Genomic DNA, 70075 nt, shown 5'->3' on the forward strand with positions numbered 1-70075 from the left:
TTTGAGAAAGGGAAAAGAGGGATCTAGATTCTTCTGAGAGCTGGTTTTGCCATACAATAAAGGAAGAGCAAAGGACCTGCACAGAAGGTCCAGGATTTAGGAACAAAATATGAAGATGGGCATCGTTATAGCCCAATGGATGTGATCCATAAAATAACAGGTTTGTTGCCTCCACCTAACAAAAAGAGCTGAGGCAAGAGGAATCCCACCTCCTGTGGGTCTGTGGGGTGCGTGGGGGAGAGCTGAAGCCCACTCCAGTCTCCAGACTACTCACCAGAGAGGAGAGACCTGATGGACACCGCTGAATCCCTGCCCTCTGTGGGAGGAAATGATCCCTGCCTGTCACTGCTGCGGTGTCCTGCCTGGCCATGGGACAGGGAGAGGGCTTAAGGCAGGGGAACATTTCAACCTCTCATAGACCACCATGCCATGGGAGGAAAAATCCCACTTCTGAAATCCATCTCTCCAGTGCTCAGAGAGGGACAGTCAGTGATGACTTCAGTCTGCATCAGCCTACGCTCCCCAGGAGAGACCCTGATGCCTTTGAGAAGCTTCAGGCCTGGAGCCCCAGGGACATCTGCAGGGAGTGTGGGAGGGCAGAGAAAGTGCTGCCCTGGGCTGGTCCTCTGCTGCTGAGCTGCTCCAGGCTCCTGGGACAAAGGGAGCTCATGGCAAGCAGGCTGTGCTGCAGAGAGACATCTCTGGCCAGGAGCAGCTCCTCTGCAGAGCGCAGCAGGGCTGAGGGCTCTGCCTGCAGGCACCGAGGGGAGAACAGCGAGGCAGAGAGAGCTTAAAGGCAGTTGGAAATGGGAGGCTTGCTGAGAGCTCAGGGAGGGAAAAAACTTCAGAGTCCTTGACACGGTAAGTCTCTGGGTGCAGGGCAATGCAGCTGTAGTTCCTGGAGGCATCTCCTCAAGCTGGAACAGCTCACAGCTCCTGGGATCTGTAAGGAGGGGGTGGGCTTTTTTAGGCAATTTTGAATAGCTGTGTAGCCAGAGTTTTCAGCTGGAGGTGCCCAAGGCTGTCCTTCACATCAGGGTCCTGGCCCACCAGGGGAATCTTCTGCCTGCCAGGGTCAGCACTCAGCCTGCCTGGGGAGCTGCCCAGGGCACTGCAGGTAGAAGCTGTGGGTGGAAGGAGCGACCCCCTGGAAGGGCAGGGCAGGGTCCTTCTGCTCTTGAGAGGGTGCTGCGTGTTTCCAGGCTACTCACAGCTCCAGATCACCCCTGGGACATTTGCCATGGCACTTCTCAAGGAGCACTGGGATCCCCTTGGGCAGTGCCCTGGTGCCAGGAGGGGTCTGCAGGGCAGAGCTGAGCACACAGAGGGTGGGATGGGCTCTGTGAGCAGGGACAGGGAGGAGAGGTGTGGGCAGAGCAACAGCTCCTGGCAGGGACAGCTCCAGGCAGCAGAGACATGGGCAGGGAGTGGGAGGAAACTGCAGCCAAGCCCTGGGCTAGGCTGCCTTCAGGCTGCTCTCTTGTGGTCCCTCACTCTAGATGTCTGCTGGGCGTTGTCTGCTGAGCAATGAGCTGACTCTGCCTTTAGGACATCCCATCTTCAGGACATCGGACTGTCTGCTTTGCCTGTGCTGCTGGGCGTGGGAGCTGCCCCAGAAGAGCAGGCTGTGCTGTAGGATCCCAGGGAGTGCTGAGCTTTCCCTTGGAGGTCCGTTCTCTCCTCTCAGAGGCCTTTGCTTCCCTCAGAGAGGGACTGTGTCCTTCTCTCTCAATCACAACTCCACCTCTGGGCTGGGAAAGAGAAGAGTTTGCAGATCTGCCCTTTCAACCAGGACTCCCCATCTCTCATCACAGTCTAGTTCTGGGGTTTTTTTTAAGGTGTCATTTGTGTGTGAGGTCATCTTCAAGGCATCACAAATAAAAGTGCAGGGCAGCTGGGTGACAGTCTAATGGACACTGCATCTCTCCTGACTCTGCACTAAGCTACAAAGAGCTGAGCCTTTTTGCCTGTCCTGTCACATTCCCATTGCTGTCCTCTTCCCATTTTCCATCCTAAAATGAGTATTTCTACCCCTCAAAAGAGCGCTCCCCAGATGTGATGGTGGAAAATAAAAACCACAGACAAAATTCTTCTAAGGAAATGCTAAGCCTGTCTTTGGCAGCCTGCACTCTTCTGAGTCATGAGTGCAGAGATTTAATTTTTCCATTAAAGGTGGATTGCATCTGACATGGGTTGTCAACATTGGAGGTGTCACAAACCAGCTCCATGTACCCACTGCAGCTGAGCACAGCTGACTCCTCAGCTCCTCACAACACACTCAGCCAGCAGAAACCAGAGAAGGGAAAGGCATTTCAATTGGGGGGTGTTTATATGAGAAATGGAGTGGCTTTGCTCAGAGGAAGATGTCCTAATTGTTCCCTGTCCTTTCATTTTTTCAACCAGACCCCTTGCCAAGAAAGACCCAATGTCCAACAGCAGTTCCATCACCCAGTTCCTCCTCCTGGCATTCGCAGACACACGGGAGCTGCAGCTCTTGCACTTCTGGCTCTTCCTGGGCATCTACCTGGCTGCTCTCCTGGGCAATGGCCTCATCATCACTGCCATAGCCTGTGACCACCACCTCCACAACCCCATGTACTTCTTCCTCCTCAACCTCTCCCTCCTCGACGTGGGCTCCATCTCCACCACTGTGCCTAAAGCCATGGTCAATTCCCTCTGGGACACCAGGGCCATCTCCTATGCAGGATGTGCTGCTCAAGGCTTTCTGATTGTCTTCCTGCTTGGAGCTGAGTATGCCCTTCTCACTGTCATGTCCTATGACCGCTACATTGCCATCTGCCAACCCCTGCACTACGGGACCCTCCTGGGCAGCAGAGCTTGTGTCTACATGGCAGCAGCTGCCTGGGGCAGTGGGTTTCTCAATGCTGTGCTGCACACGGCCAATACATTTTCTATACCACTCTGCCAGGGTAATGCCCTGGACCAGTTCTTCTGTGAAATCCCTCAGATCCTCAAGCTCTCTTGCTCAGGCTCAGACTAACTCAGGGAGGCTGGGCTTCTTATATTAAGTTGTTTTTTAGTTTTCAGTTGTTTTGTTTTCATTGTGCTGTCCTATGTGCAGATCTTCAGGGCCGTGCTGAGGATCCCCTCTGAGCAGGGACGGCACAAAGCCTTTTCCACGTGCCTTCCTCACCTGGCTGTGGTCTCCCTGTTTGTCACCACTGCCTTGTTTGCTCACCTGAAACCCCTGTCCATCTCTTACCCATCCCTGGACCTGGTGGTGGCAGTTCTGTACTCGGTGGTGCCTCCATCAGTGAACCCCCTCATCTACAGCATGAGGAACCAGGAGCTCAAGGAGGCGCTGAGGACACTAATCCAATGGACTTTGCACCACCAACAGTAATTTGTCTCCCCTTCTCTGCAGAGTGCCCAGGGTATATTTTATGCATCTCCTCAGGTTTTTATTTTGTTGGTTTTTTTTGGTTTTTTTTGTTTTTTTTTCTCTGATAGTCATACTTACAGGTAATTGCTTGGGATCATAGCACTTCTCTTGAGGTGCTGTCCTGTTGTGTCTGATCCTTGAAGAACCATGTGTCACCTTTTGCCTTCCTAATAGCCTCTCTGCAAGAAAAGGGGATCTCCTGAGGGAGGTGCCTGCAGCCTGGGCTCTCCTTGATACAGTTGTGGCTAAGAACAAGCCAGAGGAATTGCACTTTCCAAGTCTCTTCTGCCTTGTTTTCTCCTTCTCTTTGCGGAAATAATCTCATGGTATCACTGTTAGACACCAAGCACTTAGCTGAAGGCTCTCGTCTTGGTGTCCAGGGGCATTGGAAATGGTGCACAAGCTCCCAGTCACTTTCCTCAGGCTGTCACAGGTATGACAGGGCTGATGGCAGAGGTCCGACCATGTGGAAAGGAATCTGGTGTGGTCAGGAGAGGATGGGGACACTGCAGGTACTCCTGGGTGGGAAGTGAATGGAGACTCAGAAGGTGAAAGACCCTGAGATGAAGTGCCCCCAGGGCAGAGCACTCACTCCAGGTACCCCCACAGAAAGACTCTGCAGTGCTGTGGGAGTCCGTGAAGATGCAGCAGGCACAGGGCAGGAGAGTGGAGAGATGCAGGAGGTGCCTGAGGAGCCGCAGGGCCAGGACTCTGCTGGTGTCCTGGGGAGCAGGGCTGGCGGGGAGGCAGAGTGGGGCAAAGGCGGTCAGGGCTGGGGATCCCCTGCAGCGTCAATGCAGGAGAGGCCGAGAGGGAGTGGCCTGCGCTGGCACTTGGGGCCAGCTGCAGGCCTGGGGCCGATGGGGAGGCTGAGCCCCCCCTCTGCCTCCCAGCAGCTGCTGTGCCCTTCCGAGGGGCTGGGGCTGTGGGCTGAGTGCCCAGAGCTCTGCAGCAGCCCAGACTGCCAGCCCAGACTGGGCTGCTCTGCTGGACTGTGCTGGGGAGAGGGCAGGGAAGGTGGGGGAGAGCCGGGGAGGGGATGGGCTGGACTGGAAAGTGCCCAGGACAGGAACAGCCTGACGTTATCGGAGCTGTGTGACCCTCCACGGGGAGGACCTGCTCCAGTGGGCCTGTGGAGCAGAGCCTGATCTCCTCGAGAAGGAAGCAAGTCATCACAGGTGCAGGAGAGAGGAGCTGCTCTGTGCCATGTTCCCTGGACACACTGGGGAAGCTGCCCCAGGGCAAGTGTGAGAAACCGCCCCACGCATCGTCCATTTCCCTCGCTGGCCATACACCCAGCCCTGGGGAGGGACCTTGGTTGTGGGGCCAGCTCCGTCCTCCTGCTGGGCTCAGTGCCTGTCCTGGGGCACGGCCAGCCCAGTGCTGTCTCTCTTCTGTCCCACACCCTGCAGATCCCACCACACGGCTGACTGCTGACACCTGCATGGGACAGGACCGAGGTTGTGCAGGGGCAGGTACTGGTGGGGGGCTGCCAAATGGAGGGCTGCTGTGGGTGGAGGCATGGAGGGCTGCCACGGGGACTGTGCTGCTGGAGATGTTTCCCCACCCCAAGAACGCACCCTGCTCTATCTAGTGCCTGCACTGCAGGGCCGGGGGGCCATGTTGGGCAGCAGGGCTTGGCCAGCCCAGCTGAGGAGGTCTTCTCTTCTTGCCCCACGCTCTTCAGACCACTGTCAGCCTATAGGCATTGCCACAGTGCCTCTGCGCTGGCTGCTGGGTGTCTCCATGTGCCCTGCTCTGAGCCCATGCAGGGACCTGCTGTGGGTGTCTCTGCTGGAGCTGGCCACCATGGCCTGCCTGCACAGTCCCAGGAGATCCTGGACAGGCTGCCCTTGGCGATGGGCTGTGATGGTCCTCAGCCCACAGCAGGTTCTGAGCAGCAGCCCAGGAATGCTTCCCTGGGGATGAGTGCCTCACGCTGTGCTGGCTGCACATGTGAGCCTCGGGGGATGTCCTCACACTATGGTTCTTCTGGGTACAAAAGGGGAACCATCGTCTCCCAAAGTGATTTCAGCTGGGTGGGAGCTGCCAGTGTTGCAGAAAGGCTGGCACACAGAAAGACTATTTGAAAAAGGAAAATCATTTCATTGGGCTCCAGTCCAAACCCCTCCTCAGACAGCTCCTGATAGATCAGGTGCTCAGGGCCTTGTCTCAACAAATTTGGAATATCTCCACTGGCTGAGATCCCACCATCTCCCCCGGGCCCTGGCTCCAGTGTTTGGCTCTGAGGGATTTCTCAAAACAGGGCAGCTCTCTCAGCCTCTCCTTGGACATAAGGCGCTCCACCCTTCTGGCCACTGCTGGAAAATCTCCACTCGGTCAGGGTCGGTCTGGCTGCTGCTGTGGACCAGAGGCTGGATCATGAGCTGTCCTGGTTTCAGCTGAGACACAGTTAATTGTCTTCCCAGCAGCCAGTCTGGGGCTGTGTTTGGGATTTGTGCTGGAAACAGTGTTGATAACATAGAGATGTTTTTGTTACACAGAGATGTTTTTGTTCTTGCTGAGCAGGGCTTACACAGTGTCAAGGCCTTTTCTGCTCCCCACACCGCCCCTCCAGTGGGATGGCTGGGGGTGCACAAGGAGTTGGGAGGGGACACAGTCAGGACAGCTGACCCCAACTGACCTAAGAGACATTCCATACCATATGATGTCATGCTCAGCTTATAAAGGGCTTGGGGAAGAGGAAGGACAGGGGGGTGGTGGCATTTGGAGTGATGGCGTTTGTCTTCCCAAGTCACCGTTACGCGTGATGGAGCCCTGCTTTCCCGGAGATGGCTGAACACCTGCCTGCCCATGGGAAGTGAGGAATGAATTCCTTGTCTTGCTTTGCTTGTGCACACGGCTTTTGCTTTACTTATTGAACTGTCTTTATCTCAGCTCACAGGTTTTCTCACTGTGATTCTTCCGACTCTCTCCCCCATCCCGCTGTGGGGGAGTGAGCAAGCGGCTGCGTGGTGCTCAGTTGCTGGTTGGGGTAAAACCATGACACAAGCTGACCTCATGAGTTGGAGAAATGCATTCACAGGGAACATTCCTACACTGCCCTGATGGCTGAAGGCAACTCCCTGAACTGGAATTGTGTAAACTTACCCGTTGTCTCTCAGTGCATGCCAGAGAAATGGCTTGCAGCCTTGTAAAGCTAAGAATAAGTGACAAAACCCAGAACAAATCCACCTCAGTTAACTTCTTGTATAAAATTAGGATCTCTCAGAACAGAAATATGTTGGAGCTGTGCACTGTGGTGGACAAATCGTAGCAAGACTTGGCAAAACATTAAACTGCAACGGACTTCTCATTTCATCAGAAGGCTGATGGATGAATTGGTAGCATGCCATGTGTGCTCCTTTCTCTCTTAACAGCCCTTCTTGGTATATGCCTGGCAGTCTGCTACACTTGAGAGAGAAATAAGATTTCATTCATTTCTCTTAAATTCCAAAAGGGGGACAGATTCTTTTGGACATAATCACTCTTTCAGTAAAGCTGTCCAGGTGCCATTTTCCTCAGCTTTGAAGTTGGGAGATCCAATTTTCAGTAATACATGCAGGCAACTGAAACATATCTAGTGTTGACTAGAAGAATTGGATATTAGTAATATCCGATAGATCCAACGGACATTGTCCTTCATGTCACTCGTTATCACCTCTGTCGGGAGAATGGGGCAGCGAAAGGCAGATGGTGGCCTTCTGTGCACTGGAAAGACCTCGATTGCTAGCAAGCTCTAAAAGCCATTCTTGTTTTGTGCAAATTTTCTCAAGCGCAGGTTGTACAATGCAATAGGGAAATGATGTAGGAAGTTGCTGTTTTGATTTAGATGTAATGCAAAGCTATTAAACATAGGCTTTCCGTCTGTATTTGTTACGGAAATGATATCATAAGAAGGGAAATACTAATTATGAATATTTTTACTTGTGACGGGGAAGTTGACAATGCCTATGAACAAGGCAAGGCAAATTAGGTCAAGACCTCGTTACACTTGGAAGTAAACAGCCGTGCTGCGGAACGGCTAGGAGAGGCTATGTGACAATGTGGGTTCTTGGGATTGTCTTTAAGAAAGCCAAAAATGCAGGAAGCGTTAACATTGATTTCACGTACGCTATACGGTCATTCACAGACAGAGGTAAGCCTGTATTTTCCTCTAGGCTTGTAGGGTTTCATTTTTTTTATTCTCATGGAAGTAGCTTCGCACAGTGAGTTGTGCTTCCCTCTGGTATTAGCTCTCAGCTCTTTCTATAGAGAGCAACAGAGAGAAGATGAGCTTTAAAAACAGACTATTTTGACACTTTGTCAAAGGAAGTCCATCTGGAACCAAAAGTGTGTGTGTACTACAGTCACACACCATATACCCTATGTGAAGTAACAGTTCTGCAGCTCATAGTAAACGCACTCACGAAGGAGCTGTGTTTCGTGAAGTGGACAGTCCGATGTGAAGCCAGGAGATGTCCATGTACTGCCTGTAGATACGCTTGTCCAAAACGCTTGTCAGTTGCTGCACTTTGCAAGTGGGAATTAACTGGATCAGGCTCTAAAAGAAGTTGGTGTTGCCTGTTGACAGGATTTTTGCAGAAAGAGTTCTGAACGGTGGTCTCCTTTAAACGTTGGTTTGCACTGAGGAAGAGTTTATCCATGGTACCTGCCTGAGCTGTGCTCACACAACATGAGTAAATGCAGGAAGACCCCACCTTTTTAGCTCGTGCTTTGGCATATGAGAAAAGCCCAGGAAAATGCATCACAACTCTTGCCCGACTTTCAGGCCAGGTGGGGTGACTTCCTCCGACTTGCACTGACATCTGTACTGATGCTTGTCCTGTACAGGACATCCCGTGATGCTGTGTTTCAACATTGTGGCAAAAAAAAGAGCTACAACACTATATTTCATATTAGTTTACAGGCAGGCTAATAACCTAAGCATACTAAAGAAAGGCATGAAGATTGAGGCAGCTCATGTGAAAAGAAAGCATCTGCACCATTTTTTGCCTGCAGAAACCTGACAGAAAAGAAAGAAGGTATAATAAAAATGTGGCTCGTCTGGCAGTATTTTTTTTGCTTTTGTAATTACTTGAAGGCGTCATTATTTTTTTTTAACTGTTGCATCAGCAAACCATGCCAGATGTTAGTCAAAATGCTAGTGGGCTTCAGTGCAAAAAGACTTCTTCCAATGGAAGCTGTCTGAACAGTTCCAGAGACACGGACTCCAGAACTCCATCTATTTCTTCTCTGTTCCAAAAGATCCCCAAACTGGACACTCCTACAGCAGAGATAGAAAGCTTAGCACCATAACCTTGGAACTGTGAAGCAGCTGCTTCTAACTGACTCACAAGGTGAGTGAGGTCGAGGATCTCTTGTTGGAATCTCTGTGGATCAGAAGCATGTGGAGGGCTCTCATGGCTTCAGGAACAAAAGGAACCCTGGATGGGGTGCTGGCACATCTTGTCTAGACGGAGCTTTTGCAAGGAAAGGTTGCACCAGAGAATCCCTGAGGTCCCTTCCAACCTGGTATTCAATGATTCTGTGATTCTGTCAATCCCCATCTTTATTCCTCCTGCTCCCCCTTCCCCTGCACATCGCTCACGGATTCACACAGCTCTATCGATTCCCGCATCCCTCCCAGGCCAGGGTCCCCCTGGGTCACACTCTTGCAGAGTCCAGGCTGACCTTCCTGGAAGTGGTGCCTGTGCTTTCTCCATGGCCCACCAATTACTGTGAGCAGCGAGGCTGGGTTCTTCTCCTTGGCTCCATGTTTGCTCTGTCACGCCTGTGCCTTGGTAAATTTTGGGTTCTGGCTTCCCCTTTTTCTTTTTTTCTTCCAAAAAAAAGGAAACCCTTTTTTGGTTTCCCAGCTGACAGCTCCTGCCCCAACCCCACAGCCCAGGGACAGGCCACAGGATGATGCTGCCCATCAGCCCTGCTTGCGATCTGCTGCCCTGGAGACTCTCAGGTCCCCCCAGCCCCCTGGGAAATATTCCCCTGCAGGCGACCCTGCTGAAGACATGAAATCATAGAGAATCATTGAGGTTGGAAAAGACCCTTTCAGATCATCACATGCAGGGAAAAATGTGACAAAAAATGCAGGGTGAGGGAACAATTCCTAATGTAAAAGTTGGTAATTCAGTGCCTGCCTGGAGAGACAAAACGACAGCTGAGAGATAATGAACACAAAGTCCCACAAAGCTGGGCCACACATGGTGAGGCACGGGGAGAGGTCCATCCAGTGTCTGGAGCCCATGACCTGCCTTCCTGGTCTGTGATGGGGGGTGCCCCCAACAAGGGTGTGGGGCTGGGGGTCCAGGAAGGCACATGGGCCCAGCGTGGGGCTCTGAAATCTCCTGTGAAGCCAGGAGGGCTGAGTCCATGGGGCAGGGAACCACCACCCCTCCCAGAGTGGGGCAGAGGACCCGGGGCTCTGGGCTGCCTCTCCGTGCTCCTCTCCTGCCCCGACACCCCATTGTGCAATGTGGGGGATGGTGCTCACTGGAGCCCTGGTAAGAACCTGTTTCCCGCTGTGCCTCCAAAGCACCACGTGCCCCAAGGGCTGTCACCGTCTGCTCCTTGCCTCTCCAAGCCTCCTGGGGGGACACTCCAGTTTGCCCTAATCTGCCCTGATCGGGGGGCACGTGGTGGGTGGGAAGGGGATCTCCTTTACAGAGACACCCCAGGCATCCGGGCTCCCTCAGCCGCTCTGCTCATGGCAGTGGTGCAGCCAGAGAGGACCCGGGGCACTGGCAGAGGAGAGGGGACATGGACAGGGACACACCCCCCCCCCAGAGCATAGCTTTGCTGAAGGGGTTTATTGATCATTAGAGGGAAATGGCCCAGGGCTCCCAGGGGGTAGGGGGGGGTCATCCAGGGATGATCATCTCCTCCTGCCTCTGGAGGGGAACAGGACAGGGCTGTCACCACCAGTTCCAGTCCTGAAAGGCAGAGCCCAGAATGTGCCTGTAACAGACTCCCACCGTGACACCTGCCTTGGTGGCCTCCCCCCCGATTCTTACCCAGACACACTCAACCCTATCACCACCATCGTCAAGCTCTACATAGTCAAAGCACTCCCTAACATACAGGGCTACCCCACTGTCTCCCCATACATCAGTGGTTTAGACCCCAAAGCCTCCCTAAATCACTGGTTTAGACCCCAAAAGCTCCCTTAGTGGCTGTTTTTCAGCCCAGAACTTTCTGAGGTGGATGTTTCTCACACTAAAAGCTCCCCAAGTGGGTGTGTCTGAGACAAGGGCTAACACCCTAAATGGGTGTTTCTGAGCTCAAAATTGCCCTACATGGGTGTGTCTGAGACCAAAAGCTCCCTAAATGGTTACTTCTCATCACAAATAAACTTGCTAAATTACTGGGGTTGAGCTCAAAAGCTCCTTAAATTTATGCTTCTGATCAACCAAGCACCCTATGTTAGTGTTTCTGAGACCCAGAGCTCCCCATATAAGTGGTTTTGACCACCAAAACTCCTTAAATGGATGTGTCTGAGCCACAACACTCCCTAAATCAAAGTTTTGGATCTCGAAAGCTACCAAAACACTGTTTCAGAGCCCCAAAGCTCCCTAAATAAGTGTTTTTGAGGCCCAAAAGCTCCCTAAGTGGGTGTTGCTCAGCCCAAGAGCTCCCTAAATCCCTGTTTCTGAGACCCAAAGCTGCCAAAATATCTGTTTTTAGAGCCCAAAGCTCCCTTAATTCCTGGGTTAAGCCCCACAGATCCCTCAATTGCTGTTGTGACTCCCAAAAGCGCCTTGTATTGGTTTTTCTGAGCCCAAGAGCTCCTCACTTGGGTTTTTTCTGAGCTCAAAATCGCCTTACATGTGTCTGAGTGCAAAAGCTCCCAAAATGGGTGTGTCTGAACCCCCAAAAATCCCTAAATTCTTGGATTTCAGCCCCAAAGCTCCCTAAGTGGGTATTCCTCAGCCCAAAGCTACCTCAGCTGTGGTTTTGGATCCCAAAAGCTGCCAAACTGAGTGCTTCTGACCCCAAAGCTCCCTGAACGGGTTTTCTGAAGCCCAAAACCTCACGAAATTGCTGTTTCTGAGCCCAGGAGTTACCTAAATCAGTGCTTCAGACTGCAAAATAGCTTGAAGTGGCAGTTTCTCAGCCCCACAGCTCCCTAAGTGGCTGGCTGTTCCTGACCCAAAAAAAAACCTCTACATGGGTGTTTCTGAGTACTAAAGGTCAATGAATGGCTTCTTTGAACCCCAAAACCTCCCTAAATTGCTGTTTCTGAGCCAAAAAAATCCCTAAATGAGTGCTTCTCAGAAAAAAAAGCTCCCTAAAGAAGTCGGTTTAGTCCTAATCTCCCCGAATTGCTGTTTCTGAGCCCAAAGCTCCCTAAATTGTGAAGCCCAAAAGCTCACTAAATTGCTCTTTCTGAGCCCCAAAGCTCTCTAAATTGGTGGTTTGGATCCTGAAAGCTCCCAAACTGTGTTTTCCAGACACAAAAAGCTTCCTAAATCAGTGGTTTAGAAACCAAAAGCTCCCTAAGTGGCCATTTCTCAGCCCAAAAGCTCCGTAAAGCAATGGTTTAGATCCCAGAAGCTCCCGAAATCAGTGGCTTAGACCCCAAAAGCTCCCTTAGTGGCTGTCTCTCAGCCCAGAAGTTCCCTAAGTGGCTGTTTCTCAGGCTACGAGCTCCCTAAGTGGGTGTGTGTATGCCCAATAGCTCCCTAAATTTCTGTTTCTGACGCAAAAAATCTCTACATGGGTGTTTCTGATCCCACAGCTCCATGAAGGGGTCCTCTGAAGCCCAAAGGCTAACTAAATTCCCATTTCTGAGCCCATTTGCTACCTAAAACACTGTTAATGACTGCAAAATCACTTTAAATGGCAGATTCTCCGCCCCAAAGCTCCTTATGTGGCAGTTTCTCAGCCCCAAAAGCTCCCTAAGTGGCTGTTTCTCAGCCCAAAAACTCCACAAATCAGTGGTTTAGACCCCAAAAGCTCCCTAAGTGGCTGTTTTTCAGCCCAAAACATTCCTAAGTTTCTGTTTCTCAGCCTAACGGCTCCCTGAGTGGCGCTGTCCGGGCCCAAAATCTCCCTAAATAGGTGTGTGTGAACCCAAAATCTCCCTACAAGGCTGTGTCTGATCCCACAGCTCCATGAATGTCTTCTTTGAATCCCTAAACCTCCCTAATTTGCTGTTTGTGAGCCCAAAAAATCCCTACATGGGTGTTTGTGAGCCGCAAGGCTCTGGGGCAGCCCGGGCCTCTCCTCACGGAGCTGCCCTGCGCCTGCTGCCCCCCGTGCTGCCACAGACCCCGGGGCTGGGTCCCGCTGATGGAGGGGGGTGATTTTGGGCAGGAAGAGCTGCCTGTCATGATCCTGTAGCTTTCTGGGGGTTTAGTTCAGGCACCTTCAGAGCAAGAAAGTCCAACGCCAGAAGCTTCTGTCCAGGCCCTTTCCAGAGGAGTCAGGCCGCCCTGGGAAGGGCCCTGTCGGGGCACAGGCCTCGTCCTGCTGCGCTCACCCAACCCAGCCCGCCGGCCATGGCATCTCGCCCCCTGACCGCAGCTACTCCTCAGCCAGCCAGGACACTGCGCCGGTGCAGACACAGCCTTCAGGAAGGGCCATTTCACCTGGAGCTGTTCTCTCAGCTCTGCCCTCCCTCGGTCTGCTCCTGGGGGCTGGGCCCGCTCAGGGAGGGAGGGGAGGCAGAGGACATGACAGGAGGGGAGGGGACAGGAGGGAGCTGCCCTGGATTTGCTCTGCCTTGGCAAGTCTTTCCCAAAATGCGGGTCTGCCTGCGCTCCAGCCACAGCCCTGGGCGGCAGGAGCTGCGTGACGGGAGCCGCTGGCGTCGGACGGGCCGGCACCTGGCAGGAGACAGGGCTCTGCCCCCGGTCACACCGCCCGTGCTGAGCCCAGCACCCAGGGCCTTCCTCAGGCCTCGCCTTCCCCCGGGTGGTGAGGAGGAGAGACTGTTTCCTCTCTGCTGTGCTGTATTTCCAGCAGACATCTGCTGACTTGAAGTCCCCCACGAGAAGAAGGGCTAGCGAGCGTGAGACTTCTCCCAGCAGCTTACAGAATATGTCAGCCAACTCTTCATCGTGCTTGGGTGGTCTATAACAGACTCCCACCGTGATACCTGCCTTGGTGGCCTCCCCCCCGATTCTTACCCAGACACACTCAACCCTATCACCACCATCGTCAAGCTCTACATAGTCAAAGCACTCCCTAACATACAGGGCTACCCCACTGTCTCCCCACAAATCAGTGGTTTAGACCCCAAAACCTCCCTAGATCACTGGTTTAGACCCCAAAAGCTCCCTTAGTGGCTGTTTTTCAGCCCAGAAGTTTCTGAAGTGGATGTTTCTCACACTAAAAGCTCCCCAAGTGGGTGTGTCTGAGACCAAAAGCTCCCTAAATGGGTGTTTCGGAGCCCAAAATCACCCTAAATGGGTGCCTCTGAGACCAAAGGCTCCCTAAATGGTTATTTCTGATTACAAAAAAATGGCTAGAAGCTCCTTAAATTTATGCTTCTGAGCAACAAAGTGCCTGATGATAGTGTTTCGGAGCCCCAGAGCTCCCTAAAAAGAAGATCAGGATGCCAGCACCTCCCAAACTGAGTGTTTCTGACCCCAAAGCTCTCTGAATGGGTTTCCTGAAGCCCAAAAGCTCACAAAATTGCTGTTTCTGAGCCCAGGAGCTGCCTAAATCAGTGCTTCAGAATGCAAAATAGCTTGAAGTGGCAGTTTCTCGGCCCCACAGCTCCCTAAGTGGCTGTTTCTCAGCCCAAAAGCTCCCTGGGCTTCAAAAATCTCCCAAAATAGCTGCATGTGAGCCCAAAATCTCCCTAAATGGTTATTTCTGATCACAAAAAATCCCGTGCTGAATTACTGGCTTTAAGCCCCAAAGCTCCCTAAGTGGGTATTGCTGAGCCCAAAGTTACCTAAACTGCGCTATTGAATCCCCCTGCTTCTACAGTACTTTTGGGGGAACATTTGTGCTCCCGTATCCACGATAAAGTCGAGTGACTCTGCTTTCAGGGCCTTAAGGGAGATTAAAAGGTTGCTATTCTTTAAGGAGAGCCGGTCTTGGTTTAGGGACCCTGCTGGCTCCTCTATGGTCCCTGCCACACCTTTCCCTGCTCCTGATGTTGTCCATCCATTTTTCTCAGTTCCTGTCTCAGGGGACTGTAAGGACACTGTTCCTGCGGCTTAAGCAGCCCCTCCTTTCCCGCTCTTTCCTTGCTTTTCTGCTGGACTATCGCTGCTAATTGAGCATAGGGTACCCCATCGATTTGGTGTTGGGGCACCCCCAATTTTAAGGCTTATTGAAACAGTTCTTTACGAGACACTTGCCCAGAGCCCCGACGTGTTTTCATTTGTTGGGTGCTTCCCTGCAAAAATCCTCCAACTTTGAGTAAGGTAACAGCACATGTTAACAGGTCTGCCCGTGAACTTACTCAAGGAGGACCTCAAAAAGGCAGCATTACAGTTTTTAGCTCTGAGGGAGTTTCTCGCAAAAGTTGATTTACACCCTTATCGCTCGGAGCTGTCAACCATGGCTCAGGGAATCTCCCTGTCTGGGGAAGACGCAGACAGCCCAGCAGCCAATTTTTCTGAACAGATGCTTGCCGTGCCTCCCCACCCCACTCTTCCCCCACCTCGTTTTGTCTCCTTGTGGCCACCAGCTGGTTCCCAAGGCTGGGCCTGGCCAGAGGAGGGAGCAGAGGTGGGGTCTCTCACAGGGTGGAACTCTGCTCTCCTGGAAGCCAGGGCTGTGCTCTTGGCTTTTTGCCCTGCTCCCTCCCCTCCGCATCCTCAACTCTACCACCTCAGGGTCACTGCAGCCAAGGCTGCCGCTGCCTTTCAAATCCCCAACCACTTCTTCCTTGTTCACCAGTGCCAGGCCCAGCAGAGCACCTCTCCTCCTTCTTTCCTCCACCACCCCTGCCAGGAAATGTGCACTAGAAATCTCCTGGATCGCTCCATCCCTGCTGGATTTGTCCTTCCAGCAGGCACCAGAGTGGTTCAGGTCCCCCACGAGGACCAGAGCTGTGAACGTGAGGCTTCTCTCACTGGTTCTTTCCGTGCTGGTTTCCCAGGGAGAGCGCAAGCACCACCTGCATCGTCCTGCCTGTGTGTTGGGATGTGCACGTGTTTGCGCTGTGGGGTGTGTGTGGACTTTATTCCCTCCTGCCCCTGCGAGCAGTTCTGGGATCACACGTGGGGGGGGTGTGCAATCCCTTTAGATGGATCCATCACCAGGCACAGACCAGCCGGTCCAGATGGGAACAGCTCCAGACCTCTTTATTTTGTCTTTAGAGGTGGATCTTGGCAGCTGAGAAGCCTCCAAGCGCCTTCGCTAACAGCCACCGCTCCCGGCACCTTCCCCTCTGCTGCGGTACCAGCATCTAGTTGTAGGGAGGAAGAAAGAAAAGCAAATGATTGTATGGACGGAGAGAAGGCAGAGAAATCCTGCAGGCGTAGCTCAGGCCACCCATGATGGCATCTGCTTGCGATGAAGCTTCAAGGTGTCACTTCAGTGGGAGAGGCCCCTGATGCCCAAGCCCAGGAGAAGGTCCCAGGTGCAGCTGGTCAGCCTGGGGCTGAGTCAGGTGGAGCTGAGACCTTGGATGTCCCATACAGGTGTCCCCCCTCGGGGCAAGGTGTCTTGGGGCAGGACTCTGCAAGGGAAGGACGTGCTCTCTGTGTGGAAAGGGGAGAGCCAGCCATCAGAGGGATCCCTCTGTTTTCAGACAGGACTTTTACATCCCACATGGAAAGCCAATTCTGGGTGCCCAGGCAGTGCCCCTTGGGTGTCAGGGATGTCCAGCCCGAACCCACCCTCCAAAACCCGCTTCTGCCGCCCGAGGGCTGTCAGAGAAATGCCCTCTTTCCCCCCAGGGCTGCCCTCCGTGGAGGGATGGGCCCTGCAGCCGGAGGAAGCACCGTGCCTTTTTGGAGATAGTTACCAGGGGAGCTGCCTCTGCCGCTCTTGACGCCGCCTGTTGTTCTCAGCGACGTGCCTGAAAATGTTCCTCTGCGCTTGGTGCGGCTCCAGCCTGTTGAGGACCTGGACCGCTCGTGGGGAAAGGTGGCTGCAACAACAGGGAAACATCGTCCCTCAGCCTCCGTCCTACGCAAGCCCCAGATGCAGGGACGGGGGACCTGGACATCTCTGCGGGGTCATGGCTGCTCAACTGCCCCAGGCTGTGTCCAGAGCCAGCGCACACTTACTCAGGCTGGAGTTTCTTCAGCTGGGCTGCTGCTGCCATCTCCTCTGCTGGGAGAGGGTTTTCCGCCTTCCTCCACCTCTCGTTGACTTCCTTTCTCCTGGGCTGGGCCGGAGGGTGGGGAATCCAAGGGCCTCCAGTGCCGAGTGCCTGCCAAGGAGGAGATGCTCTCAGCAAACCAGACGGCAGACAGAGGTGCCGTTCCCCAGAGGACCTCTTGAAAGGAGCCTGCAGCAGGACCTGGGAGCCGGCAGACTAAGCACCACGTGCCCGTCACCACGGCTGATGGCTGCTTTTGCCCCTCGGATCCTGCTGCCCATCTCTCCCCCACGGGGATGAGCAGGCAAACCCCTGCCCTGCAGCTGGGTGTCAGTCCTGCTCCAACCCCCTGGAGACCCCCGACACAGAGGGTTGCTGCTGCTCTCAGCAGTGTCAATCACTGCCCGTACCTGGGGTGGCTGGCGATCCTCCCCTGCAGCCCAGGCTTCCCACGCCGCCCATTCTGCCTTCGCTTGCTGTCGTCGCTCTTGCCACCGGGTCTTCACTTGCTCCCACTCTGCAGACAGCTGCCAGACCTCCTGGAGGGGATGGAAACGCAGCAGCAGGCAGGATTAGTCTCAGCTCCTGCAGCAGCTTCCTTCGGCTCTGACCCGTGGTGGTGCCCCTTGCCTCAGCCGGTCGGTTGGCAGCGCTTTGCCCCTACCAGGTCAGGGGCCGTGGAGTCACGCCAACGCATGGCGAGCACGGCTGAGTGACCAAAGACCTCCACTGCCAAGCGCCTAGGAAGGACTTGGACATTTTCCATAGCCCCTGGCCAGAATAAAGTGTTTCATGGCAACCTTAGTCTGGAGAAGAGGAGGCTGAGGGGAGACCTGATCGCTCTCTACAACTACCTCAAAGGAGAGGACGAGAGGAAATGGCCTCAAGGTGTGTCAGGGCAGGTTTAGATTGGACATTAGGAAAAATTTCTTCACCCAAAGAGTGGTCAGGCATTGGAACAGGCTGCCCAGAGAGGTGGTGGAGTCCCCATCCCTGGACGTGTTCAAAAAACGTGTAGACGTGGCACTTTGGGACATGGTTTAGTGGGCATGGTGGTGTTGGGTTGACGGTTGGACTTGATGATCTTAGAGGTCTTTTCCAACCTTAATGATTCTATGAGTCTATGAACCCCTGGGACAATAACAGGCGAGAAGGGTGTGTAGCACCTTCCTTTTTGTGAAGAAGATCTGAAGGGGGTGACAGGCAGGTTACAAGGAACGCACGCCAAGGGATCCTTTCAGATCGGCTCTCTGCACAAAGAGGCTTTAGCCGAGTCTCAGCGGCACGGTAGTTACAGCAAGGCACAGCACGTACCTGCAGCGCTCTCTTGCAGCCTTCGGAGGACGGGATTGCAGCGGTGGGCCTGGCTGGAGGAAATGGCTCCTGCCTGCCTGCCTCCTTCGTCTTGGGGGAGCTGCCTGGACATGGCGGGAGCACGCTGCAAAGAGACACCAGGAGGAGTCGGTATGAGCACGGGGCAATTTGGTCTCCCACTTTCATCGGGTATCAAAGCTCCCCAGGCTGGCAGAAGAAGCGGGGGAGGTGGGGCCGTTTCCCATGGCAAGGGGGAGCCTTTCCTGAGCCCCATCGGACGGATGGGAGAGGACTGCACCTCAGGTCTGTTGTAAGGGCAAGCAAAGTGATGTGGGGAGCACTCAACGTCCGCCACCTTCCCCACTACGGGGCCTGCGATGGGGCAAAGAAGCTCATACAAAGCATGGGGCCTGTGCCAGGGACCTTCCCGAGTCCCTACAGCCAGTGTCCAAACGGGATGTCTCTCCTACATGAGTGCAAGGACCCCTTTCATCTCTTCCCACAAGGGTCTCACCTGGCAGAAGTCTTCTTCTCCATGTCTGGCTGCCTGGTGCCTGGCCCCTGGCTTGGCAGTACGGGCAGGGAGAGCTTCACGCGCCTCTGCAGCAGCTTGTCAGGACACCCCTGGGAAGCTGGGAAAGAAGGAAGCTCTTCAGAGCAGCCCCGTGGGGAGTGCGTTTTAACGGGGCTGCGGTCACCCAGTGTGGGGCAGGGCCCACCTGGACAGTGGGACCTGTTCCCGTACCTCTGCTGATCCTGTGCTTTCCTGCAGCCTTCTTGTGCCAGGTGGAGAACGCCTTGGCCACCGATCTGCTGATCACAATGAACTTAAACCTGGAAAGCAAATGGGGACACAGGCTTGAAGAAGGGTGACCCCTGCCCTCTGCAGCTCCCCAGCACTACTCCTCCTGACTGTCGTGCGAGGCACGGCATCCCTTTTCCTTGGTGGCCGTGCACAGGTTTTCTTGGCAATCTGCCCCCAACACCAGAAAATGTAGCTTAAGGTCCTCTCCGTGTGTAGCTGGTTCTCTCTGATGGGAAGGACGGCAGGCTGGATGTGAGAAAAGCGATCACGATGCCCGGTCGGTCCAGGAGAACACACGCGTAGCCCCAGATCAGCGTTATTTAACCAGAAACCAGTCGCTTCAGGACTTTGGTTGGTCGAGGGCTGCAGAGGAAAGGCACTCACCTCGGGAACGCTTGGGCAGGCGCAGCCTGCATCCCCCGAGCGGTGGTTGCTCCACCGGAGACCTCTGCACCTGGCATCCACAGCCTCTGCAAAGTGACACGGAGCTGTCAGAAGGTTTCCAAGGCAGTTCTCTTTTGGCTCCCAAAGGAAGCAGACCTGTCTCCCGCTCCAAAAGAAAGCCACTTCTCCAAACCAGTCTTCCAAATCCTCCTCCATGAGCGTTAGCCCTTGCTCTGCTCTGGAGAAGCTGCACGGCAAACGCTGAGACTGCGCAATAACAGTGCCGGGCTTTTTGCAGGGCAAGGACCCAGAAACTCAGAAGAAACTTTCTTTGCTAATGGAGAAGTCAGCGGGGGCGAGCGTGGGGAGAGGTGATTGACTGGCCTGCCACGTCCAGGCTGGCCGAGGGTGATTGGCTTGCTCGCCCTTCAATAAGCTCCCAAAGAACGGAAGCAGCCCTCAAAACCTGAGCAACTTACCGTGCAAAGCAGCGCAATCCGGCTGGCCTTCCTCTCCAGCCCTGTGACACAGTTGTAATAAAACTGCATGCACAGGACGTCGTCTTTGCAGGACAGAATGCCAATGTCCTTGAAGGCGAAGGCGAGGCGCCGCCCCTTCTGCAGTTGGAACGAGTACAAGCGTATGGTCTCTCGCACGCACTCCGCCACCACGTGCTGCGGGAAGCAGGTGGCTCGCGACAGCCACTTGTAGTTCAGTGGCTGGATCTTGACATTGCCTGCAAGGAGGAGGAACATCGTCACTGCCACAGCAGGCCAAATTTCCGTGTAAGATTTGTAACGACATGCCAGGGAAACGGTCGTTTATAAAACAGCTCTCGGGGAGTGGTTTGTTTTGGGGGAGCTCAAGCTGTCCCCCGACCTTTGGAGGCCATTCCCGACATCTCCCAGCCCTTGCCAAAGAGCAGAGAGCACACATCCTCCCCCGGACGTGGAGGGGGAAAGTGGAGGGTGGCCACTGCCTTCTCACCAGGGATAACCACTGTAGGGAACACCAGCTCCTCCAGATGCAACGCATCGATGTCCGGCTGGAAGACTGGTCTTCGAACCGCATATGCCTCCTCTTTGCCCTGGAGTTGCTCTTGGAGCACAGCGAAGGTCCCAAGTCCTGTGAGCAGGACACCCTGCCCAGGAAAAAAGACCAAAGGCTGATGAGTGAGTACTGCAGAGATGGGTAAAGTGAAAACTTTGCAACAGGCCCATGTTCTCCATTTGTTTTCTTCCCCTCCTCAAAATACTTGCTCACATCCCTTGGCCAGAGAAAATCCCAGACATTTCCAGCCCAGGGAATACACCTGGGACTGATTCCCAGCCGTTACCCTTGGTATGGACCCAGCATAATCCCCTGTCTCTCTGCTTGGTCTCTCCACTCTGACCACAGGGAAGAGTGAAGCCCCATTGTGCACTGAATACTTCCTCAGACTAGGTCCAGACTTGATTTTTCTCCTGGTTGACCAAGCAGCAGCTGTGGGTACATGAGGCTGTCTCGGTGTGCGGCCACGATGCTCAGGGAGGGATCGCTCCCCAGCGCCCAGGCTGTCCAGGACAAAGAGAGACCAAGAGGCCAACCCACCTTGTCCAGCTTCATCTGTGTCAGGATGTACGCGGACACAGCGTCCCAGATAGCCACAACCTCTGGAAAGCAAGGGAAAGAGGGGTCAGGCTCCAGGCCAGCCAGCTCACAGTCTCTCGGCAAGGGGGCTGTGCCCCCATTTCACACTGCCCGCCTTACTCTGCTCCCGGGGCAGGGCTGGAGCAGAAATGGGGACGTGGGACGGGCTCCAGATCAGGGCTGTGGCCACCTAACCCCCAGAAAGGGATGACACCCCAGAGCCCAGGATGTGATCTGCCAGCCTGGCAGCACAAGAGGCTCCAGAGGGAAGGAACAGAGGTTCTCCCAGAGGAGACTAGTTCAAAGTCAAGGGCTGATTTACAGCAGAGGCATTTCCAGCTGCCTCACGAGAGCCCTGTGAGAGCTGAAGGACACCCCAGCCCCTGGGATGCAGGACCCCTTTTCATCCCAGAGCCAGAACCCCAAGAGGTACCAGCTCCCAGGAAAAGCTGGCCCTGGGTGGCCCCCCTTGCCAGGGGACCAAGCCATGCCCATGGGAGCCTGGGGGCTGTGGGCAGCCGGGAGTTCTGGTTGCTACATTGTCCCCCGAGCCCTGTGGGACCTTCGGGCAGGGTTCTTGTGGCAGCCCCCAGCCCTGTCCAGCCACCCCCCGCAGCTTTTGACAGCGGACAGCCCCAGCGCAACCCTTGGGGAAGGAGCTCCCAAACCCCTTACCCTTGGTGGAGAGCCGCAGGAGCATGGGGAACGAGCTGCTCAGCTCCAAGCTGACGGCCACGGTGCAGCAGCCCTCCATCGCGCTGGCTGCTTGCCCTCAGCTCAGGGAAAGGGATGCTCTTCGCAGCTCCTCTCCCAAAACTCCTCTCTGACGTGCCTCCGCTCTGCCTGTCAGCGAGGGTCCCCCAGCACAGCCCCGCTGCCTCCTGACCCTGCTCCTGGCTGTGGAGCAGCTCCGAAGGGCAGCAGTGGAGAGCCCCTGAGCAGTGCCCAGCAGCTCCCAGGCCTCGCCGGGAAATGCCAGCACCCACGTGGCGCTGGGGAGACCCCCCTGTGATGTGGGGCATCCCCCTGTGACATCAGCCCGCATCATTTGAAGGTGCATTATGACATCAGGCAGGAGACAGCACAGCTGGGGAGAGAGGAGAGAGATTTCGACTCTTGTCCTGGGAAACATTCAACCCTTTCTCCCCAGTCCTGTTCCAAAATCCCCGTCTGCCCCCTGCACCAACATGTCTCTGCTGCTGGGAGCCCATCCGGGCAGGTGGGGGTTGGGGGCTGGCTGCAGTCGGGCAGTGACAAGAGATGGGATCAAAGGCCTGTGGGATGCAACAGCCCCTCCAGTGTGCCCAAACTCTCCTCTCTGCTGCGTGCCACTGGCGTGCCAGGAGGAGGATGGGCTTTATTGCACGGGTTGTGGCAGGGATGGAGTTAATTTTCTCCATAGCAGCCCATACGGTGCCGTGTGTTGGATCTGTGACCAAAAGAGTCCTGATAACACACCGATGGTTTAGCTGTCGCTGAGCAGTGCTTACACAGCGTCAAGGCCTTCTCTGTTTCTCACCCTGCCCCGCCAGCGAGTAGGCTGGGGGTGGGCAAGGAGTTGGGAGGGGACACAGCTGGGACATCTGACCCCATCTGACCAAAGCGATATTCCAGACCACATGACGTCATGCTCAGCAAAAAAGCTGTGGGGAAGAAGGAGGAAAGGGGGGACGTTTGGAAGATGGCTTCTGTCTTCCCAAGCAACTGTTACTCCTGATGAAGCCCTGTTTTCCTGCCCAGGGCTAAACCCCTGCCTGCTGCTAGGAAGTGGTGAAGGAATTCCTGATTTGGCTTTGCATGTGTGCACAGCTTTTGCTTTACCTGTGAAACTGCCTTCATCTCACCCCACGAGTTCTCTCACTTTTACCCTTTGGATTCTTCTTCCCCATCCTGCTGGGAGGGAGGGAGGGAGGGAGCAGCTGTGTGGGGCTGAGCTGCCTACTGGGTTACACCACACCACCAGGACATGTTCTTGGGACAACCTCCCCCACCCATCTGCCAGCTCTCACCCCACAAGTCACTCCCAGACAAAGCTCCTCACCTGGGGCTGAGCTGGATGACTGAGGTCCAGCTGTGACCAGAGAGAGGACAAGGGCTGTCCTGGGTCCTCTGCAGCCTTTGTGATCCCCACAGATCAAGGTAGCACGCAGAGGATGGGGAGCCCTGTCGGGGAGCCCCCTCCCCAGGAAGTGATGGAGGAGAGGCTGGTGGCTGCGGTGATAGTGGTGGTCGATGCCCTTAGGAGCCAGCGTGGTGCTGTCCAACGGAGCTCCTGGCGATGGGGGCTGTCAGTGGAGCCCCCGGCAAGTGTAGGGAGGTTTTGGGCTCAGAGTTTGGGAGCTTTGGGGATCCAACACACTGATTTAGGGAGCCTTTGGGGCTCAGACACAGCATGGTGCTGTCCAACGGAGCTCCCGGCCATGGGGGCTGTCAGTGGAGCCCCCGGCGAGGCGGCTGTGGCCGTGGTGGGTGTGTGTGGAGCCCCCAGGCAGGTGTCCCTGGAGGTGGGGGGCACTGGTGGAGTCCCCCGGCAACGGGGCCAGGCAGGCGGTGGTGCTGACAGGGAGCCACACGCCTGCGGGTGCACACACACACACACACACACACACGAACACACGTGTGGCCCATTTTCCCGCCCCTTTTCTCCTCACTGAGCCCCTCCCCCCTCACAGCTTCCTCCTCCCTCCTCCCCTCACAGACCCCTCCCCCCACTCCTCTGCCTCACACACACCCTCCCCCTCCCGCTGACACCCCCGCTCCCCTCCCCCTCCCGGGAACACCCCCGATATCCCCGACCCCCCCAACACCCCCCCCCCAACACCCCCCCACCCCCTCCCCGTACCGGACGGAGCCGCCCACCGGGTCTGGGCTGCAGCGGCGCCTTCCCCGCTGGTCCGACCGCGCATGCGCGACAGCGGGTGGGGCTCCCGCGCTCTGCAGGGGGCGGAGTCACGGCAGGGGAGGGGGAGAGGGGGCGGGGCTGGGGTGGCACTGGGAGCAGTGGGGGAGCCAGGGAGCCATACTGGGAGCACTGGGGTGGCACTGGAGGGAGCTATGGGGGAGCCAGGGAGCCATACTGGGAGCACTGGGGTGGCACTGGGAGCACTGGGGGAGCCAGGGAGCCATACTGGGAGCACTGGGGTGGCACTGGAGGGAGCTATGGGGAAGCACTTGGAGCACTGGGGCAGCACTGGGAGCATCAAGGGGCACTGGGAGCACTGCGCACCACATCACATCTCCCAGTTGCCCCCCCCAGCTCCCCTTCTGGGGGAGCCATGGGGATCTTCATTCATCCGCCGCTCCTTGACAGAGTGAAGGCTCTGCTCCCATTCCTGCAAGAACCCAGGGTTGTTAGGAGCCACCCCTCGTTGCCCAAGCAGCCCGAGGGGATTCATGGGGTCTTAGTGCAAAGAAAAGCAACGAGGGCTCTGGAGAAGTGGGGGGCATGGTGAGAACTTGCCACCAAAGGGACAAGAACAGAACTGCCCAGGGAGAAACCTACAGGTGATTTTCTCCAAGGGAAGAAACCCATCTGGTTTCCAAGGGGGATCTGAATCGGCATATAAAAAGCACCCAGGAAGCCAGCTGTCTGCAGGAGCAGAGCAGGAGACCACAGCAGGACGAGGTCCCAGCTCAAAAAAGAGGGGACCGATCTCTTTTCTTCCACGTGGGAACACCCTGAGCTCAGCGGATGTGTCTGGAAATGGACGCGACCACCAGCAAAGCGGTTCTTTGGGTACGTGATACCTGTGAGCAGCAGCTGGGCACAGGCGTACCTGGAAGAAGGGCTGAGCCAGGGCTTTGAAGGAGGTTTCCCAATCTTCTCGGTCCTTTTCCTCCTGCAGGATGCTCAAGACTACACTCTTGTCTGTAGAAGACACAAAGGAATACGTGAGCTTTTCTCTGTAGACCCTGAGGTCTGCCCAGAGCTCTGCTGGGTTCCTTGACAGCGAGGAGTACGATGACATAGAAATAAGAGGAACCGAGAGCAGAAAGGATGACACAGATGCCTACTTGGAGCAAACTATCTCCCAATCTGCTCATGGCCTCCAGCTGGTCTGGCCTGAGCGCTTTGGATGAGCTCACCGCCCTCATGGTCCTCCTTGTCTTCTCATTGGTTTCCTGGCATGGAGACTGTCCCGGGAAGGAGGAACCAATGACACCGGTCCCGGTTAAAACCTAATGACCGCAAACCTGTTGGTGACTTCCCAGAGCTTCCCAGCATCACTCTACCTGCAGGGTTGTTCCATCTCAGGTGCTGTAGAAACAGAGGAACAGGCAACATGGCATCTTGTGTGTTCCTGCTGAGTGCTTCTGCCAGGCACACCACGTCTTTCCGAAGGTGGCCCCAGAAGAACTCTTCCATATCCTCCCATTCCTCTTTCATCAGGTCTAGAATTGCCTGGAACACAGGGCAGGTTCCTCCCTTAGGCTCTCAAGAAGATCTCCTCCCAAACTAGGCTGAATGCCCCTTACAGCATGGTAGACCTCTTTGTCAGTGTAGATCCCCAGCAGGAGGGATGAATGGAGAAAATCTCTCACAAGACCAACGCAGGCAGGCAACGGGCACCTCTCCAGCTCATTTCTCCATGAGAGAGGGCTCTCCAGGATGGACCCTTTCTCTCTTTTATCCTCGGTGTTGCATTCAGAAAGAGCAATTACCCACCACATCTTTTCCTATGTCCCACGATGGGGCCACAGGACACATAGACCTTTGCCTTGGCCAGCCATGGTATTTTCCCCATGCCCATGGCTCTGCGGGAGGGTTGAGTGGACGGGTGAAGCCCTCTGGGGTTGTGGAGCCGGTAGGATTGACTTTCATTTCTTTCTGCATGAGGCCTGTCTCAGGTTTGTGGTCAGTTCCCTCAATGGCAGCACCACACTTGCATGTCTTCACTTCCATGGGAAGCCCACGCTGCATTTGGACACAAGAGGGTGGAGTGAGAGAGAAGACTGGAAGCCCAGCTGGGTGCTGATGGCATCTAGCAAAAGCTGGGGGCACCCAGCAGGTTTCCATGGCCTCCACCTGGCTTTCTACATGGGGTCATTTCAACAGCTAACAACAGGCAGGAGGAGATGTGTGCCTATGAGCAAACATCTCCAGGACAACCAGGTTCTTCCTACAGTCAACAGGACATGCCTAGGCATTGATTTGGGGATGAGAGTGACCAAGACCTGGAAGCACCCGCTTCACGGCACTGCTCCCAAGGGGAGACACAAATCCCAGGTCCATTTAACCTAGTGCCTTGCTGGGAGAAGAGCCCAGCTGGCTTGGAGAAGAGCCCAGCTGGCTTCTGAGCTTTGCAGCTGCTCTTGCAGGTAAAGGACCGCTTGACACGGAGGTGACATTGGAGTCCACATTAGGAGGGAAGCAGAGCAGTAGGAGGAACATCTACAGTGACCACCCAGTAGAAACCGCCAGGCCAAGAGGCCAAGATGTGTTTCAAGGTGGTGCAAAGGGGATGAGCACCTCTGGGAGCCAGAAGAAGACCTGAGAAGCTCATCCCAAGCCTGACTTTTTCCTATGGAGGTGACAGGGTTGCAATGAGAAGCACAAGAAGACAGAGCTGCAGAGACCACCAGCCCAAAGGCTGGTTTGCATCTGACTGTGACTTCTGGAGAGGTTTCATCAGCTTCCTCTCAGGGTCTGAGCTTCATGGACTCATCCCCAAACCCACCAGAGGGGTCATTAACATGCCGCCTTGGGCTGGGCCTCTGCTGCTGGTCTCCTGGGACAAAGGGAGCTCATGGCAAGTGGGCTGTGCTGCAGAGAGACATCTCTGGCCAGGAGCAGCTCCTCTGCAGAGCACAGCAGGGCTGAGGGCTCTGCCTGCAGGCACCGAGGGGAGAACAGTGAGGCAGAGAGAGCTTAAAGGCAGTTGGAAATGGGAGGCTTGCTGAGAGCTCAGGGAAGGAGAAATCTTCAGAGCCCTTGACACGGTAAGTCTCTGGGTGCAGGGCAATGCCAATGCGGTTCCTGGAGGCATCTCCTCAAGCTGGCAGAGCCCACAGCTGCTGGGATGTGCCAGGTGGACTCCCTGTGGAGAGGCAAGTTTGAGTGGCTGTGAATGCAGGTGTGCAGGCAGGGGTGCCCAGTTGTGTCCTGCAGAGCAGGGTCCCTGCAGCCCAGGGGCTGTGTGCCGGGGCAGGGACTCTGCCGCCTGCCAGGGTCACATTTTTCAGGGTGCCTGATAAAGTCACTTCACCCTTTCCTCTGCCTACACAAAGCATCATCATCACCTTTGTGGTCTCTTCAGGGCTGATCTGCTCCTCTCCTTAAGACCTGCCAACACAGAGGTGCCCCTGGGCAGGGCCCTGCTGCCAGGAGGGGTCTGCAGGGCAGAGCTGAGCACACCGAGGGTGGGATGGGCTCTGTGAGCAGGGACAGGGAGGAGAGGTGTGGGCAGAGCACCAGCTCCTGGCAGGGACAGCTCCAGGCAGCAGAGACATGGGCAGGGAGTGGGAGGAAACTGTAGCCAAGCCCTGGGCTAGGCTGCCTTCAGGCTGCTCTCTTGTGGTCCCTCACTCTAGATGTCTGCTGGGCGTTGTCTGCTGAGCAATGAGCTGACTCTGCCTTTAGGACATCCCATCTTCAGGACATCTGACTCTCTGCTTTGCCTGTGCTGCTGGGCTTGGGAGCTGCCCCAGAAGAGCACGGCTGTGCTGTAGGATCCCAGGGAGTGCTGAGCTTTCCCTTGGAGGTCAGTTCTCTCCTCTCAGAGGCCTTTGCTTCTCTCTGAGAGGGGCTCTGTCCTTCTCTCTCAATCACAACTCCACTCCTGGGCTGGGAAAAAGGAACCATTTGCAGATCTGCTCTTTGAACCAGGACTCCCCATCTCATCACAGTCTAGTTTTGGGGGAATATTTAAAAGTAATTTCTGTTTGTCATCATCTTCAAGGCAGCAGAAGTAAAAGTGCAGGGCAGCTGGGTGACAGTCTAATGGACACTGCATCTCTCCTGACTCTACACTAAGCTACAAAGAACTGAGCCTTTTTGCCTGTCCTGTCACATTCCCATTGCTGTCCTCTTCCCATTTTTCCATCCTAAAATGAGTATTTCTACCCCTCAAAAGAGCTCTCCCCAGATGTGATGGTGGAAAATAAAAACCACAGACAAAATTCTTCTAAGGAAATGCTAAGCCTGTCTTCGGCAGCCTGCGCTCTTCTGAGTCATGAGTGCAGAGATTTAATTTTTCCATTAAAGGTGGATAACATCTGACATCGGTTGTCAACATTGGAGGTGTCACAAACCAGCTCCATGTACCCACTGCAGCTGAGCACAGCTGACTCCTCAGCTCCTCACAACACACTCAGCCAGCACAAACCAGAGAAGGGAAATGCATTTCAATTGGGGGGTGTTTCTATGAAAAATGGAGTGGCTTTGCTCAGAGGAAGATGTCCTAATTGCTCCCTGTCCTTTCATTTTGTTCAACCAGACCTCTTGCCAAGAGCCAGCAAATGTCCAACAGGAGCTCCATCACTGAGTTCCTCCTCCTGGCATTGGCAGACACAGGGGAGCTGCAGCTCTTGCACTTCTGGCTCTTCCTGGGCATCTACCTGGCTGCTCTCCTGGCCAATGGCCTCATCATCACTGCCATAGCCTGCCACCACCACCTCCACACCCCCATGTACTTCTTCCTCCTCAACCTCTCCCTCCTCGACCTGGGCTGCATCTCCACCACAGTGCCCAAAGCCATGGCCAATTCCCTATTGGACGTCAGGTCCATCTCCTATGCAGGATGTGCTGCTCAAGGCTTTCTGATTGTCTTCCTGCTTGGAGCTGAGTACGCCCTTCTCACTGTCATGGCCTACAACCGCTACGTTGCCATCTGCCAACCCCTGCACTACGGGACCCTCCTGGGCAGCAGAGCTTGTGTCCACATGGCAGCAGCTGCCTGGGGCAGTGGGTTTCTCGATGCTGTGCTGCACACGGCCAATACATTTTCTATACCACTCTGCCAGGGTAATGGCCTGGACCAGTTCTTCTGTGAAATCCCCCAGATCCTCAAGCTCTCCTGCTCAGACACCTACCTCAGGGAAGCTGGGCTTCTTATATTAAGTTGTTTTTTAGTTTTTGGTTGTTTTGTTTTCATTGTGCTGTCCTATGTGCAGATCTTCAGGGCAGTGCTGAGGATCCCCTCTGAGCAGGGACGGCACAAAGCCTTTTCCATGTGCCTCCCTCACCTGGCTGTCGTCTCCCTGGTTGTCACCACTGGCCTATTTGCTCACCTGAAACCTCCCTCCATATCCTCCCCATCCCTGGACCTGGTGGTGGCCGTTCTGTACTCGGTAGTTCCTCCAGCAGTGAACCCCCTCATCTACAGCATGAGGAACAAGAGGCTCAAGGAGGCCCTGAGGACACTAATCCAATGGACCTTGCACCACCAACTGTAATTTGTCTCCCCTTCTCTGCAGAGTGCCCAGGGTATATTTTATGCATCTCCTCGAGTTTTTTTTTTTTTTTCTCTCATAATCATACTTGCAGGTAATTGCTTTGGTTCATAGCACTTCTCTTGAGGCTCTGTCCTGTTGTGTCTGATCCTTGAAGAACCATGTGTCACCTTTTGCCTTCCTAATAGCCTCTCTGCAAGAAAAGGGGATCTCCTGAGGGAGGTGCCTGCAGCCTGGGCTCTCCTTGATACAGTTGTGGCTAAGAACAAGCCAGAGGAATTGGACTTTCCAAGTCTCTTCCGCCTGGTTTTCTCCTTCTCTTTGGGGAAATAATCTCATGGTATCACTGTTAGACAGCAAGCACTTAGTTGAAGGCTCTCGTCTTGGTGTCCAGGGGCATTGGAAATGGTGCACAAGCTCCCAGTCCCCTTCCTCAGGCTGTCACAGGTATGACGGGGCTGATGGCAGATGTCCGTCCATGTGGAAAGGAATCTGGTGTGGTCAGGAGAGGATGGGGACACTGCAGGTACTCTGGGGTGGGAAGTGAATGGAGACTCAGAAGGTGAAAGAGCCTGAGATGAAGTCCCCCCAGGGCAGAGCACTCACTCCAGGTACCCCCACAGAAAGACTCTGCAGTGCTGTGGGAGTCCGTGAAGATGCAGCAGGCACAGGGCAGGAGAGTGGAGAGATGCAGGAGGTGCCTGAGGAGCCGCAGGGCCAGGACTCTGCTGGTGTCCTGGGGAGCAGGGCTGGCGGGGAGGCAGAGTGGGGCAAAGGCGGTCAGGGCTGGGGATCCCCTGCAGCATCAATGCAGGAGAGGCCGAGAGGGAGTGGCCTGCACTGGCACTTGGGGCCAGCTGCAGGCCTGGGGCCGATGGGGAGGCTGAGCCCCCCCTCTGCCTCCCAGCAGCTGCTGTGCCCTTCTGAGGGGCTGGGGCTGTGGGCTGAGTGCCCAGAGCTCTGCAGCAGCCCAGACTGCCAGCCCAGAGTGGGCTGCTCTGCTGGGCTGCGCTGGGGAGAGGGCAGGGAAGGTGGGGGAGAGCCGGGGAGGGGATGGGCTGGACTGGAAAGTGCCCAGGACAGGAACAGCCTGACGTTATCGGAGCTGTGTGACCATCCAGGGGGAGGACCCGCTCCAGTGGGCCTGTGGAGCTTAGCCTGATCTCCTTGAGAAGGAAGCAAGTCATCACAGGTGCAGGAGAGAGGAGCTGCTCTGTGCCATGTTCCCTGGACACGCTGGGGAAGCTGCCCCAGGGCAATTGGGAGAAACCGCCCCACGCATCGTCCATTTCCCTCTCTGGCCATACACCCAGCCCTGGGGAGGGACCTTGGTTGTGGGGCCAGCTCCGTCCTCCTGCTGGGCTCAGTGCCTGTCCTGGGGCACGGCCAGCCCGGTGCTGTCTCTCTTCTGTCCCACACCCTGCAGATCCCACCACACGGCTGACTGCTGACACCTGCATGGGACATGACCGAGGTTGTGCAGGGGCAGGTACTGGTGGGAGGCTGCCAAATGGAGGGCTGCTGTGGGTGGAGGCATGGAGGGCTGCCACGGGGACTGTGCTGCTGGAGATGTTTCCCCACCCCAAGAACGCACCCTGCTCTATCTAGTGCCTGCACTGCAGGGCCGGGGGGCCATGTTGGGCAGCAGGGCTTGGCCAGCCCAGCTGAGGAGGTCTCGTCTTCTTGCCTCATGCTCTTCAGCCTGGGGTCAGGGTCAGGCTGTGGAGCTGCTAGAGCCCATGTTCCCTGGGGAATATTCCTGCTCACAGAGACATTTCCATCCTGCCAGCCACAGTTTCCAGCAAAAATGGCTCTCTGCAAGGTCCCATGATGCACCCCAGAGGAAGCACCCATCTCCTCACCCAGGGGTTCCCCAGCTGCTCTTTCCCCCAGGCCCTGCCTGGGCCACACTGGTCCCGTGGCACAGAGGCCATGACAGAGCTGCTGTGTTGGGGTGAACCTTGGGCTGTGGCCCCACAGAAACAAGCCCTAAGGTGGCCGCTGTGCCCTGAACACCCCATCCAGCCCCAGGGGGTCTCACATCCCATGGATCACCTCCCACATTGGTTAGGAGGCAGCTCTGCTCCCCACTGTCCTGGCACAGGGTACAGAGGCACTTGCTGGGGCACACGGGGCTGGGATTGCCCCTTCCCTGGCTCTGCCAGGTCCCCAGTCTCCATGAGCTGTTCCTGCTCCCTTGGGCCCTCACAGACCTTGGAGCAGCGCTGGTAGATCCCCAGAGCTGCCTCCTTCCTGGGCAGGGACTGTAAGGCCCCACGGCAGCCCTGGGACCCCCTCGTCCTGCTGGGCTCCAGCCCCCAGCCCTGCCCTCCTGCTGCCTCCCAGGGGTGTCAGTGAGGGTTTGTGTCGGGGCAGTACCTGTGTGCAGGTGCAGGGGGGATGAGAGCAGGAGCAATGGGGGGACCTTTCCCTCAGTGCTGTGGGAGGCAGAGGAGGGAGAGTCCAGGGGAGGGAGAAAGGATCCCCAGGAGACATGGGCTGCTGCCCAAAGCCATCATCCAGCCCCTGGTGTGGGAGGCTGCTAATTTGGGCACATTTCCATGGCAGAGGGTGTTTTGTGTCCCTCCCCTAAAGCCGGCACTGCTGGGAGCTGAGCCAGGGTCCCTCTCCTTGGGCTGGGGCTTTCACCTGCCCCAGCTCCCATGGGCAGAGAAATGACTCACGCAGGAGCTGGGTAGGATGAAGGGTTTGACACTTGGGCAGGAACCTGAAACCCAAACTGCCCTCCCAGGTCCCACCGGTGGGTCTTCAGACCCCTCAAGCTCTTCCCTGATGGGCTTCTCTGCTGCAGACCAGAAGGTGTGTTGGGTGTCCATTGCAGGGGAGCAGCCCCAGGTGGGTAGCACTGCAAACACCAGGATCTGGCCCTAGAGCAGAAGAGGGGAGGAGGCAGCTGTCACCAAGAGCATCTCCCACAGCAGCGTTGCCCCATTCCTTGCTGGGAGCTCCTCCACCCCTGGGGTAACCTTGAGGGATATGGGGACAGCCCAGGGTCACAGACCCCTCTACCCGTATCCTTAGAGCTTTCCTGCTGGCAGTCCCTGGCCTTGTGAGATGCAGGGCTGGAGCCTGCCCCAGCTGTAGTTTCCCAAGGGATGGAGGCTGTGTTTGCAGTGTCCATGTGTGTCACCCATGATGATGACCTTGAGGGTCTCTCCCTGATAACTCTCCTCTCCTGAGGGATTTCCACAGCCGTGCTCTGCCCAGCGTGGGGCAGCAGTGCAGAGGGTTGGGGTCTCACCATCAGGCCCCTTGTGTAGGTCCTAGGGAGCTGCTGCAGGAGCAAGCACAGATCTGGGGTACACTGATGATCCCGCATTGCTGCAGAGAACAGACCCAGCCCACAGGCCCAGACTGTTCAGGCCCCAAAACACCCTGAAATGGGCTCTTTCTGCTCAGGTGTGCTGCCCCCTCACACACACCCCTGGGCTCTGTGGCTCATCTCCCTGAGGAGGAGGAGGAGGAGGAGGCAAAGCTCTGCCAGGTGCCAGCGTAAGGGAGAAATATTACCCCTGGGGGAGGGCAGAGCTGGCAGGGAGGTGGCATGGGGCAGACACTGGGCTCTTCTCCCTGGTCCCCACCTGGGGCGGCTTGAGTCCGCAGCTCAGTGTCCAGACTGGCACCAAACATCCTGTGTTCAGAAGATATCCCCACCGCCCTTCTTCTGTACTTCACTTTTATACCTTATTTCTCTGAATTTGGGCCCACTGTTCCTGGGGGGCACTGGGCACCCTGCAGTGAAAGGCCATGTCTCATGTCCCATTTGGGTTGCAGGTGGTTTCGGTGGGGGAACAGCTGAGGCACCATCTCCTGGCCCTTGCTGCCTGTGCATGGCTTTGGACAGGCCTGTGTCTCCCTGATCCCACCGACATGGGCTGGATGGAGACACCAAACCCCCAGGAACAAGAGGTGGGTACCAGCCCCAGCAGTCCCACCTCTGCAGGGCTGTGCCTGACCTCAGCACCTCTGGGTTCCTCTGCTCAAGGCAGTGGTGATGGCAGAGGGAAAGAGACCTGGAGACAGGGACAGGGTAAGAAATGCCATTCCACCAGCTGGGAGTCCCACAGGCTTGTCCAGGCTGGTCCAGCTCAGACACCCCTAGCTGCTGGCACAGGGGGGTGTTTCCCAGCTGGGATGGGATCTGCACCTGAGCTCAGGTCCAGCACCTCTGGGAGGTGGCTCAGCAGAGGCAGCGCACACAGCCCTCCTCACCCCACAGACAGGCCCTGGGTGGGCAGGGCAGGCCCACAGTGCCTGGAGAGGACCAGTGCTCCAGCTCCAGCCTGTACCCGCCTGAGGCTGGGCACTGGGGGAAAAAGCACCCTTGGAGATGCCGGGGATCGAACCCAGGACCTCCCACATGCGAAGCAGGCACTCTGCCGCTGAGCTACATCCCCTTCACGCCTGCCAGCAGGACAGACACTCTGCTGCCGTGACATGTCTATGACAAGCACAGCCCTGTTGTCCCCTGGGTGCCCTCTCTGCAGAAAACAGCATTTGAAGCCTCCTGAGATGGGGGAAGTCAGGATGGCCTCTCCACGGGGGCCTGATCCTGGCACAGGGAGGCACTGCAGAGCATTGCCCCTTCCACGTCTCGGCAGGGCAATGGGGCAGAAGGAGGCTCTTGCTGCAGGCGCTGCTCCCACGCTCTGACCCACTCTGGGCTTGATGGAGAGGAGAAAACCCCCGAGCCTCCACTGCCACCCAGGGCAACAGCCGTCTATCTCCCATCTGTCCCCAGCTCCACAGGAGGAGCAGAGCAACAGGGTGAGGGAAACACCCTCCCTGGGGTGAGGTGTCCCCAGGCTCTGATGGCACCCCAGGGTGTGCAGTGGGGGGACATGGGGACAGAAACCTCTCACGCCCTCATCCAGGTAGCGGTCCTCCCCCTGCACCCCCCCTCCCTGCCAGCATCCCTGGAGGTGGGGTGAAGGGCAGGCTTCCATCGCCCTGGGGCTGATGCCCAGAGAGGAGCACAGAGGTGTTTCATCAGTCATTGCAGCAGGCGGGTCAAGGGGGGCAAGAAACTCTGCTCAGGACAGCGTGTGACTACACATGATGCCCATGCACTGCAGTGGGTGATCCTCAGCACGGCTTGGTCAGCTGTCCTGGGCACATCAGAGGTCTCGCTGCGACAGACCTCCAGAGGAAGGGTGCTGCCATTCAGGCCTCAGCTCCAGGGAGTGCCTCTGCCTGGGAGTGGGGGGGACAGTGGCCTCTGGTCTGGGAACTGAGAACCAGGTGAAGGGGGGTGTGAGGAGAGGAGCAGTCTGTGCACCATGGAGAATGAGAAAGAGGAGAGAGACAGGGTCTTTGTAGAGACTGTGCAGCAGAGAGACCTCAATCCCTGTGGAGCAGGGAAGGGGGGAGAGCTGGAAACCACCCCAGAGGAGCACTGAATGGAGAGTCCTGCCCAGGGGGAGGCTGGGGACTCGTGGTGCTGGAGGAAGGCTCCTTCTGAGCTGCAGGGCTGCAGCTACAGAGCAGGGACAGTGCTCTGGCAAGAGGTGAAGGAGCAAGCAGGGCTGGGGCAGGCTGGAGGAAGGCAGACAGGTCTGCAAAAATCTAAGGGAGAAAATGATTGCTGAAGCCCGGGGTTGAACCAGGGACCTTTAGATCTTCAGTCTAACGCTCTCCCAGCTGAGCTACTTCAGCCCTGCCCCAGCAGCCCTGGTCCCCGTGCCACCCGTGCCAGGCCACAGGCTGGCACCCAGGAGGAGTGCTCCTCAGGGAGGTTCCCAGGGGAAAGCTGTGCCCAGCCCCGAGCAGAGGGGACCTGGCTCCTCCCTGACCCCAAGGCCAGGTGGGCTCCAGCTTTGGACATCTTTTGCCAAGATGTCTGTGGGCCTTGTACAAACGGGACAGTGGTGAAGGTAAATGGGCAGACCAGGCATGTGCAACTGCAAAGGCTGCCCGTGGAAGAAGCGTGGGGCTGGTGGAAGACCTTATCTCCTTCCCCCGGGAAGGCCTCCTCCCACTCTTTTCTCCCTGGCTCCACTTCACTCACTCCTTCATTCCCAACTCCTCTATCTCCTCCCCGCTGAGCAGCACAGGGGAATGGGGAATGGGGGTTGTGGTGAGTCCATAACAGTTCCTCTCTGCTGCTCCTTCCCTCTAAGACTTTTCCCATGGGGTCCCTCCTATGGGCTACAGTCCTTCAAGACAAACCCGCTCCAGCATGGGCTGTCCTCCATCCAGCATTCTTTCAAGAATTGTCCAACATCATCAGTGTTGGGTCCTCGACGGACTGCAGGGCTTACTTTCCCCACTATGGTCTTCTCCATGGGCCGCAGGGAAATACCAGCTCTACTCTGATATTCTTCATGGGCTGGAGGAAACTATCTGCTCTTGTGCCTGGAGCACCTCTTCCCCCTCCCTCTTCACCAACCTCCGTGCTTGCAGGGCTGTTTCTCACATTTTGTCTCCCTTACTCCTCTCCCATTCTGGCAGTTGTGTCCTTTCCTAAATATGCTTTTGTAAAGGTCCCACCAGCTTCACTGATGGGCTCGTTTCTGTGCAGTGGTGGATCTGCCTGGAGGTGGCTGGATCCACCTCTGTCTGGCAGGGAGGCAGCCCCTGGTGTCTTCTCACAGAGGACACCCCCGCATCCCCCCTGCTGCCAAAGCCTGGACACCACCACCAATACACAGTGTAAATCTTTGTCTTGCTGAATGCCGTCCCCTGCTCTTCCCTTATCCACAAATACAATTTACTCGCTGGGGAGGAAGAGAGAGAGCAGAGAAGGCCTTGATGCTGTGCAAACATGGTTCAGCAATAGCTACACCATCGGTGTGTTGGCAACTCTGTTTTGGTGACAAATCCCAAACACAGCACCACGGGGGCTGCCGTGAAGAAAATTAACTCCATCCCAGCCAAAACCAGTACAGTGTGCCTGGAAGAATGTTTCCAGGATTAGCTGCTCTATCTCCTTCCCAGGGAGAGAGGTGAGGCTGACTGGCCTGTAGTTCCCTGGGTCTTCCCTGGGTTGTCACTAATCACCTCCTGGTTTTCCATGTGCCTGAGCATAGTCTCCAGGAGGGTCTGCTCCATAATCTTGCCAGGCACAGAGGTGAGACTGACCAGCCTGTAGTTCCCTGGGTCTTCCTTTTTACCCTTCTTAAAAATGGGGGTTATGTTCCCCCTCTTCCAGTCGGCGGGAACTTCGCCGGACTGCCAGGACTTCTCAAATATGATGGAGAGTGGCCTGTCCGCTTCATCCGCCAGTTCCCTCAAGACCCGCGGATACATCTCATCAGGTCCCATGGACTTGTGCACCTTCAGGGTCCTTAGATATTCTCCAACCTGATCTTCTCTTCCAGCAGTCACAGGCTATTGCTACAGTGCCCTGAGCCCCCACGGCACGAAGCTAAAGGAGCAGAGGTCCCTCCGTCTCTGCACACAGGTCATGTGCTTCAGGCCCTGAAGGCCATCTTGGCAGACCTCCTCTGGACCCTCTCCTGTTCCTCTCCTCTCTTCCAGGAAAAGGAGCCCCACACCAGGACACACTGTTCCAGATTTGATCACAACTGTGCTGAATCAAGGGAGGGAGGTATCTCCCCTCATCTGGGTGGCCACGCTTTGGTGCATGCAGCCCCATAGGCAGCTGGTCTTGTTCATGGTGAGCATGCTCCACCGGCTCCCATGGCATCTCCTATAGTGTCCATGGCCTTCTCCTCAGGGTCACTCCCCAGGCAGTCAGGTCCCAGCTTGCCCTGATGCACAGGCTTATTCTGCCCCGATGCAGGACTGGGCACTTCTCCTTGAAAAACTTAGTAGGGTTTCTGTTGGCCAAATCCCAGAGTTTCTCAAGGTCTCCATAGACTGAAGCTTCATTGTGCCAGCTCTTAATACATGGGTGTAGGTGGCTCACCCTACCCAGTGACGCCTCTAACAAGGTGAGAGCACCAGGAATTACCAGGACAGATAATAAAAGGAGGTACTAGTTTATTGGACTTTCTGACCAAGGTAGGAATTCCCAGTGCAGCCATCCCAGAAACACCCAACGAGGGCACTAGGCAAGCAAAGCCAGGGCCAGTGGGTAGAGGGGAAACAGGTGGGCTGTTTGTGTGGGAGGATCTGAGGAAGACCAAAGAGAAGAACTTGGGAGGGAGAGAAGGCGGCAAGACAAAATAGGAGGTAAAGCAAAGGTTCAGATGAGGGCTGTTTGGGGGCACCTGTGGAGCAGCCCTGAGCCTGAGCAGGGCAATCAGCCCGGCTGGGTACCCTTCTGATGTGCCTGTGCAGTAATGCACAGTGTGTGGGGAGCAAACAGGAGGAGTCAGGAGTCTGTGGGGAGTTCTTGAGCTGCGGTCTCATGGGGAGAACTGAGATGTGGTCAGACAGCTGACACCACTGGAGTGTGGCCATGGGTAGAGGCAGCCTCTTTAGGAAGGACGGGGCAGGTCAGTGATGAGGCGTTGCCCTGAAAGTGAACAAGCATTGGAACTGCATGAAGTTCTGCCTAGTGACAGGTGATGAGCCAGGTGAGAGCTGATGGGTCGGGATTAACAGACAGACCAACATGGGTGATGCTGTAGTTGGTGTCTGCTATGGACCAACCTTATTAAGAAGAAGAAGCAGATGGGGCTTCTTCAGATACCTGAAAGAAGCTTCACATTCTCAGGCCTTGGCCCTCATTTTGGACTTCAGGCACTTGGCCATGGGCCTGGAGGCAGCACAGTAGGGCACAAAACACGCAGGAGGTTACTGGAGGGCACCAATAACCTCCTGAACATTCAGAGAAGGTGTTAAGAAATGCCAAGGCCCACCTCAAGTTCAGTCTGGAAATTTAATCTGGATGTAAAGACATCAAGAAAGAATTTGAGAATGATGCCAGCAGCAAGAGGAAGGCTAGGGAGCATGTGAGCCTGCTGCTAGATGGAGCAGGGACCCTGGTGACAAAGGACTCAGGAAGGGCCAAGGTACTCAATGCCTACTTCATCTCTGTCTACTGGTGAGACCAGCCTTCAGGAATCCCAGGCCCCCAAGACCAGAGGGAAAGTCTGCAGTAAGGAAGGCTTACCCTTGCTGCAGGAATCACCGGTTAGGGAACATGTTAAGAAGAATGGACATGCATAAGGCCATGGGACCTGAGGGGATGCACTCATGAGCATCGAGGGGGCTGGCTGATCTCATTGTAAGGCCACTTGAATTCATCTTTGGAAGGTCATGGTGATTGGGAGAGGTTCCTGAGGACTGCAAAAAAGCGAGTGCCCCTCCTATCTTGAAGAAAGGCACAATGGTGGATATGGGGAGCTCTACCCTGTCTCCCCTAACTGAGAAGGTAGATTGGCTGAGCAAGTAGGGACTAGATAAGTGGAAAATGAGGCAGATGAACAACTGACTGAATGGTCAAAACAGCATAAAGTCCAGCTGGAGGACAGTCATCAGTGGTGCAGCTCAGAAGTTAATACTGGGTCCCATTCTATTTAAGCTTTCCCTAATGTCCTGGAGGATGGGACCAAGGGCAACTTTGTGGGTGATAGAAAGCTGAGATGAATGACTGATACCCCGGATGGTTGCACTGCCATTCCGGGAGACCTGAACAGTCTGGAGAACTGGGCAGAGAGGTCCCTCATGAAGTTCAACAAAGGAAAAGACAAAACAAGTTTTTCACCATGGACAAGAACAATCCCATGGACCAGCTCAGGCTGGGGAGCAACTGGTTAGAAAGCATCTTTGAAGAGCAGGATGGGGCATCCTTGTGGGCAACAAGCTGTCCATGAGCCAACAGTGTGGCTGCGTGGCAAAGTAGGTCTACAGCACCCTGGGCTGTGTTTGGAAGAGGACTGCCAGCAAGTCAAGAGAGGTGATCCTTCCCCTCTAGTCAGCCCTGGTGAGGCCACACCTGGAGTGCTGTGTTCAGTGGTGGGCTCCTTAGTATGAGAGTAAGTGATCTCCCTGTCCTTATCTCAACCCACAAGGGGCTTTTTTGTCTTTTCTCCTCCTGTCCTGTGTAGGAGAGGGAGTGATAGGGCAGCTTGGTGGGCACCTCGAGGCCAGCCAAGGTCAACCCACCACACAAGTCTTGGGACTGGAAATGTGGAGGGAAAAAAAAAAAAAAAAAAAAAAAAAAAAGGATAAAAATCAAAGAGAATATTGGAAGTATTTTGAAGATTTAGAAAGTTTGGAAGATTTTTAGATTATCACTTCAGGCAACAGGATCATTGGCATTATAAATTATGAACACAACTTTTGATTTCTCCTATTTTCCACAGGTTTGTACGCATGGCTTTAATTTCTAGAAAGCATCTTTTTTTCAAAAGACTTTTTTGGGCATGGTGGAGATGGAAGAGATTAATAGTCCTTAAAAAATAACCAAGAACACATAATGAAAACTGAAATATATCTTTTCACAGTGAGTGATAACAACTGAGTTTAGTCCAAAATGAAGCTGTACAACTGTCTGGATGTGAAAAAGAGATACAGAAATTCCTTATCCTTTGAAAAAAACCCAAACAAACAAACAAAAAAAACCCCAAAAAAACCCCAACAAATCACACAAACCAGTATTACAGCTTTCTTTTGGCCAGCAGAGAAGGAACAAAGAAATGAAGTAGGTGGCCTTCACTTTTCATCCCCACTGAGATTGCTTCACATCATAAACTCAAAAATTGTTTCCAGAAGTCTGTACTACAAGGCTGAATGTATTAGGAGGTGTTATTTTGTTGCCTTCCTATAACTCATAGCCAATGTAGAGAAAGAAGGGAGTGAAACCTTGTCCCTCTGCTCCCTTCTGAGCTGCAGAGGCTTAGGGTGAAGCCATACCATGGGTCGAGTGGTGAAGCTCTCACCAGAACTTCCCATGTGCAGTGTGGTTGTCACACCAGAGCTAAGCATCACAGGCCCTCATGCATGAAGGCAAGGAAGGAAGCCAGAGAAGATCTGGGACAAAGGGTGGATGGGGACACAAAGTCCAGAAAAGGCTTGCCCATGGCCCTATGTGAGATGTGACCCACTTGGCACCAATTGTCTGGGGGGGTGCAAAGTATGAGTTGAAGCAGTGGATAATGTTAGCACTACGGATAAAGACAGAATGTCAAAGAGACCTTCACTCTCCAGCTGTTGGTGGATAGGGTTCAGCTCCAGTTTCCCACTCCTCAAGTCTACACAGAGCTTTTCTGATTTGACGTGCGGAGGATGTTCCATGGCCAAAGGTCTAGCACCATGCAGAAAGCCCTGAGATATGCACAGCATCTTCTCAGCACCAACAAATAGGACCTAGTGTAGGCAACATCACACTCGTCTGGAGTACCATCCAGGGTGACGCCAACACTGAAAGTAGTTTCAGCATCCTCCATTTAGGCTACAGAAGTCCAACAACAACAACATCACCCCTCGTGAACCACAGATATGCTCAACACAGACAGGGCATCCAACAAGCCATTCATCTCAGGTTAAAGTCAATATTTCCATTGGCTCAGTTTTCCATGCCAAGGGGCACAGAAAGACCAAGGTTGTGATGTTTCTTCAGCTGTCCTTGGCCATATTTGTCCTCAAGAATCACATAGAATCATAGAATGGTTTGGGTTGGAAGGGACCTTCAAAGGTCATCTAGTCCAACCCCCCTGCAATGAGCAGACACATCTTCAACTAGATCAGGTTGCTCAGAGCCCTGTCCAACCTGACCTTGAAAGTTTCCAGGGATGGGGCATCAATCACCTCTCTGGGAAACCTGTTCCAGTGTTTCACCACCCTCATCATAAAAAATTTCTTCCTTATTTCTGGTCTGAATTTAGCCTCTTTTACTTTAAAACCATTACCCTTTGTCGTATCGCTACAGGCCCTACTAAAAAGCCTATCCCCAACTTTCTTATAAGCCCCCTTCAAGTATGGAAAGACTACAAGAAGGTCACCCTAGAGCCTTCTCTTCTCCAGGCTCAACGACCCTAACTTTCTTAGCCTGTCTTCATAGCAGAAGTGTTCCAGCCCTCTGACCATTTTTTGTGGCCTTCTTCTGGACCCACTCTAACAGCTCCATGTCTTTCCTGTGCTGAGGACTCCAGAGCTGAACACAGTACTCCAGGTGGGGTGTCCCCAGGGCAGAGCAGAGGGGCAGAATTACCTCCCTCAACAATCCGGCCACAATCCTTCTGATGCAGCCCAGGATACGGGTGGCTTTCTCGGCTGCAAGTGCACATTGCTGGCTCATGTCCATTTTTTCATCCTCGAAGTCCTTCTGCACAGGGCTGCTCTCAATCCCTTCATCACCCAGCCTGTATTAATATCAGGGACTGCCCCAACCCAGGTGCAGGACCTCACACTTGGCCTTGCTGAATTTCATGAGGATCACATGGGCCCACTTCTCCAGCTTGTCCAGGTCCCTCTGAATGGCATCCTGTCCCTCAGGCATGTCAGCCACACCACTCAGCTTGGCAAGACTTGCCCTTGGTGAAGCCATGCTGGCTGTCTCGAATCACCTCCCCATCCTCCGTGTGCCTTAGCATAGCTTCCAGGAGGATCTGTCCCAAGATCTTGCCAGGCACAGAGGGGAGGCTGACAGGTCACTAGTTCCCAGGGTCCTCCTTTTGACTCTTTTTAATAATTGGTGCAATGTTTCCCTTTTTCCAGTCACCGGGGACTTCCCCCGACTGCCATGACTTTTCCAATCTCATGGAGACTGGCTTGGCAACTACGTCAGGACTCTGCGATGCATCTTGTTGGGTCCCACAGACATATGTATGTCCAGGTTCCTCAGGTGGTCTCAAACCAGATCTTCCCTTCCAGTGGGAGGGACTTTGCTCCTCCAGTCCCTGCCTTGAGGCCCACCCTCTTGAGAGGTGTGGCAAGAGAGGTTGCCAGCAAAGACTGAGGCAAAAAATGTTGTTGAGTACCTCAGCCTTCTCCTCATCTGTTGTTGCCAGTTTGCCAGTTGTGTTCATCAGCAGGGTGCACTTTCTTTGACCTTCCTTTTCTGGCTGACATACCTATAGAAGCCCTTCTTATTATTCTTTGTGTCCCTTGCCAAGTTCAGCTCTAGCTGCGCCTCGGCCTTCCTGACCCCATCCCTACACAACCAAGCAGCGTCCCTATACTTGTCCCAGGATACCTGTCCCTGCTTCCACTGCCTGTGCCCTTCCTTCTTGCCCTTTAGTTTAACCAGCAAGTCTCGGCTCATCCATGCTGGTCTCTTGCCTTCCTTTCCTGATTTCTTACACCTGGGGATCGAGAGCTCTTGCTCTCTATGGAAAGTGTCTGTAAAGATCTGCCAGCTCTGTTCTGCTCCCTTGTCCCTGAGGGACATTTCCCCAGGGGTCCTATTGACTAACTCCTTGAGCAGCTGGAAGTTTGCTTTCCTAAAATTCAGGGTCTTGACTTTACCCTTCGCCTGTCCCATATCCCTCAGGAGGCAAACTCCACCAAGTGCATGATCACTGCAGCCCAGGCTGCCTCCAGTCTTGATGTCTCCCATTAGCTCACTTGCGTTGATGACCAACAGGTCCAGTAACACGTCCCCTCTGGTAGGGCTGTCTAATACCTGCCCTAAGAAGTTATCCTTGATGCACTCCAGGATACTTCTGGATTGCCTACAGCGCACCATGCTACTTTTACAGGGTGGTCGAAGTCTCCCAGCATGATGAGAGCCTGCGAGAGTGATGCATCCAATCAGCTGTTGGGTAGTCAGGCAGAAGTGACGTCAGAAGAACATGCCCATGTCCTGTGCCTACTGCTGTCCTCTCGGGTAGTCCCACAGAAGTGACTTCACATGCATCGACCCCAGCCATGAGCCTGCTGCAAGCAGGCTCTCACCTGCAGAGACAAAAGGACATCATAATCAACATCCAAGTGATGATCCTGCTGCTGGCCTATCTGGTATTGAGGCAGAAGTGATGTCATCATGAATGTCCAAGCCAAGTGCCTGCTGGCCTTTCAATGTCCTCAGGCAGAAGTGACTTCAGAAGACTCAGCTGTGAGCCTTCTCTGGCCTATCACCTGCAGAGACAGATGTGACCTCACAATCCACACCCAAGTCTTTTCCCTGCTTCTGGCCTGTCGGGTACTCACACGGAAATGACTTCGCAGTCACCTTCACAGCCACCTGCCTCTTACTCACCCATGAGATTCTGAGGCACAGATGAACTAATAGTAACTTCCCCACCCATCCCTCGCCTTGTGGCCTACAACCTCATCACACACATGTCACCTCATGTTCATCTTCCAGCTGGTCAATGACCTCACAGTCTCTGCATTTGCTCTGCCTCCTGGGGGAAAAACAGCTTAGAGTGAGGGTTAGAGGACAGGTGGAAGGTTGGGGCCTTCAAGGGTGCTAGAGCTCAGGGGTTGCAGGTTTGTGTTGGCAGTTTGGGTTCAGGCGAACCCAAAACTCTGGTGAGAGTTTCTACTTTGTGCTCAGGGTAGGGCTAAGGGTTAGAGGTCCCCCTTTAGGGTTCGGGATCATGGTGAGGCTCAGGGTGAGGGTTTGTGATTCTGCTTAGAGCTTCCCGTAATTGATTTCAGGACTGGTCAGCTTTGTGGGATAGGGGGTTGGGTTAGGGCTAGAGGTGAGGGCCAGGGTTAAGGCTAGCATTTCCAGAGTAGGGACCTCACAGACAACAATCATGTGCTGTCCCTTTCACATGCATCTCCTTTGACCTCCCCACGCTCCCTTCTCTCTCTGATGAAACTCTCAGGCATCTCGAGCACCTCACAATGCTGCTCCTTCACCAACCAGCTTCCTCCAGCAGAAAGGACATCACAAGCTGCCCTCCAGCAATGTCACCTTTGCCTTCATCTTCCTCTTGCCCCTAACCTCTCACCTCAGCTCCGCTCTCACTTGATCTCCCTGGCCTTCTCTCACAATCCCTGCCCTCCTTCTAGCTCCTGGGAAACATGAGTTAGGCTCAGGAGTGGGGTTGAAGATGGGGGGGGGCAGGGGCACGGGACAGGATTAAGGACTGGGGTTAGGATTAAGCTTCAGGCATCTGGTGAGGGTTTCAGCTTTGGCATTGGTGCTCAGAGTAGGGCGAAGGATGAGAGCTCCAGGTTAGGCATTAGGGTGAGGGTACAGCAAAGGTTGAGGGTGAGCTGGGCAATGCCAGGTCGGAGGGGCCAGGGTGTGTAGGCACTCTGCGTGCTTCTACCCTCATGGTGACCAGAGGGAAACCTCAGCTGGTGATGACCAAAAGCATCCCCATTGCAATGGGCTGGGGATTAGCGCTGGGCACATGACAAGGCACATCCAAGGGGCTACACGGGACAGGAGGTCTCTGTCTCCTTTCTTTGTCATCCTGAAATCGCTGCCTCTGGTTTTCTGCTCTAATCAGCCCCCAGGGAGCCATGCTTCAATTTCCTGAAGCAGTTTCATCACCCACAGCCCTCGGCAGCCTCTGCTAAACCTCCAGGAATCTTTATTCCTGCCATGGCGCTCCACACTCAGTGCCTTTCCCCTGGGAGCTTGTTAGTGTGCAGCCACTCTAATGAGTTTATTCTTGCCTCTCAATTTCTGCACAGTTGCAGGGGGACTTTTAGGAGAGACTGTCTTCTAGGAAGAGTTTTGCTAATGTCAACAAGCACATCATATAACACAAGTCCATTTCCTTCTCAGTCATAACTCCCTAATACTTTCAAGATTGACAAATGATTTTTCATTTGACTGTAAAATGTTCCCACACAACACGCCAGCCCCATTTGCTAGAGATGGGCATGGCATCAGGAGACACAGCCAGCCAGGTAGATGTGACCACAGGAAGATGGTCAGGGAGGTCACTAGAGGCATGAGTTGGTGACAAGGCTCTGGGCAGGAAATTTGGCCAAGAATAAGGCAAAGTGGATGCTGAACCTCTGCCCAAAAAAAAAAAAAAAAAAAATAAATAGAGAGATTTCTTCACATTTAAAAAGACATGAGCACTTTTTCACTGGCTGAAATGATTGAATATTTCCAAGAAAGCAACTGTTTTTTTTTTTCCCAAGTCATGCCATAATGATTCTATGATAATGAGATTTTTGGGGATGTGTATTACAATTACTAGAAGAAATAAGGATCCTCCCAAGTACTTGTGGTGTCAGTACTCTGTTACACCGTGCACTGAAACTCACTCATCTTTCAGGTCTTTCCACCTGTCCTATTGAAATGGACTGTGTCTAAAGACACTTTTTCAGCAGACTTTCCTTTGCTCTCAGGATTTACTCCTCCCCTTACAACTTTTTACTCAGATACACTTGAGGAATGTGTTTTATGTTTTATTCAATTTTTCAAATTTAGGACGGTTCCTGTTTCTATTTAGAGCCAGTCCTCAGGTTAAATTGGGTGGGAATTGCTGCGAAGAAGCTGTAACATTCAGCTGCAGACTCGGTGCAGAAGCCTGATGTAGGAAAAGAATGCCAGTCCCGAGCGGCCCCTGAGAGAAATGGTTGTCCAGGCAGTGTGGGAACTCAGGGAGACAGCTGGAGTGACCTTTCCACACCTCCTTAGAAGATCCTCTGGTTCAGCATCAGTTGGAGAAAGCTGCTGTCACTTCTGTAAACTGAAAAACTAAAAAGCCCTAAAATATCAAAACTCCTTTTTTTAATTAAGTGCTCATTGAATTCTTCCACTTTAAGTAGACTCCTGAAACCTCTCCAATTAGCTGTACAAGTCTGGAAACCCTGAAGAAAATTAATGGAAGGCACATAGCTCGTTAGGGCTTTTTGTGTTTTAATTAGCCCCATGGTATATTTGGTGCTGAGCCCTTGAACTTCAGATACTGTGAGGAGATTGAACCAATCACTCAAGGAGTTAAAATCAGAAGCAAACACTCAAGTATCTTGGAGTGTTAATTGGCCCCAGTGAGGGCCATTGCTGACAAAGCCTCCCCATGGATTTGTTAGAGCAGAAAATTGGAGGCTGTGATTACAGGTAGGCAAAGGCGCTGTGCAGGTGGATCTGATGCTGAGTAAAGCCTTGGTGTAGTTTATCAAGATGTGTCAGAGCTCTAATATGAACTGGAGTCAAAGGCAGACAAGTGGTACACCACAATTGATCTCACCAATGCATTGTTCTCAATCCCTTTGGCAGTGGAGCGCAGGCCACAGTTTGTTTTCACCTGGAGGGGCAGCCAGTGCACCCCAGAGGTGGAAACAGAGTCCTACCACTGGCCACGGACTGATCCAGACTGCACTGGAACAGGGTGAGGCTTCAGAACATCTGCAATACGTTCACGACATCATGGTATGGGGCAACACAGCAGAAGAAGTCTTTGAGAAAGGGAAGAAAATAGTCTAAATCCTTCTGATATCTGGTTTCACCATTAAACAAAGTAAGGTCAAAGGATCTGCACAGGAGATCCAATTTTTAGGAATAAAATGGCAAGATGGACACCATCAGATCCCAATGGATGTGATCTAAAGAATAGCAGCCGTGTCTCCACTGACCAGCAAAAAGGAGACTCAAGCTTTCTTAGATGTTGTGGGTTTCTGGAGAATGCATATCCGAAATTACAGTCTGGTCTAAGCCCTCTCTATCAAGTGACCCAGAAGAAGAAGGATTTCAAGTGGGGCCCTGAACAATGACAAGCCTTTGAACAAATTAAACAAGAAACAGTTTATGCAGTAGCTCTTGGTCAGGACCAGATGTCAAAAACATGCTCTACAGTGCAGCTGGGGAGAACGGCCCTACCTGGAGTCTCTGGCAGAAAGCACCAGGGGAGACTCGAGGTCGACCCCTGGGGTTTTGGAGTCGGGGATACAGAGGATCCGAGGCCCACTACGCTCCGACGGAAGAGGAGATATTGGCAGCCTATGAAGGGGTTCGAGCTGCTTCAGAGGTGATTGGCACTGAAGCACAGCTCCTCCTGGCACCCCGACTGCCAGTGCTGGGCTGGATGTTCAAAGCGAGGGTCCCCTCTACACATCATGCAACTGATGCTACATGGAGTAAGTGGGTTGCATTGACTACACAGCAGGCTCAAAGAGGAATCTCCAGTCACCCAGGAATTCTGGAAGCGATCACGGACTGGACAGTAGATCAAGATTTCGAAATTTCACCAGAGGAGGTGACGTGTGCTGAAGAGGTCTCACCGTATAATAAACTACCAGAAAATGAGAAGCAATCTGCCCTGTTCACTGATGTGTCCTGTCACACTGTGGGAAAGCATCAGAGGTGAAACGTTGCTGTATGGAGTTCCTACATGATGAGTCGCAGAAGTTTCTGAAGGAGAAGGTGAATCGAGCCAGTTTGCAGAGGTGAAAGCCATCCAGCTGCCTTTACACATTGCTGAACTTCTCGTTCAGCATGTGGCCAACACTCTACCTCGATACTGACTCATGGATGGTGGCCAATGCCCTGTGGGGGTGGTTACAGCAGTGGAAAAGGAACAACTGGCAACGCAGAGGCAAACCCATCTGGGCTGCCCCACTGTGGCAAGATATTGCTGCCCGGCTAGAGAACCTCATTGGAAAAGCACATCACTTAGATGCCCACGTACCCAAGAGTTGGGCCACTGAGGAACATCAGAACAACCAGCAGGTGGATCAGGTTGCTAAGATTGAAGTGGCTCAGGTGGATCTGCGCTGGCAGCATAAGGGTGAATTATTTATATCTTGGTGGGCCCATGACACCTCAGGCCATCAAGGAAGAGATGCAACATATAGTTGGGTTCATGACTGACGGGTGGACTTAACCATGGATGCTATTGCAGAGGTCATCCATGAATGTGAAACATGCGCTGCAATCAAGGAAGCCGAACAGGAAAAGCCTGTTTGGTATGGAGGACAATGGCTGAAATATAAATATGAGGAGGCCTGGCAGATTGATTACATCACACTCATACAAGCCCACCAAGGCAAGCGCTATGTACTTACCATGGTGGGAGCAACCACTGGATGTCTGGAAACATATCCTGTGCCCCATGCCAATGCCCAGAACACTATCCTGGGCCTTGAAAAGCAAGTCCTGTGGTGACATGGCACCCCAGAGAGAATTGAGTCAGACAACGGGACTCATTTCTGAAACAACCTCATAGACCCCTGGGCCAAAGAGCATGGTACTGAGTGGGTGTATCACATCCCCTACCATGCACCAGCCTCTGGGAAAACTGAACGATTCAATGGGCTCTTAAAGACTACCTTGAGAGCAATGGGTGGTGGGACCCTCAAACATTGGGATACTCATCTAGCAAAGGCCACCCGGTTAGTCAACACTAGGGGATCTGCCAATCGAGCTGGCCCTGCCCAGTCAAAACTCCCACGCCCTGCAGAAGGGGATAAACTTCCCGTAGTGCACATAAAAAATACACTAGTGAAGACAGTCTGGGTTATCCCTGCGTCAGGCAAAGGCAGACCTTTTCACCCTTCTTGGAAATTGGGACAACATTTGCCAGCTTCCAGTCCACTGGGACCTTTCCAGACTTGTCACGTGGAAACCTGGTACCAAGGGACTGGACCCCTTGTGTGGAATGGCTTTGCTTCACAGCAGAGAAATACTGGGGTGGGTGGCAGGTGGCAACTTAAGGATGAATGAGGTTCCCACCAAGAGAGCAATGGCTGCAGCCCCCAAGGCCAGAGAGAAACGGGCCTGGGCTGTGCAGCCCTGGCAGGAGAGGGGGTTGCTGTCCCCGGTGACCCTGCAGCAGCGTGGGGCCTGTGGCAGAGGTGAAGCCGATCTCCAAGAAGGACAAGCTGCTGCTGAGAAAGTCCCTAGGGGAGGACAGTCCAGCCACACTGTGGACATCATGCGGGGGGCTGACTGGCTAGAGAGCAGCGCTGCAGAGAAGGGCCTTGGGGTCCCAGAGGATGACAAGCTGAGCAGAAGCCAGCAGTGCACCATCGTGGCAAAGGCCATCAGCCACCTCCCCTGGCCCCATGGCAGTTTCCACCGCAGGGTGCTGCTGCAGAGCTCTGGGCGCTCACACCAGAGCCCCGGCCCCTCTGAAGGACACAGCAGCTCCTGGGGGGCAGGGAGGCAGTTCAGCCTCCCCATCAGCCCAGGGCTGGTGCTGGCTCTGAGCGCACGAGCAAACAGAGGCCACTCAATCTCTGGCTCTCCTGCATTCATATTCTAGGGGATCCCTAACCCCAACAGCCTTTGCCCCTTCTCTGCCCCCACCAGCCCCACTCCCCAGCACAACACAAGAGTCCTGGCCCTGGGGGTCCTCAGGCAGCTCATGGATCTCTCCACTCTCCCCTCCCCATGCCCGCTGGTGCCCCACTGACTCCCATGGCACTGTAGAGTCCTTGTTTGTGGATACATCAACTTAGTGCTTTACTTTGGGGGCAATTCTCCTTTAAGGGTGTTCCACTTTGTGTGTCTCCATTCATTCCCACCCCAGGGCACAAGGTGAGTCCCCATCCTCTCCTGACTCCTCCAAACTCGTATCCAGATACACTGCTATATGCCATCGGGCCTGTCATATGTGAAGAAGCCTGAGGATGTAATGGAGAGCTGATGGACCATCTCAACAGCAAATGGACACCTTTAAAACCAGAACTTTTGGGCCAATGGAACCCCATGGTACTGTGAGCTTAACCCCAAACACAGGGAGAACACAAGGAGAACAGACTCTTTAAAAGATCAATTCTTTGGATATTTCACTGGCAGTACTCTAGGGGAAGAGCCCAGGCTTCAGGTACTGCACCAAGAGATCCTCTTGATCTTGAAGAGCTGCTATTGAGCATCTCACATCTGACACAGTGCTGCACAAGGGTCAGACACAACACAATCAAACCTCCAGACAAGTAATATAAACCAGAAAAGTAAATATAAGCAGGATTTTTCACAAGGGAAAAGTGCTGACTCCTGGTCTAAGATGAACTCTGGGACGTGTGCAGAGAAAGAGAGACAGGTTATTGTTGGTGAAACAAAAACCATTAAACATGTTTCCATAGCGAATCCTTGAGCTCCTTGTTCCTCATGCTGTAGATGATAGGGTTCACAGTTGGAGGTACCACGGAATACAGAATGGCGACCACCAGGTCCAGGGATGGGGAGGAGATGGAGGGGGGTTTCAGGCAGGCAAAAATACCAGTGCTGATAAACAGGGAGACAACAGCAAGGTGAGGGAGACACGTGGAAAATGCTTTGTGCCGTCCCTGCTCAGAGGGGATCCTCAGCACAGCCCTGAAGATCTGCACATAGGACAGAAGAATAAAAAGAAAACAAACAAAGAATAAAGAGGAACTAACCACAATAAGCCCAGCTTCCCTGAGATAGTCTGAGTGTGAGCAGGAAAGTTTGAGGATCTGGGGAACTTCACAGAAGAATTGGTCCAGGGCATTGCCCTTGCAGAGTGGTATAGAAAATGTATTGGCCGTGTGCAGCACAGCATAGAGAAACCCAGTGCCCCAGGCAGCTGCTGCCATGTGGACACAAGCTCTGCTGCCCAGCAGGGTCCCGTAGTGCAGGGGTTGGCAGATGGCAACGTAGCGGTCGTAGGACATCACTGTGAGGAGAGAATACTCTGCTGACATTAGAAAGAAATAAAAAAAGACCTGAGCAGCACATCCTGTGTAGGAGATGGCCCTGGTGTCCCAGATGGAATTGGCCATGGCTTTAGGGACCGTGGTGGAGATGGAGCCCAGGTCGAGGAGGGAGAGGTTGAGGAGGAAGAAGTACATGGGGGTGTGGAGGTGGTGGTCGCAGGCTATGGCAGTGATGATGAGGCCATTGGCCAGGAGAGCAGCCAGGTAGATGCCCAGGAAGAGCCAGAAGTGCAAGAGCTGCAGCTCCCGTGTGTCTGCGAATGCCAGGAGGAGGAACTCAGTGATGGAGCTGCTGTTGGACATTTGCTGGTTCTTAATATGGAGCCATTGTCCTAAAAAGGAAAGGACAGGGAAAGCTATGACAGAGTTCTCTGAGCAAAGCCACTCCATTTTTCACAGAAATCCCGCCCCCTCCCCCAATTCCAAGGCATTTCCTTTCTTTGCTTTGTGCTGGCTGAGTGTGCTGTGAGGAGCAGGATCTCTGCCCCCGTGCTGCCAAGGAGTCAGCTCTGCCCTGCTGCAGTGAGTACATGGGAGCTGGTTCTTGACACCCCCGATGGTCACCAGGGCTGTCAGATGCAATTCACCCTTGATGGAAATGTTCAATATCTGCACTCATCACTCCAAAGACAGTGGGTGGCAGAAGAGAGGCTGAGCATGTCTGTTGCTCTGTAGTTTTTTTGTTTCCATCATCACATCTGGTGAGTATTAGCTTTAGGGCCAAAGATCCTCTTTTTTACAACTGAAAGGGTGGATTGTTAGAAAAAGAGACGCAAAAGGTCTTGCTCCATGCTTTTGCTTCTGCTACCTCGAGGTAGAAGAGGATGACAGCATATACTGATTAGTGTTTAAAAAAAAAAAAAAAAGGAAGCGCAACTAGAGTTTGATGAAAGCAGGAGAGTCCTATTTCAAAGGACAGATCTTAGAACTGGATCTTAGAACTGGACATGGCCTCTCTCAGAAAGAAGCACAGGAATCTGACAAGAGACTGGTAACCCACGAGGGATGGCTCAGAAATCCCTGGGATCCTATAGGAGAGCTGTGCCTTTCTCGGGGGGGGGCAGCACAGAAGCTCGGTGGGACGGACAAAGAAGACATTCAGGAATCCTGAAGATGGGATGTACTAAAGGCAGAGTCAGCTCATTGCTCAGCAGACAGCGCCCAGCAGACATCTAGAGTGAGGGACCACAAGAGAGCAGCCTGAAGGCAGCCTAGCCCAGGGCTTGCCTGCAGTTTCCTCCCACTCCCTGCCCATGTCTCTGCTGCCTGGAGCTGTCCCTGCCAGGAGCTGGTGCTCTGTCCACACCTCTCCTCCCTGTCCCTGCTCACAGAGCCCATCCCTCCCTCTGTGTGCTCAGCTCTGCCCTGCAGACACCTCCTGGCACCAGGGCACTGCCCAGGGGCACCTCTGTGTTGGCAGGACTTAAGGAGAAGAGCAGATCAACTCTGAAGAGACCACAAAGGTGATGTTGATGCTTTCTGTAGGCAGAGGAAAGGGTGAAGTGACTTTATCAGGTGCCTTGAGAAGCCTCTTCATCACTCACTGTAATGCTGGAGGAGTCTTGGTCTCCTGTGCAAACCTGACAGCTCCATCACTGTTTCCTCCGACCATCACAGCAGGGAATTGAAAGCACCAACCCTGCGAAGCACCTTTACTCCGGGGTAGCTTCTTCCTTGATAATCTTCTTAAAAAGTGACCTGGGAAATATCCTGGGGGCGATCTGGAGCTGTAATCAGCCCTCACAGACAAAGCACCCTCTCAAGAGCAGAAGGACCCTGCCCTGCCCTTCCAGGGGGCCGCACCTTCCACCCACAGCTTCTCCCTGCAGTGCCCTGGGCAGCTCCCCGGGCAGGCTGAGGGCTGACCCTGGCAGGCGGCAGAGTCCCTGCCCCGGCACACAGCCCCTGGGCTGCAGGGACCCTGCTCTGAAGGACACAACTGGGCACCCCTGCCTGCACACCTGCATTCCCAGCCACTCAAACTTGCCTCTGCACAGGGAGTCCACCTGGCACATCCCAGGAGCTGTGGGCTCTGCCAGCTTGAGGAGATGCCTCCAGGAACCGCATCGGCATTGCCCTGCACCCAGAGACTTACCGTGTCAAGGGCTCTGAAGATTTCTCCTTCCCTGAGCTCTCAGCAAGCCTCCCATTTCCAACTGCCTTTAAGCTCTCTCTGCCTCGCTGTTCTCCCCTCGGTGCCTGCAGGCAGAGCCCTCAGCCCTGCTGTGCTCTGCAGAGGAGCTGCTCCTGGCCAGAGATGTCTCTCTGCAGCACAGCCCACTTGCCATGAGCTCCCTTTGTCCCAGGAGAGCAGCAGCAGAGGCCCAGCCCAAGGCGGCATGTTAATGACCCCTCTGGTGGGTTTGGGGATGAGTCCATGAAGCTCAGGCCCTGAGAGGAAGCTGATGAAACCTCTCCAGAAGTCACAGTCCGATGCAAACTCCACAGTTTCTTGGAGCATTAATGGGTCCCCCTGAGGGCCATCCCTGACAAAGGAACTCTGGGGCTGGTTAGAGCAGGCAAGTGGAGGCAGTGATGACAGGTAGGCAAAGGCAATGGCAAGGTGGCTCTGATGCTGAGTAATCCTGGATGTGTTTTATAAACCCAAAGGGTTTATAAATCCTGGGAAGGGAGGTCCTGTCCTGCACACAGGGCTCAGGGCTCTTCCTGGGGCAGGGTTTTATGGGGACATGGCAGAAAGGCCTCATCTCTGTTGGGGGCTTTCAACTTGGTCATCTCCCTTGACCATCTCCACCACAGGTTGTCCTATGGTGTCCTAAGCCTGCACCTGTTTCCTTGAAGGCTGTGGGCATCCACTGTGCTTACCAACCTTGCTCTCACTTGAGCATCTTCCTACCCTTACTGATATCTCTCCATCCTCATGGGCTGTTTGCTGAAATACAAAGCTTTGGCTAATCCAGACTCTTTCTGGTTTGCCTGTTGTACCATGGCACTGGGCCTGTTCTATGAGCATTAGGGGAGCAAGGGAGCCACACCGGGAGCACTGGGGAAACACTGGGAGCACTATGGCTGCACTGGGAGCTGTACTGGAAGTACTGGGGAGATATCCGGAGCATTGAGGGGAGCCAGTAATTGGCCCAGGGAGCACTGGGAGGACTGGTGTGGCACTGGGATCACTGGGGAAAGCCAGGAAGCCTTACTGGGTGCACTGGGGCTGAACTACAAACACTGGGAGAAGTCCAGGAGTTGCACTGGGAAGACTGGTTTGGCACTGGGAGATGTAATGGGGGCACTTGGGTGAGCCAGGGACAGGCACTGGGACCATGGCAGCCGCACTGGAGTAGCACTGTGGCATCACTGGGAGCACTGGGAGCCCTAGGAGTGAGCCAAGGAGCCACAGTGAAAGACCTGGGGTGGCAGTGTAAGCCATACTGGGAGCACTGGGGCGGATTTGGGAGCACTATGGCTGCACTGGTAACACTGGGGCAGCAGTGGGAGTACTGAAGAGAGCCAGTGAGTGGCATTGGCGCGGCACTGGGAGCACCGAGGGGAGCCAGGGACCAGCACTGGGAGCACTGGTGTGGAACCGGGAGCACTGCAGGGAGCCAGGGAGCTGCTCTGGGAGTACTGGGGCAGCACTGGGAGAACCGGGGCAGCACTCTGATCCTCACTGGCAGCACTGGAGTGTCACTGGGAGGACTTCTCACCTCCGTGCCTGGCAAGATCATGGAGCGGATCCTCCTGGGAACTGTGCTCAGGCACATGGAAAACCAGGAGGTGATTGGTGACAGCCACCATGGCTTCACTAAGGGCAAATCCTGCCTGACAAATTTGGTGGCCTTCTACCATGGGGTTACAGCGTTGGTGGATAAGGGAAGAGTGACTGACGTCACCTACCTGGACTTGTGCAAGGCATTTGACACTGTCCCGCATGACATCCTTGTCTCTAAATTGGAGAGACATGGATTTGATGGAGGGACCACTCAGTGGATAAGGAATTGGCTGGATGGTCACACTCAAAGACTTGTGGTCAACAGCTCAATATCCAAGCGCAGACCAGTGACGAGTGGTGTTCCTCAGGGGTTGGTATTTGGACTGGAACTGTTTAACATCTTTGTTGGCGACATGGACAGCTGGATCGAGTGCACCCTCAGCAAGTTTGCCAACAACACCAAGCTGTGTGGTGTGGTCGACACGGTGGAGGGAAGGGATGCCATCCAGGGGGACCTTGACAGGCTGGAGAGGTGGGACCGTGCGAACCTCATGAAACTCAACAAGGCCAAGTGCAAGGTCCTGCACATGGGTCGGGGCAATCCCAAGCACAACGACAGGCTGGGTGCAGAATGGATTGAGATCAGCCCTGAGGAGGACTTGGGGTGTTGATTGATGAAAATCTCAACATGAGCCGGCAATGAGCGCCTGCAGCCCAGAAAGCCAACCATGTCCTGGGCCGATTCAAATGCAGCGTGACCAGCAGGTCGAGGGAGGGGACTCTGCCACTCTTCTCTGCTCTCATGAGACCCCACCTGCAGTACTGCGTCCAGCTCTGGGGTCCCCAGTACAAGAAAGACATGGAGCTGTTGGTGTGAGTCCAGAGGAGGCCAGGAAGATGATCAGAGGGCTGGAGCACCTCTCCTGTGAAGACATACTGAGAGAGTTGGAGTTGTTTAGCATGGAGAAGAGAAGGTTCTGGGGAGATCTAATTCCTTCTAGGTCTTCCAGTACCTGAATGGGGCCTACAGGAAAGCTGGAGAGGGACTGTTTATCCGGGAGTGTCGTGATAGGACAAAGGGGAATTGGGTTTAAACTAAAAGAGGGTAAATTCACACTAGATGTTTGGAAGAAATTCTTCATTGTGAGGGTGGTGAGGCACTGGAACAGGTTGCCCAGAGAAGCTGTGGATGCCCCATCCCTGGGTGGTTTGAAGGCCAGGTTGGATGGAGCTTTGGGCAGCCTGGTCTACTGCCTATGGCAGAGGGGCTGGAACTAGATGATCTTTGGGGTCCCTTCCAACCCCAAGCCATTCTATGATGATTCTATGATGATTCTAACAGAAGGAGACATTCAGAAAGCTGGACAAAATCTCCTTTTATGGAGGAAAAAGAAACAAACAAACAAACAACCCCCCCAAAATGAGTTTAGACTTAAACGACAGATGAGCAGAGCTTTAAGTGATGTGGAGGGAAGTGATCCCATCTGTCCCAGGTAAGCTTTTGTACTCCAGTGATAGAACAGAGTGGGGTAAATTCAGTGTTATAATCACAGTCAGTTCCTTGGCAGGTAGAACTGGTGGAGAATTTTTATTTTCATTCCTGTTCTGTCTGGTGAGAGGGTGCATACAGATTGCGTATAACAGAAAGAATCTCGGAAGATTATGAAAAAGTGAAAGATTTGAAATGGGGAGGAAACATGTGAATAGGATAGGATAGGATAGGATAGGATAGGATAGTTCAAGCTGGAAGGGACCATGTACTCCAACTGCAGAACAGGGCTGATATCACTCAAGCCATTAAAGATCAAAGGGGCTTTGGATTATTGGGTGTGCGGTCACTGGTGTGTACATGTTCTGGCAGGGGCTTTTCCAAAGGCAACCATCACCTCAGCTGATGTACCTCCAGTGTGAACTTATCCACAGGTCATCGTCCATTTGACTCCTGTTCACATGGGTGTTTTAGCAACTTCCCTTGCTGCCCACAAAGCTACTCGCTGGTGGGAGCAGAGTGGAGAAAAGAAGAGATGAGACGCCCTGCAGGACTACATGCTTACAAAGAAGGAAGAGATGTAAGAGTCTGGGGTGACAAAGTAGAGTGTAGGATCCTGAGAGAAGGGAAAAAAGCCAAGAGCAGGACATGAGAAGAGCAGAAGCTGACCTCCTGGCCGCCATGCTTAGAAGAATCCCTTGGGATATGGCCCTGCAGAGAAGAAGGGTGCAGAGAGCTATTTGATGGCTAAGGATCTCCTCTTCAAATTCCAGAATGGTCCAACCCAAATGCAGAAAGTTAAAAAAAAAATGGCTGGAGGAAGGCATGGATGAGAAAGGAGCTCCTGATGAAAAAACAAGCATGCAGAGGAAGCACAGAGAAGGTGGAAGCTGGCTGCCTTCCAGCCTCAGTGGTGCTGTGCTGCTGGGCTGGAAAGAGACATTTGTATGTGTGTCTGTCTGTGCGTGGGGGAACTGGGGAGCTGAGGTTATCCTGGGGCCAGCGCCTGGATAGATGGAAGGTCTTGGTACCCTCCTTTGGTGTTTTGCAGACTCTCTTCATGGCAATTCCTACCTGGGTCTGTAGAGATCTGCAACTCCTCATGCTGTTCTCTTGTGAGACTACACCACCATCAGGGTGAGCCACCCGCACACAAACAGTAACCGCTGACCAAATGGAGCTTCAGTCCAGAGGAACCTGGAGAAACTCGGGGATTTGGCCAAAAGAAACCTCGTGACGTTGACAAGGAGAATTGGCCAGTCTGGCCTCAGGGAGAAGAACCAACCTGTACATCAGGGCCAGCTGGGACCTGCTGTGCTGGGGAGGGACTCTGAGGAGGAGAAGGGCCTGGCAACTGCAAGGGACACCATCCGAGCCAGGGGTTTCTGCTCACTGTGAAGAAGGCCAGTTGCATATGGGCCTGCGTTAGGATGAGCATGGTCACCCAGAGCAGGGCAGTTCTTCTGGCCCTTGACACCGCACTGGTAGGGACCCCCACACATGGCTTTGTCCCAGTTGTCGGCTCCCTCTTTTGCTGGAGCTGGGAGGAGCTGGAGAGTGGCCAGAGGAGATGTGGCCAGGTGGAGTTTGGGGCCTTAAGCAGATGGGCTGTGTGGAGGGGCTGAGAGACCTGGGCTTCTTTGGCCCCTTTGCCCAGTGGTGGAGAGGCTCAGGGCAGTCTAGGAGTAGCCTGAGACTGCTTGAAAGGTGGTTTCAGAGATGGTGGAGATTTTCTCAAAACTGGGAAACATCATGAGAAAGAAAAGTTCTTGAGATTGGGCACGAGGAGAAAGAAATGTCCCTGCAAGTGCAGTTCTGTGGTACAAGAGGCCACCCAGCAAGAGTCTGGATTAGCCAGAGCTTTGCATTTCAATGAGCAGTCTGTGAGGATGGAGAGATATCAGTAAGGGTAGGAAGACGCTCAGGTGAGACCCAAGTTGGAGAGCAGGCAGGGTGTCAAGAGCCTGCAGGGAAAGAGGTGCAGGTGTGGGACACCATAGGACATGCTGTGGTGGAGACATCTGGGGGCAGTGGCAAGACTGAAAGCCCCCAACACAGCCAAGGTCTTGGTCTGCTGGGCTGTGGCTGTTCTCTCTGCAGGTGATGCCTGTGAGGAGACATCTTCTCATTAGAGCACCAGGACTTCATCGCCCCCTTGTCACAACCTGTGAGCCTGAGAAAGAGTGTGTGGTAGTCCTGCTCTAGGCATTGCACATCCCCACATCACAGTGGCCCAGGAAGAGCCCTGAGACACGTGTGAGGGACAGGGTCTCCCCTCCCAGGGGCTGGGGGTCACAGCCTGGCCCTTCAACTTTATATAACAGATCCAAGTTTACTCAACATCATCTTTTCCTTTCCTTTGCCTACCTGTCATCACTGCCTCCACTTGCCTGCTCTAACCAGCCCCAGAGTTGCTTTGTCAGGGATGGCCCTCAGGGGGACCCATTAATGCTCCAAGAAACTGTGGAGTTTGCATCGGACTGTGACTTCTGGAGAGGTTTCATCAGCTTCCTCTCAGGGTCTGAGCTTCATGCACTGCATGCTCTCGTGACTCTGCACTAAGCTACAAAGAGCTGAGCCCTTTTGCCTGTCCTTTTTCTTCCCATTTTCCATTATGAAATGAGCATTTCTAACCCTCAGAAGAATACTCCCCAGATGTGATTGTGGAAAATAAAAACACAGAAAACACTTATATTAGCATGCTAAGCCTCTCTTCTGTACCCTGCACTGAGGCGTGAGATCAGAGATTGAATTTTTCCATTAAATGTGGATTGCATCTGACATGGGTTTAAAACATTGGAGGTGTCACAAACGAGCTCCATGTACCCACTGCAGCTGAGCACAGCTGACTCCTCAGCTCCTCACAACACACTCAGCCAGCACAAACCAGAGAAAGGAAAATGCATTTCAATTTGGAGGTGTTTCTATGAAAAATGGAGTGGTTTTTCTCAGTGGATTCTGTCCTAACTTTTCCCTGTCCTTTGGTTATTAGAACTGGCCCCCATGCCAAGAACCAGCAAATGTCCAACAGCAGCTCCATCACTGAGTTCCTCCTCCTGGCATTCGCAGACACACGGGAGCTGCAGCTCTTGCACTTCTGGCTCTTCCTGGGCATCTACCTGGCTGCTCTCCTGGCCAATGGCCTCATCATCACTGCCATAGCCTGCAACCACCACCTCCACACCCCCATGTACTTCTTCCTCCTCAACCTCTCCCTCCTCGACCTGGGCTCCATCTCCACCACTGTGCCCAAATCCATGGCCAATTCCCTCTGGGACACCAGGGCCATCTCCTACACAGGATGTGCTGCTCAGGTCGTCTTCTTTTACTTTCTTATCTCAGCAGAATATTTCCTTCTTACTGTCATGGTCTATGACTGCTACATTGCTATCTGCCAACCCCTGCACTACGGGACCCTCCTGGGCAGCAGAGCTTGTGTCCACATGGCAGCAGCTGCCTGGGGCAGTGGGTTTCTCTATGCTGTGCTGCACACGGCCAGTACTTTTTTCATTCTACTCTGCCAAGGGGATGCCCTGGACCAGTTCTTCTGTGAAGTTCCCCAGATCCTCAAGATCTCCTGCTCAGATTGTGGTTAGTTCTTTTTTAGTTTTTGGTTGGTTTATTTTCATTGTGCTGTCCTATGTGCAGATCTTCAGGGCCGTGCTGAGGATCCCCTCTGAGCAGGGATGGCACAAAGCCTTTTCCACGTGCCTCCCTCACCTGGCCGTGGTCTCCCTCCTTGTCAGCACTGCCATATTTGCTCACCTGAAGCCTGCTTCCATCTCCTCCCCATCCCTGGATCTGGTGGTGGCAGTTCTGTACTCGGTGGTGCCTTCAGCAGTGAACCCCCTCATCTACAGCATGAGGAACCAGGAAATCATAGATGCCCTGGGGAAACTATTTGAATACAATCTACTTCAGAGTTATAAGGCACCCATTATCCAACTAGGGCTCCCTCTGTGTTTCAGGAAAAGCCAGGACTAACTTTGCTTTATATGTGTCTGTATTTTTGCTTTGTGTCTGATTTTTTTGTGAGTTTTCGGGGGTTTTGGTGATATTCCTATCCTTGACCCATACACCTCATTGTACATATCCATCTGGGCTCCCTGTTTAGATAAACTCCATGGAGAAAGCAGTGGGAAGTTAATTCTCTCAGCTCCCATCTGTGCACATCTCCTCTGGAGCTGGGGGAGCAGCCCCAGCATTCGGCAGGGTTCAGGAGCCAAATGCCCAGCTGCCCCATGGAGTAGCAGCCTGGGTTGCCCTTGGGGCTGCCCCTCGCTGCCTCAGCGGGCACTCCTTCTCTGCTGCCTTCACGTCGGGGCTGCTGCTGCCCTGGAGCCATGGCCAAGGCCAGCAGCAGGAGACGGCCTGGACAGGGCTGCTCTCTCCTCCCTTCCACACTGTCCTGCTGTGTCCTGGCATTGCTGTTACCCCCAAGGTCTCGTGTATCTTATCAGCTTATCCGCCTGGTGCTGTCCCACTTGTGGTGGGGCTGATGGCAGATGTCATCCTGGAGAAGAATGCAGAGCTGCCAGAAGTGAGGGGATCTCCAGGAATAGTGTGTAAATCTGAGGTGGCAGAGAATGGCACCTCATAAAATGAGTGACAATCCAAGGAGGAGTGTCCCAGAGGAGAAGGCAAACCTGAGGAGACCATGGGCTAACGAGGGCTCTGCAATGGCAGGAGAGGCTGTGAGGAGCCAGAAGGCAAAGGCACATAAGTCTAGACAGTGGTTCATCACACCCTCATGGAAACCCTGTGAGCTGGACCTAGTGCAGCCCTCCCCTGCCCTTTGTGCCACTGGAGACACACCATGGTCCTACCAAGCACTGTCCTTGTCTTCTGAGCCATCAGGGAAGATGGAAAGGGGCTCAGCAGCTGTGATCCCCTCTGGCTGGCTCTGCTTCCCACCCTGACCAGCATGGCCAGTGCAGGGTCACCCCATGGCCCCGGGGCACCACAGCCCCCTCGCTCTGCAGAGCAGCCCCACCAGCTTGGGGCCCTGCAGGGAGCATGGGGAGGGAACCAGGAACGGCCGGCCAGGCCAGCACAGACACGCTCACCTGCGGAAAGGCTCTCTGCAGAGCAGGGATGACTCTGGAGGAGATCAAAGGAGCATTTCTGTGCCTGAAAGGAGGAATCAATGAGAAAGAGAAACCTCCTTCTGCAGGCACCCACTGGCAGCAGGCTGCTGTGTCCCCTGGCCGGGACTCTTGGTGGCATGGAGAGAGCGAGAAGGTGCCCCAGGGCATTCATCACCCGCCAGCCTCTCCCATCAGCCATTTCCAGCCCTGGTCACTCCCCCAGTTCTTGGTGGTTGGGCTCTGTGGCCATCTCCTTCCTGCTGTTGGTCTTGGTGCCTGTGTTGGGGAAACAGCCAGCCCTGCCCCAGCCTCCTGCCTTGCCCAGACCTTGGCAGAGCCTCGAGCAGGGCTGCCTGGGAACCTGTGCATGGGACATAGCTGGGGCTTGGCTGGGGCTGGGCACTGCTTGGCTGCAGAAGAAGGAGGGCTGCTGAGGAAGGACACTGAGGTCTGGCATGGGCACTTGTGGTGGAGGACGTGTCCCTGCCCCAAACACACCCTGTCCTGTGCAGTGTCTGATGATGGGGGCCCTGGGGGCATGTGTGGGGCAGTGGGGCTGCACAGGGACAGGGATGGGTCACGGATGGGAGCCACAACACAACGATGAGGAGGTGGAAGCCGGGACAGGCTATGAAGGAGGAATTTAGAAAGATGACCTGAGCATGCGGGCATGTGTTTAGGAAAGCCAGAGCTCGGCTGGAGCTGGTGGGGGCTGCAGGCACCATCAAGAGCAAAATGAAGAGCTTCAGCCACTGTGTTTGCAGTAAAAGGCTGAACAAGGAACATGCTGCTGAATGGTGAGGGGGTTCATAACAGAAGACACAGGCAGGACTGAGTGACTCAACGCCTTCCTTGCCTTAGACTGTGCTCAAAAGTTCTGCCAGGCCTCTGCTCAGTGAAAGGGCTGAAGGAGGAGGAGAGCAGGTATTGAGAGGAACCTCATGAAACCCCCCAAGGACAAGTGCCAGGTTCTGCCCCTGCAGGGGACTCATGCTGGCAATGGCACAGGCTGGGGGCTGCCTGGCTGGGGAGCAGCTCTGTGGGAAAGGTCTTGGTGGGCAGGGAGCTGGACAGGAGGCAGCCGTGTGCCCTGGCAGCAAGGGAGGACAGCAGTGCCCTGCGCTGTGTGACCAGCAGCATGGCCAGGAGATGGAGGGTAGGGACTTCCCCTCTCTATGTGGAAAGTTTCTAGTCCACATCCAGAACACTGTGTCCACTTTTGGGAACCCCAAGAATGGAAAGGTGTTGACCATCTGGAGTGGGTTTAGTGAAAGGCCTTGAGATGGTCAGGGGGCTGGATCAGTGTCTCTGTGAGGAAAGGCTGATGAAGCTGGGCTCCTTCAGCCTGGAGAAGGGATGGCTGAGAGACACCTCACAGCAAGGGGGATCTCACCTTTTTCACCATGAGGCTAGCCAAGCATTGGAACAAGCATTGATCACCATGAGAGATTGTAAAGTCCTTTGTCCTTGCAGGTTTTCATGACCCAGGTGGACCAAGACCTGTGAAACCAGGTCTGACCATTTACCTGACCTGTCTTGGATTAGAGAGTTTTTCTATAGACTTCTCAGCATCTACTCTGAAGCTCAATGATCTTATCATCCTCAAATCTCTTGTCCAATATCTTATCAGCAGATGAGAGAACAGATGTTTATGGTGTTTTTTGTGACCAGCAAAGTCAAGTACGATGAACATCTCCTCCAGCCTGGTAACTGCAAGGGTAGGCTGGGAGGCACTGCCTGGGATAGCTCTGCATTACACCTAACATTAATTGCATCCTCCTTTAACCACCTCAGTGGCCATGGTCTGGACCCTGAAGGTCCTACGTGGAGGTTTTGTGAATCAGGGAAGCTGAATACCACCCGTGACTATTAGATGCATTCCTGGTGTTTGTGAACAGCAAGGAGTTTCTCTTTCTGGTGCATTCCCAGGTGACATGGACTCCACCTGGGATTTGTCTCCCTGTCTTTTAGACAACCACTGTCTGGGTGTCTTTCAACCCTTGCTTGTGCAGGCTCCTCTTACAGCTGACAGCGAGTCTTGACCCTCCTGCAGCCTCCTTTATCCTCGCAGCACTTGTCAATCACTTGGCTCCTTCATTGTCTTGGCCTCCAGGAACCCGACCAGCCCCCACACAGCCTGGGCATCAGCTCACTCCTGGCATCTTCTTTCCAGGTGAACCCCGTCCACATTGAATTGCCAGGTCTGGTTCTGAGCCTGCCTTGGCCCGAGGCAACCTCCTGAAAGTCTGGGTAAAACCCAGCAAGGTTCAACTCCCTCTGCAGCACTCCAGTGCTGTCCCAGAAGGCTCTGCACAGTTCTACACACCCACCCACCCGCCCACCCATCTTCAGACTGTACCTCAGTGCACACACTGCCAACCCTTTTGCAGCATGCTATGAGAAACCTTCTGGCTGGTGATAATGTATCACACGCCACTTTTGGGAAGGTTGAGCTGCCCAAGCAAGCCTGCAGATGATCCCCATGGTGTCCAGGCCACAAGGGCAGCATGTGGGACTCATGGGAGGCCAAGGCAAGGAGCCACATGCTGCTTGGTGTCAGGTCTGCTCCGGAGGGGCTGGTGCTGAGCAGGGTGTCCCTGAGCCCTGCCTGCGCTCCGGCCTGCTGCAGCCAGTCAAGTGGCTGTAACAGAGGTGCCCTCACAGTCAGCACCCAGACGTGTCCCCTTCACCGGCCTCACCCCTCCCTTTCTTTGGACACCAACAGCTGACGGCTGACCAGGGCTGCACTCTGGTCCTCACAGACAAGGCAGAACGGGATGAGGATGTCAAGGCTGAGGGCAGGCATTGCTGCCACGATCAAGCAAGAGCAGAAAGACACACAGTGCAGTGACAGCCTTGGAGGGAAGGAGAGCAGGTCTCAGCTTGTTCAAGACCTGCTTGGCAGGACCCTGGAGAGCCAAGATCCATGCAGCCCTCCATGAAGATGAAGAGGAAGTGTCTGGCTGACGAGTTCCAAGAGCAAGGAGGCAGTGCAGAGAGGGTGGCAGGGGAAACAGGCTGGCCATGAGGCAGATGGAGACATGACCTGTGTGTGCCAAGATGGAGCCAGAAAAGCCAACCTCAGCGGGGCTGGAACTAGTGCGGGATAAGAAGAGCAACGACAAGGGCTGTTGTACGTTCACTGGCAGCACAAGGAGTCAGCTGAGGAAAATGTGGTCTCAGGGCTCAGTGGAGCAGGGCATGTAGTGACAAAGACATGGGAGAGGCTGTGGAGTTCATTGCTTCCTTCACCGTGCCTTTTTCCAGTGAAATCTCATCCCAGGTCCCCCTCGTCCCCAAATGGATCCCTTGGGCCAGTTCAGACACACACAAGTCCATGGAAAAAGATGGGATACACCCACGGGTGCTGGGGAAGCTGGACAGGGTCCTTGCAAGATTGTGCTTGTCTGTCCTTGACATTTCAGGGCTATCCGGGAAGGTGGCTGATGACTGCAGAGAGGCAGACATTGCACCCATCCTCCAGAAGGGCCAGAAGGAGGATTTGGAGAACTACAGCCCAGTCAGCCTCACCTCATTCCCTGGGATGGTGTCCTGGTTTTAGCTGAGAGGGTTGATTTTCTTCATAGTAGCTAGTGTGAGGATATGTTTTGGATTTGTGCTGGAGACAGTGTTGATAATATAGAGATGTTTTTGTTCTATGGACTTATTGTTGAGCAGTGTTTACACAGGGCCAAGGCCTTTTCTGCTGCGGCACAGACGCAACCGCGGCCCCAGACACTTCGAGATATACCTGCTGCGACACAGACGCAACCGCGGCCCCCGAACGCCGCCGCCCCCCGACAGATGGTGATGGAGTAAATCCTCCTGGAAGCCAATTCCAAGCCTGTGATGGACAAGATTGGAAGAGCCACCAAGGGCAAATGAAATCCCACTTGACCAGCTTGGTTGTGTTCTCCACTAAGAAGAACGGCCTTGTGCCCCAGGGGAATTTGTGGGCCCTCACTCTAGCAAGGCCTTTAACGCAGTCCCCCATGTCTCCAGATGGCCAGACCACTGAGATCTGGAGTGCGTAAATGGATCCCAGGCAGGTGGAACCTTGATTGGACCATGCAGCCACCGAGCAGCCAGTTACTAGGGGCCTCCATCAGTGACCAACCCCTGGGGCAACACTGATTGATGTCTTTATGAATTCTTATTTTTAATGCTGCAGGCCTTATGATGAAGGAAATTTCAGAAGATTTTGACAAAAAAATATGACGCACTGAAGAAGTAAAGAAAAAGATCTAAAGTGAAGAAATATGTTAATACACTTTTCAGCTTCTGAAATTCTTTGTGTTCTTGTCCTCCTGGTTTTGGTTCCTTTTGATTTATATTCCAGTCTTTGGGGGAGATTTCATGACCTTTTCTTTTCTTAGAAGGAAAAGCCATTTCCAAAGCTGATCTGGGGTGCAGCTACAGGGACACAGCTGTCTTCAGTTACAGGGACCCTCTGCCCAGGCTCTGTCAGGAGCTCCTGAGGGGCTCTGGTCTCCTGCAGCTCCTGTGTGACAGCGGCCAGTCCCAGGCAAACACTTCAGAGACACCGGGGCCTCTGCCAGGGGCACTCGATGTCCACGGTCAGACAACTGAGCTTGGCCTGGAAAGGGAAGGAACTGCTTGGAACTGTTAAAAAACACCTGAGTGCCTTTGCATTAACCGACTGAATACTTTTAATCAAATGGTGATGTTTTCCCCCCATGCAAAAATGGGAATTTCCAGGCAGTGTATCAATTGCAGGAGAAGAAATATTGCTCTTCCCCTGTACTTGCATTGCCAGCACCATGAAGATTATCCCGCGTGTTTCATCTCCCCAATCTTTCCAGCTGTCCTGATAAAATGTCCAGCTCTAAAGGCATATATTCCACAGACTATCTGGCTCTCTGCCCTTCCCATTGCTCTCCACTTTTCCCCTCTCCTTACTCCTTGCTCAGCCAGATCCCTCCCCACCACCCAGGTGTTGCTTTGAGCTTCAGGGAGTTAGAAGCCTGTCCTGTCTTTCAGCAGTCTAATTATCTCTTCAGCCAACTCCTTCACTGGGGTTATAGCTATCCTGTCTGACCTCTCTCTCTCTCAAACATTTCTGGTGAGGCTGTTCCCTGTGGATGGTGAACCTCATTGGAGGCAGCTTGGACTTGGCATGAAGTTGAGGAGCGTGGGTTACTGTTTATGAAACTTCACCCTGCTTTCCTTCTGTGTGTTTGCCACGCAGAGCAACGCAGCTGTGCCTGTGTGCAGCCAGGTCCCTAAGGAAAGCAGGTGGGAGTTGGTGCAAAGGAGCTGTAACCTCCAGCTGCAGACTTGGGTGAGAAGTGTGATGTGAGGAGAAGTGATGCAAGTCCCAGGTGGCCCATGAGAGAGGTGGCAGGGCTGGGGAGGTGATGAGGAAGGTTGTCCATGCAGTGCCTGTCCTCAATGAGGAGCTCTTCCTACCCACCCTGACTTCCTGCACCAATATGGAATGGAGAATACTACTATAACTTTTTCTGTAAACTAAAAAAAAAAAAGAAACAAACAAACAAAAAAATCCCAAATCCAAGCTCTTAAAAATCAAAAATACTCCTTTTTGTAGGGCTCACTGAAATCTTTGAAATCTTCGACTTCACATACACCCTGGAGACCTCTCCAATTAGTTGTGTAAGTCTTGAAGACTTGCAGAAAAAAACGAGAAGAGACATGGCTTTGTGCATTTTAATGAGCTCCCTGGTGTATTTGATGCTGAGACCAGGAACTAAGACACTGAGAGAAGCCTGAGGAAACCACTGAAGAAATCAATGTCAGAAGCAACTCCTACAGTTTCAGGGAGTGTTAATGGGTCCCACTGGGATCCATCACTGACAAAGCCACCCTGGGGGCTTGTTAGAGCAGAAGACTAGAGGCAGTGATGACAGGTAGGCAAAGGCAATGTTAAGGTGGCTCTGAGGCTGAGTAACCCTCGATGTGTCACATCTGCTGCACTTGGCAGAGGAGCTGCTCCTGGGCAGAGATGTCTCTCTGCAGCACAGCCCACTTGCCATGAGCTCCCTTTGTCCCAGGAGCCTGGAGCAGCTCAGCAGCAGAGGACCAGCCCAAGGTGGCATGTTAATGACCCCTCTGGTGGGTTTGGGGATGAGTCCATGAACCTCAGGCATGGAGCAGCAGCTGAAGAGACCTGTCAAGAAGTCAAACTCAGACACCATCTCCAAAGTTTCTCAGAGTGTTAATGGGTGCCCCTGAGAACCATTACCAACAAAGCCTCCCCAGGGGCTCGTTAGAGCAGAGAACTGGAAGCAGTAATGGCAGGAAGGCCAAGACAATGTAAAGGTGGCTCTGATGCTGAGGATATCTGGAATCTTTGCATCCAGCCAAACGGACAAGCCCTGACCCCCAGCCCCTGGCAAAGGGAGATCCTGTCCCTCACACACATGTCACAGGGCTCTTCCTGGGGCAGTGGGGTGTGGGGATGTGCAATGCCAAGGGCAAGGCTGTGGAATGACATCTGCCAGGCTCCTGGGTGGGGACGAGGAGGCCATGAGGCCCGAGTGCCCTAAGGGTAAGGTGTTTCCTCACTGGCATCAGTGGCAGAGACAACAGCCATGGCCAAGGAGGCAAAGACCTCAGATCTGTTGGAGGGTTTCAGCTTTGCATGGCCCTAGATTGTCTCCACCACAGGCTGTCCTACAGTGTCCCACACCTGTCCCTAGTTCCCGGCATGCTGCAGACATCCACTCTGCTTCTCCACCCTGCTCTGACCTGAGCAACTCATTCCCCTGACTGCTGTCTCTCCATCCCTGCGAGGTATGCCTTGAAACACAAAGCCATGGACTGAGCCAGGCTCCCTCGGGAGGTCTGATTATACCACAGCGCTGCCCTCGGAGGGACATTTCTTTCTCCTTGTGTCCACTTTAAGCATCCCAAGCCTCCATTTCTGGTATGATTTCTTTCCCATGCTGTCTCCCACTATGAAGAAAAGCTCCTCCAGCTCTGGAACCACACTTCAACCACTCTATGGCTACTCCTGTATTTCCCGGAGCCTCTCCACCACTGGGCCAAAGGGCTGAAGAAGCCCATGTCCCTCAGCTTCCATATGCAGGGCATGTGCCCTGCACCCCACCTTGGCAGACCTCTTCTGGGCACTCTCCAGTGCCTCCCTGCTCCTCCAAAATGGGGAGCCACACCCTGGGACACACCTGTGTGTGGGGGGCCACTGCAGGACCCAGGATTTTCTCAGGATCACAGCTCAGCCAGTCAGGTCACAGCTAGCCCTGGTCTATAGGGCTGTTCTTCCTCCTGATGCAGGACTGCCCACTTCTCCTTCTCCTCCTCAAACCCAGGCCAAGCCCCAGAGTTTCACAAGGTCCCCCTGGACTGACACTCCTTTGAGGCAGCCCTTAATTTTTGTGTGCAAGTGGCTCACCCTGATGGTGGTGTCTCCCACAAGGTAACAGCAGGAGGAGTTCCAGGATGCTGTAGATAACAGAAAGAGGTTCTAGTTCAATGGAATTAATGAACCAGGAAGGCATTACCATGACAGCCATCTCCAAAATACCAAATGAGGGTAAAAAGGAAGCTAATGCAGGGCCAGTGAAGAAAGGGTGACTGAGGATTGGGCTGTTTGTGTGCTAGGATATGTTAGTGTGAAATGGGCACCTATACAGGCACATTGTATGTGTATGCTCACAGAGCCAGACCCTCACAGTGGTCTCATGTTGCCACTGGGGCCTGAAACATTCAAAGTTCAGTGTTTCATTGTGGATGACAGTTTCTTCAGACAGAACAGGCTCTCCTTACAGCCTGCAACAGCCGTGCCTTGCAACAGGGTGACACATGAGAGTGACACATGCAGGAAGGGATGGCGTGAGGGCGATGATATTCCAACATCCCCAAGGTCCCTTGCCAACCCAATAAAATCCAGTAGAATTGGAAGAACCCTAAACCTCTCAGGCATGCATTTGTAAGGTTGACCTTATCAGTACGAGAGGCTGAGAGCGGTGGGGTTGTTCAATGGTGAGAAGAGAGGGCTTTGGGAAGATCTAAAAATGACCCATATACCACTACCAAGAGGTCATCAGCAAGACAAATCCAGGCTTTTCCCTCTTGTGTGTGAGGAAAAATTGTTTAGCCATGAAGAGAGTGAAGCACTGGAGCAGATTGGCCAGTGATGTTGTGCTGTGTCAGTCCCTGGAAGATTTCAAAGCCAACATGAAGAACTCCCTGAGCAACCTGGTGTGACCTGATAGCTGCCCTTGCTGTGTGATGCACATTGGCCTCGAGACCTCCTAGGGTCCCTTCCCAGCACAAATGACTGCCCATTTCCTTCCACCACAGGTCTTCCCTTCTCCATGGTAAGGAAAGCACTCAGGTTCCCCATGACCATGAGGAAAGTCAGACTAAGTTTGGTCAGGTCATCTGTGTCATTCCTGTCCCAAACCACTCACTGCTGCTCAGATGCAGAGCTGCATGGCAGGTACCCCCAAAACAGCCTTGATCTAGTGTTCCGCTTCACCTTCTATTTCCTTTCTCCCTCTTCTCTTCCCTTTGATCCTTCTTGTACCCTCCCACACTAACAGCCCACCTCTGTTCACTCTTTCCTCACTGGCCCTGGCTTTGCTGGCTTTGAAGCTGTTTCTGAGATGGTCACCATGGATAATCCTACGCTGGAAGGAAATTGCATTAAAGTAGCACCACCTTCTACTATTTGTATTACCCTGCAACTCCCCGTGCTGTTACCTTGTGAGGGACACCACCATCACGGTGACCATCTGCACACAAATATTGAGCTTCAGTCTGGCGGACCTTGAGAAACTCTGGGATTTAGAGAACAGAAACCTCTTGAAATGTTACAAGGAGAAGTGGCCAGTCCTGCACTGGGGGGAAGAATAAGCCTGGACCAGTGTGTCCCTCTGTGGGGCTTCCTGTTCTAGACAAGTGGGGAGGAATGGAGAGACTCCAGAGGAGGATGGCCAATATAGGATGTGGGGCCTCAAGCACATGCCCTGTCTGGGGAGGCTGAAGGACCTGAGCTTCTTCAGGCTGCTGAAGTGGAGGCTCAGAGCACCACAGTCACAACCTGCAGCTACTTGAAGGATGCTGTCAGTGATGCTGGAGCTTTTCTTCATAATAGAAAAAAAGGAGGAAAAAGGAAGAGCACCACAAAGTGTGGCTCGGGAGGCTGACGAGAAATGAGGAGAAGGAAATGTGACTCCAAGGGCAGTGCTGATGTAGAACAGGGTGCCCGAAGGGAGTCTGGACCAGCCCATGGCTTTCTCTTTCAAGGAACAG

At 53.9% G+C, this 70075-nt stretch overlaps 2 protein-coding genes, 1 non-coding gene and 1 pseudogene across 3 annotated transcripts; 2 read left to right on the plus strand and 2 right to left on the minus strand.

Annotated features, from left to right (window-relative positions):
• Nucleotides 1–2425: 2425 nt before the first annotated feature.
• LOC129196923 (olfactory receptor 14A16-like) lies at nt 2426–3364 on the plus strand (annotated as a pseudogene).
• A 25238-nt stretch (nt 3365–28602) lies between these two features.
• On the plus strand, nt 28603–29157 carry LOC129196924 (olfactory receptor 14A16-like; the record flags this gene model as incomplete). The annotated part of the gene is made up of 1 exon (XM_054804892.1): nt 28603–29157. A coding segment is annotated over one exon (555 nt), but the record flags the coding sequence as incomplete, so codon positions are not given.
• A 5600-nt stretch (nt 29158–34757) lies between these two features.
• Nucleotides 34758–34830, minus strand: TRNAF-GAA (transfer RNA phenylalanine (anticodon GAA)). The gene has a single exon. It is a non-coding gene; the product is annotated as a tRNA-Phe (tRNA).
• Nucleotides 34831–49956: 15126 nt separating this feature from the next.
• LOC129196925 (olfactory receptor 14J1-like) lies at nt 49957–50871 on the minus strand. The gene has a single exon (XM_054804893.1). The coding sequence runs from the start codon at nt 50869–50871 to the stop codon at nt 49957–49959; it is 915 nt and encodes a 304-aa protein (XP_054660868.1).
• Nucleotides 50872–70075: the final 19204 nt, after the last annotated feature.

The sequence above is a fragment of the Grus americana genome, chromosome 27 (genome assembly GCF_028858705.1).
Source record: "Grus americana isolate bGruAme1 chromosome 27, bGruAme1.mat, whole genome shotgun sequence".
In the NCBI taxonomy this organism is placed as follows: domain Eukaryota; kingdom Metazoa; phylum Chordata; class Aves; order Gruiformes; family Gruidae; genus Grus; species Grus americana.

Bases quoted from the DNA above. Each gene is read 5' to 3' on its own strand.
- LOC129196925 (XM_054804893.1), bottom strand. From the start codon at position 50,871: ATGTCCAACAGCAGCTCCATCACTGAGTTCCTCCTCCTGGCATTCGCA.